Genomic DNA, 72089 nt, shown 5'->3' on the forward strand with positions numbered 1-72089 from the left:
TTAACAAATTAAGTAATAAAAACCATATGATCATCTCAATAGGTGCAGAAAAAGCTTTTGACAAAATTCCACACACATTTATGATAAAAACTCTCCAGAAAATGGGCATAGAGGGAACCTACCTCAACATAATAAACGCCATGTATGACAAACCCACAGCAAGCATCATAATGATGAAAAACTGAAAGCATTTCCACTAAGATCAGAAATAAGGATGTCCACTCCTGCCACTCTTACTCAACATAATTTTGGAAGTCCTAGCCACAGCAATCAGAGAAGAAAAAGAAAAGGAATACAAATTGGAAAAGAAGTAGTAAAACTGTCACTGTTTGCAGATGACATGTATACTATACTATACATAGAAAATCCTAAAGATGCCACCAGAAAACTACTTGAACTAGTCACTGAATTTGGTAAGGTCGCAGGATACAAAAATTAATGCACAGAAATCTCTGGCAGTATACAGTAACAATCTATACAGTAACAACGAAAAATCAGAGAAATCAAGGAAACAATCCCATTTACCACTGCAACAAAAAGAATAAAATACCTAGGAATAAAGCTGCCTAAGGAGGTGAAAGACTTGTACTCAGAAAACTATAAAACACTGATGAAAGAAATCAAAGATGACATAAACAGATGGAGAAATATACCATGTTCTTGGATTGGAAGAATCAATATTGTGAAAATGACTATACTACCAAAGCAATCTACAGACTCGATGCAATTCCTATCAAACTACCAATGGCATTCTTCACAGAATTAGAACAAAAAATTTTACAATTTGTATGGAAACACAAAAGACCCCGAATAGCCAAAGCACTCTTCCAAAAGAAAAACAGAGCTGGATGAATCAGGTACCCGACTTCAGACTATATTACAAAGCTACAGTAATGAAGACAGTATGGTATTGGCACAAAAACAAATATAGATCAATGAACAGGATAGAAAACCCAGAGATAAACCCATGCACATATGGTCACCTAATCTATGACAAAGGAGGAAAGAACATATAATGGAGAAAAGACAGCCTCTTCAATAAGTGGTGCTGAGAAAACTGGACAGCTACATGTAAAAGAATGAAATTAGAACACTCCCTAACACCACAGCCAAAAATAAACTCAAAATGGATTAAAGACCTAAATGTAAGACCAGACACTATAAAAACTCTTAGAGGAAAACACAGGAAAATCACTCTTTGACATAAACCACAGCAAGATCTTTTTTGACCCACCTCCTAGAGTAATGAAAATAAAAACAAAAATAAACAAATGGGTCCTAATAAAACTTAAAAACTTTGCACAGCGAAGGAAACCATAAATAAGACAAGAAGACAACACTCAGAATGGGAGAAAATATTTGCCAATGAAGCAGTGGACAAAGGATTAATCTCCAAAATATACAAACAGCTCATGGATCTCAATATCAAAAAAACAAACAACCCAATTTAAAAATGTGCAAAAGACCTAAATTTTACCAAAGAAGACATACAGATGGCCAAGAGGCACGTGAAAAGATGCTCAACATCACTAATTATTGGAGAAATGCAAATCAAAACTACAATGAGGTATCACCTCACACCAGTGAGAATGGCCATCGTCAAAAAATCTACAAACGATAAATGCTGGAGAGGGTGTAGAGAAAAGCGAACCCATTTGCACTGTTGGTGGGAATGTAAATTGATACAGCCACTATGGAGAACAGTATGGAGGTTCCTTAAAAAACTAAAAATAGAACTACCATATGACCCAGCAATCCCACTACTGGGCATATACCCTGAGAAAACCATAATTCAAAAGGACACATGTATCCCAATGTTCATTGCAGCATGCTTTACAACAGGACATGGAAACAACCTAAATGTCCAACGATACATGAATGGATAAAGAAGATGTGGTATGTATATACAATGGAATATTAGTCATAAAAAGGAATGAAAGTGGGTCATTTGTAGAGATGTGGATGGACCTAGAGTCTATCATACAGAGTGAAATAAGTCAAAAAGAGAAAAACAAATATCGTATATTAACGCATATATGTGGAATCTAGAAAAATGGTACAAATGAACTTATCTGTAGGACAGGAATAGAGACACAGATATAGAGAACGGACTTGTGGACACGGGGGGGACAGGGAGGGTGGGACGAATAGGGAGATTAGGTTTGATATAAATACACTACTGTGTGTAAAATAGATAGTGGGAACCTGCTGTATAGCACTGGGAGCTCAGCTTGGTGCTCTGTGATCTAGATTGGGGGGGTGGGGGGGAGGGCATGGGGGGGAGGGAGGTCCAAGAGGGAGTGGATATTGGTATAAATATTGCTGATTTACTTCACTGTAGAGCAGAAACTAACAACATTGTAAAGCAATTTTGCTACAATAAAAAAAAAGAAAATCTCAAGAAAAAAGTATAACTGCAATAAAAGGAACACCCATCAGACATAGTTCCTTGAAAATTTTTATACCTTCAACCTCTAAAGGAATATGTGATTAGAAAGAGGATGCCAAAGAGTTAAGACAATAAACAGCTGCAAGATTATCAAAATATATCTGAGGGGGCGTTTATGTCTTTGATACCAAAATGTGTACTTCTCCATGACACTATACATTATTAACTGCTACTCCTTCTTATAAATGGCTTTCCACTTCTCAGCACTAAGATTCTAGCCTGCTTCTCTAATTACATTCTTTTATCTTAGAAATGATCTTATAAGGTAAACATCAAAACCACCATAGGGTAAAGTATTTTATCGATTATTTTTACTATTCAGTAGGGTAACAAAAGACCATGAAAACAAATGAAAGTCTGTTGCTGACTCTTTATATTATATTGTCATTGTGTTGCCCATTTTAAATGTGGGTGAACAGCTGATTTCCCTAATCTCCAAGTAGTTTTCTTATTCCTAGACAGACAAAGTAAGCTGGACTTACTTAATGAAGAAAAAAACAGTGGAAAGTGCAATTCTTTGGACTACCTTTTAATGAATCCAACTTTCCAGTGATAAAAATCACTGAACCAAAATATATTTTCAAGCAGCCTTATTACCCTTACATATATTAGATATAAGGAAATTGAGTCTAATTTGAAATGAGTTTTAAAACATAGCACGAAAACATTACAATCCCCCAGAGCACAATACAAAATAGTCCTCTAAGGAATATAAACACAGTATATAAGAATGTGAAACTACATGATAAGAAAAAAAATCTCTTCAATTAGCTAAAATTTACTTGCTAAAGATTATTGCACAATATGTCAGTTTGCCCTAAGAATAAAACAGATACTATTATTTTCAATGTCTAAATTCAGTACATAGTCAAATCCACTTTCTCAAACTAAAGTTCTACAGTATTATGAGTAAACCCTTTGTTATTGGGTTAAGATAGGGAAACTTTATAACTTATAAAACAAATTTCTTAAGAGTTCATGAAACCACTTCATAAATCCTAGAAGGCACACATATTTCCTATCATAGTAAGTGCGTTTAAGTACTTCATATTTAAAAAGGACAAGCTGTACAGAATACAAAAAGTATACATTTCATCCATTAAACAAATTTATAACTTCTATGATTAGCTATTACAGTAGAACCTACCTAACATTCACATCTAAAGAATTATCACCCAGTTTAATGGAGTGAGCAAAAAACTGTGCTCCTTTATTTGATAAGGCTAGTAAAAACGTTTAATTTCACAGTAGATCAGTTAGTGTCTTGGAGCTCATATTGGAAAATAAATAAAAGGTTTGGGCAATATCAAGTCACTGGGCTCACTGTTAAATAATTCCTTGAAAGGTGAAGGATTCTGGGGGATAAAATCATTGGCTATACCTGGAAAGATCCAAAAATCAGTAAAGCCACTTTGTTCATTTTCAGAAACATTCTTAAATTGGGCAATCTGAATGAGACTCAGAAAATCTAATCCATAAAGACAATTTAAAATCTTAGAGCTGGAAAACACCTCAGAGGATTCTGTCTCAAGGTTTTCAAAATAGGTTCCATGGAGTACTAAGAATCCATGGAGGAGATTCAGAGCTCTGGATTTTGACTTGAATTATTTAATTCTTTTGAAAAAAAATTTTAAAAACAAGTCCCATCATACAACTGTATTACTCATCAGATTCCAATATACTGGTAATCACCAGTGCATTAATATGTTTTCATTGGTTGACTTCATAAATATTTAGTTATTATGGTATATAAAGTTCATATAAGGAAATTTATAATGATAAAATGACATTTAGTGGGGTAGGGTGTGTGTTCATGCATGTGCAGCACGTGTGTGTAAAGGTTCTGAGTAAGATTTTTACTTGAAAAAAAAGTTCTATTGCTGAAATAAAGTGTGAAAACCACAGATAAAGTCTGTTTCTAAAGTAAGAACCTACAAACCAGAGGAAGGGGCTTTCTCTAGGTCACACAGCCATCAAGTGCACTGCCAGGTTGATAGGCTACAGCCCCCAGTACTCTACTTACATAAGCGTCCATAGCAAGTGTTTAGCTATTTGGTACTGAGCTGCCCCCATCATGAATGTCAACCAATTAGTTATCAGTATTTTTGGGGTAAAATCAAGCTACCTTTTGTCAGACATTTTTCCTAAAAATGAATTACTTAATTTGCATGCCTATTAAAGTCCCTAGTATCCAAAAATTCTGCTGTCGATAAGCAGCAACTTAAATTGTATACTTTGGTACTCTGGAAAATAGTAACATTTGCAATTTACCAATAATAAATCAGAAAAGTTACATGGAATGTTAAAATACTTTTTAAAGACATCAGGCCCTAGTTTATTATATGCTGAAATGTTAGCTTAAAATAAAAAATTTTACTTTATAAGCAAAATTTTTAAAAAATGGTTCAAATGCCACTGAACATAACTATACTCTTTCAGGGTATTTCAAATAAAATGCAGTGAAACAGTAAGTCAAATTAATCTCCTAACTTTCAGAGGTGTTTTATGTACATATGGTTAAAAGGCTACACCCTATTTTCTTCTCTCTTAATCTAAGAAATTTGAAGACTTTGGGACCTCAGAAAGATGCCTTCAAATTAAGAAAATAAAAGCACCATAAACCAATATTGAATGATTTATCATAATTTGGACATAAAATTTAGGTCTGTGATGAAGAAAAACTTCCATCTGAAATGGCAAGATACATACGTATTATCAAAAGCTATTTAGAAGTTTCCCAGCTGTGGAAAGCATTTCCAGAATAGCCAAGAAGATTCTCCAGCAGAAATCCATTTACAAGGCAAAGTCCTGCCCAAGTTTATAGTCCTAATCCAAATTATACAGCATGGGGGAGGGGGGAGAAGACTTTTAAGTGAAAAGCATGTAGTTCCAAAACACTTAAAGTTATGAAATAATTGTGGATTATTTCAAGTAAAAACTATAAAAGGAGCAATAGCTAACCACAAGGGGGCATACATACTCCTTAGATTCCAGCAGTAAGACTAATTTAAGTAGTAACATGCACTTTGATGTATTCTACATTTTCAGTCATTTAAGATTTTCTCTCAGATGCCTACAGCTTTTTAACATTCAAGGTTTATTTTAAACCTAACTAAATAGATTCCAGAATACTCTTGCCCTGAAAAATAATAGTATTTCAGAAGCCCCTGGAAATGTTGCTGTTACCTCAGCAAAGGATTCAAGAGCAATTAGTCCTAATATATATTAGAACAGATAAACAATAGGAAAATATGGTCTAAAACAGTAGCAAGTTTTAGTTTACCATAAATGGAAGACATGGAAAGTTTATCAAAGGAAATGGACAAATTGTCAGAATAGTGAAAATAAGAGGGTGGGGAAAATTGACTTCTCTGTGTCTGTCCTACAACATCCCTGCATTCTTCCGCCATGACCAAAGTGTTTGTAGCCCACATTAGCAACAGAACACTTCACCCCAAGGTCATGGCCTATGGGGCTGGCCTGCCTCATCAGCCATGTTAAGAATATAGTTAGCCATATCATCTTCAGTGGGTGCATCTGACACCACCCAAGATTCATTTGCTTCAGTCATCTGTAGGCGGCAAATCGGGCAATTCCTGTGTCGATCACTCCTATTAGAGAAGTCAAATAACAGTTTGTTTTCTTTTTCTGTTTAAAAAATGGATTTGGAACAATACATGTACATGTTTTTTTTAAAGTAAACAGCATAAAAGTATATAGTGAAAAATATATCTCTTCCTCCTATCCCAGTCTTTAATTATTATCCCCAGAGGCAACCACTGTTACCAATTTCTTATACATTCTTCTAGAGATAGACCAGGCATGACCAAGCTTGTGTGTATCTATACATCACTGCTCTTTTTACAAGTATCAGCACCTGTTAGAGCTGTCTATTCAAAATAAACATACACTGTTTGGATAGGCCATACTTCATTTAACTTATCTCCCATAGAAGGACATTTAGGTTTTTTCTTATCTTTTGCTGCTATAAACAATGGAATGGAAGCATTCAAGGTTTAAAATAATAAATGAACTTTACATGCAGAATAATTTTGGGGGGAGGAAAGAGCTTATATATAATCACTTAAATCAGATTATGTTTTCCAAAGGGATTTTTTTGTCTTGTCAAACATTATTTTGGAAATTTCAAAAATAACATATTTGAGCCAGAAACATGTCATAGAGGGAAAATATTTTTCTCTTCATCTCTCAGTGAAGTCTGAGACCAAAGTAATTAAATTATATCAATTGCTCCTTGGCTTCTGTGCAAAAATTTAGAAATCTGTTCCAAAAACTCAATGTGAAAGTAGAGCTGGCATATATAATTCAGATTCATTTCTGGTTCCTCAGAGATATTTTTCAAGATAATTGTGTGCTTTTCTGTGCACAAAAGTTACAATTTTAAAACAGTCAGTTTCTGGCCAATAGGGAACAGATTTATCTTCCCACTTGAAACAACTAAAACACTGGACAAAATACATGAAATAATGGTTTTCAACACTAAGCATAAGATGACAAAAGATTATAACCCTGGAGAGATAGGAAGCAAAAGAAGGTGAGCCCTATAATTGCCCAGCTTACTGCCCTTGAGAGTTTCCAGGCTACAGAGCAAGCAGGGGAGACTGAGATGGAGCCCGGTAGACTCCCTGAGTTGACAAGTCAGAGCTGAGGACCTCGGGAAGCCAAAGCAGCTAGAGTTCATAGGGTGGAGTACTGCAAAGGAGAAAGCTACACAAAGGGAGAATCCCAGAGTCTACTGAAGGTCCCCGTAGATAGATTCAGGAGAGTAATGATCAGTGTGTGCATGTGAGGAAACTACTCAAGGCTGTGGAATCACCCAAAAGTGATTTGAGGGAACAGTAACCAAAGCTCACACAGGGCCTGGGACATTGCCTGTTCCCACCAGCCAGAGTGGAAAACCTCATAATTTATGGAGCATTGGGTAGAGTACTCTGAAGTCTTGTCTCATTAGTGGGGCATAATTAGCTTCTAAACTAAACATCATTCTGGTCCTGCCTAACAAACCATAAAAGCAAGACTCAAAAGGATTAAACTGTTTCCAAGTAACTATATTCCAGAACAAAGCTCAAGAATATTTATACGTATACAAAAATATCCAGTACCCCAAAAGGTAAAAAAATCACAATGTCTGGCACCCAGTTAAGAACTACCAGTCATACAAAGAAGTATAAAAATACAACCCAAAATGAAGAGAAAAATCCATCAAAAGTAATCCAGAACTCACACAGATATTAGAATTAGCAGCAAGAAAATGAAAGGTTATGATAATTATATTCCATATATTAAAAAAGTAGAGGAAAGACAAACATATTAAGCAGAGATTGGAAGATATTAAAAACTTAAACTTCTGGATGAAAACTAAGAAATCTCAAGAAAAAAATACACTGGGTGGGATTAATGGCAAGTTAGACATTGCAGGAAAAAAAGATTAGTGAATTGAAAAGATATAGCACTATTAACTATCCAAAATGAAATACAGAGAAAATGACTCAAAAAAGAAGGAAAGGGCTTCCCTGGTGGCGCAGTGGTTGAGAGTCCACCTGCCGATGCAGGGGACACGGGTTCATGCCCCGGTCTGGGAGGATCCCACATGCCGCGGAGCGGCTGGGCCCATGAGCCATGGCTGCTGGGCCTTCATGTCCGGAGCCTGTGCTCCGCAATGGGAGAGGCCACAGCAGTGAGAGGCCCATGTACCGCAAAAAAAAAAAAAAAAAAGAAGGAAAATAGCATCAGTGAACTGTGGGACAACCTAAAGTGGTCTAATACATTAGTAACTGGAGTCTCAGAAGGAGAGGGGACAAAAGAAAATAGAAAAAAATATTTGAGAAAATACTGGCTGAAAAATTTCCAAAACTGATGATACTATAAACCTACAAATCCAAGGAGCTCAATGAACCCTAAGTGCAAGGAACATGAAGAAAACTAACGCACATCAATCAAATTGCTCAAAATCAGTGATAAAGGGAAAAAAACCTTAAAAGCAGCCAGAGAAAAAAAGGCACATTACCTACAGAGGAAAAATGATGAGGATGAGAGCAGATTTCTCACAGGAAATGATGTAAGCAAGAAGGGGGGAAGCAACGTCATTAAAGTACTGAGAGAAGAAATATCAGTATAGAATTCTATATCCAGAAAAAATATCTTTCAAAAGTGTTTTTCACACACTTGATAAAATCCTATGGAATCTACAATAAAGCTATAAGAGCTAATAAATAAATCAGTAAGGTTGCACGATAGATTGATACACAAAATCTGTTTATTGCTAGTACATAGAAATACAATAATCAGAAACTGAAATTTAAAAATACCATTTAAAGTAGCATAAAAATTATAAAATACTTAGGGATCAATCTGTCAAGGATATGCAACACAGGAAACTACGAATATTGATGACAGAAATTAAAGAAGACCTAAATAAATCGAGAAATATACTGTGATGTGGGTTGGAAGACTCAGTATTGTTAAGAAGTTAACACTCTCAAAATTATTTAATGCAATCCCAATCAAAATTCTTATAGCTTTTTTGTAGAAATTGACAAGCTGATTATACAGTTCACACTGAAATGCAGATCTAGAAAAGCCAAAACAACTTTGAAAAAGAACAAAGTTGGAGGATTAACACTCCCTGATTTTAAGACTTACAAAGCTACACTAACCTATGTAGTGTGGTATTGGTGTGAAATAAACAGGTCACTGGAACAGAACAGAGTCCAGAAATGGACTCACCTGTGCTTTAACAACTGATTTTTAACAAAGGTGAAGAGGCAATTTAGTGAAGAAAAGATAGTCTTTTCAACAAATTGTGCTGGAGCAACTGGAAAGCCATGTAAGCGTAAAATAAAAATTTTTTGATCCACATATCACAGCATATACAAAAATTAACTCAAAATAGATCATAGACCAAAATGTAAAACCTAAAAACTATAAATCTTTTGGAAGAATAAATGGAAGAAAACCTTTGACCTTGGGTTACACAAAGATTTCTTAGATATGATGGTAAAAAAAATCATTATCCATTAATCACAAACTGAGAAATTGGACTTCATCAAAATTAAAAACGTCTACTCTTTGAAAGACATTCTTAAGAGAATGAAAAGATAAATCACAGAGTGGGAGAAAATATTTGCAAATCATATATCTGATAAAGGACATGTATCCATAATACATAAAGAACTCTCAAAACTTAATACAAAACAACCCAATAAAGAAATGGGCAAAAGATCTGAATGAATACTTCACCAAAGATGAAATACATACAGATGGAAAATTAGCATAAGAAAAGATGCACAGCATCATCAGTCAGGAGGGAAAGGCAAATTAAAACCACAGTGAGACACCACAACACATCTATTAGAATGGCTACAATTAAAAGGACTGACAAATACCAAGTACTGGCAAGGTTGTGTGGCACGTGGAGCTCTCATACACTGCTGGTAGGAGTGTAAAATGTCACAGCCACTTTGGAAAACAGTGGGCAGTTTCTTAAAAAGTTAAACATATACCTACCGTATGATCTAGCCATTCCACTTCTAGTTATTTATCCAAGAAAAAAACAAAATGTATGTCCATAAAAGCAGTTGTCCACAAATGTACATTTAAAGTATATATAAAGGCAGCTTTATTTGTAATAGCCAAAAATTGAAAACAACCCGATGTCCATCAACGGGTGAATGGATAATAAATAAGCTGTGGTATATCCATACAATGAATACTACTCAGTAATAAAAAGGAAGGAGCTACTGATACATACTACAACATAAGTAAATCTTGAAATAATTATAATGAATGAAAAAAGCCAGACAAAAAAAGAGTACATACTGTATGATTCCATTTATAAAAATTATAGAAAATCCAAATTATTTTATAGTGATTGAAAGCATATTAGTGGTTGTCTGGGGACTAAAAGAAGGGGTGGGGGGAAGGAGACCTTACAGTGGGCATGAGGTAACTTTTGGGAGTGACAGATTTGTTCATTACCTAGATTGTGATGATGATTTTTATGGGCATATACATATATCAAAATATATCAAATTGTACGTTAAATATATGTAGTTATAACTGACATATTGTATGTCAATTATAAATTCTCCTGAACACTTGATTCTTATTTTGTAAAATAATGAGCTTGACTAGCTATTCTCTAAAGTTCTCTCCAGGTCCAATATTCAATATTCAAGGATTCATATTATTCTTTCTAATCATATATGGAGGAAAAAAGTAGAAGTGAGGAGGAAAATAGAAGAAAAGGCGGAATGTTTGATTCTAGACTCTAGTCAGGCACAAATCTCCTTACAGCAAAAATAAATTGTCAAAACTAAGATACATCCCCACATTTTATAAACTTTAGGTATAAAAATATTTTAACCAGTAGGAGGCATGTCATAAAATCCAAAGTACTAAAGAACAAAATCTCTTATACTTAACTATAATATTTTTGCATTTTTTGAAGTTTATTCATATACACTCTCCCTCTTGATCTTGGCCTAACCTATGAAGGCAGCAGATTACTTACCACTTGTCAATGCACTTCTGACAAAAGCTGTGAGCACAAGGCAGAATGAGGTCAGCTCGACCATCCATACAGATACAACACTCCTCCTCGTCAGTCAGCTGCTTTACCCTGCAATGTGAAAACTGAGCTGGAGCAATGATATTCTCTGTTGTCACTGTGCAGTAAACTTTGTTTCCATTGCCTTAAAAAGCATTATCAAGCATCTATGTGCCCTCAACATAAAGCACAATATGACTCATGCAATATCAGAGTAAATTAACTTATCTTTTAGGGATAGCAAATATATTAGGGAAGAAGTACTAGAGGGGCAAATTCCATAAAGAAAGGACTGGATAAAAGATAAATCCTGAGATGGTTAAAAGGAAAATATGGACCAAAACTGAAAAATAACTTAGCCCATTTTAATCATATTGAATTTTTATAAATGAATTCAACCAATATATGATTTATACACCATGCAGGATACAAAGCTTTCTAAAACAGGGGTCCCGCCAACAGGGTCTTGTTATGCTACTGCTGATAATGGGCATATAAGTGAAAGAATAGCTTAGTCTTAAGGATCAGGTGCTTGCTATATGAAATACAAAAAGAGTTAGAAAGCAAAGTTATTTGTCCTCAAAGAGCTCTTTCATCTTGGGAAGAAAAGAGATATTGAACCTTCTACTCCAGCCACAATTCTGAATGCCCCTGAATGAGCCAAGGACCTTTGTATGTGGTGTTTTCCTTTCCTGGCATACCCTTGTGAGTTTGGTAAACTCCAACCTCAGTTACTCAGCTCAAGATACCATCTTCTCTATGCTCTCAAAACCAACATTTTCCTCAGTTAAAGGACTTAAATACTGTATTTTAATTAGCTATTTATTGTTGGTCTATCCATACACTGTAAGCTCTTTGAATACAAGGAGTTTGTCTTAGGTTCTCAATACATGTTTCTTGAAGTGATTTTAATTTGCTTTTAATCTTTGTGCTATTCTGTAATTTTTAGGTTTACTTCATCAAGCATGTACTACTTTTATAATTATACAAAAATTAAATGTTTCAAAGTATAGCCACTGGACTATAAGCTTCTTGAGGGTAGGAACTATCTCTAACATGTTTTTATTCCCTGCTGTGCTTATACCACTGTATATAAGACACTATATAGTACTTTAAAGTCTGTCAATTTGTATATAGAAGATAAGCAAATGTCAAATGTGCATTACATGTAGTAAGTGCTAAGTAAAGAAGGAAGAAATGAGTATATTTCAAACTTGTCAGAAAGATGAGGTAGAAAAAAGGATAGGATTTCGACAGACAGAGGACGTTCTATGTGAATAAACAAAGCTATAGAGGTAGGAAAAAAAAACCCCAAAACTCTGTATATGTGTGTAACAAGGAGGCTAGCATCATGCTCCGGGGAGAAAAATAAGAGAAAAGATTGCTTAAGTATAGCAGAGATAATCTGATCCTTGTATGTCAAAATAATAAGTTTAAACTTGTTCTGACAGAGTTTAATCAAGGGGAAAGTGAACCCCCATTGGAAATAATGCTGTAGGAGATTAACTGGGAGAGCAGTATGGAGGACAGTCTAGAGGAAGGAACACCAATCAGATCCTTATTTCAGCAATTCACCTGGGAGATAATTAGGGCCTGGTCTAAGCAGCATTACAAAAGACAAATCATCAGGATGTGGTAATAGATTAAATGCCATGCTTTAGCAATGCATAAAAGAGGGCAGCCCCTGAATTGAAATGGGGAAACTTAATGAAACCCTAGATGGATGTGGATCTAATGTTATTTGAATTTTTCTATATCTATTCATTTAAATGTTTAAATGCCTTTTAGGTGCCACATATTGTGCCAGACTCAGAAGAACCAGGGTCTCTGCTCTTGAGGAGTTTACAATTTATGTCTAAGGACATGGACTTGGGTGTCAGTAGCAGAGAATATAATTGAATCCATAAACAGTGACAGAGTCCTGAAGGTTAGAGTTTAAAACTGAGGAGTAGAGGGTTACAAAGAACAGCATTCTGGATGGAGGTGAAAGAAAGAACAGGAGACACAGAAGCAGCCAGTAGAAGCTGTACTATGTTCACTTTTCTTGCTACCTTCCTAGCAATACAGTGACCAGAAGAAGGAAGGAGGAAGAGTCTTGCTCTGTTTGTCCTTATTAGACCACTTGTAAAGTGGAGAATTCAGTTCTCTGACCCCTACCCTGAAAGACAAATAGACAAATAAAAGATCATCCAGGAAAGCCTCTGGGATATAGAAGAGACCTATACAAACAAAGGCCGAAGGAACTGGGGAGGCTTATCCTGGAGAACAGAGGCTCAGTGAGAATTTGATTTCTGTTTTCAAGTATTTGAAGGGCTGAAAGAGAGAACAGACTTGTTTGGTGGATTTCCAGAGGGCAGTGTCACTGAAATAAGTAGAATACAGTAATAATTTAAGAATAATGATAGTTAACTTTTACAGACTTTTTTTTTTTATGGGCCAGGCACTGTTCCAAGCATTTTATATATTTAATTTATTTATTTTTGGCTGTGTTGGGTCTTCGTTGCTCTGCGCAGGCTTTCTCTAGTTGCGGCGAGCAGGGGCTACTCTTAGTTGTGGTGCGCGGGCTTCTCATTGCGGTGGCTTCTCTTATTGTGGAGCATGGGCTCTAGGCGTGCGGGCTTCAGTTGTGGCTCATGGGCTCTAGAGCGCAGGCTCAGTAGTTGTGGCACATGGGCTTTGTTGCTCCGTGGCATGTGGGATCTTCCCAGACCAGGGCTCCAACCCATGTCCCCTGCGTTGGCAGGTGGATTCTTAACCACCGCACTACCGGGGAAGTCCCCAAGCATTTTACATATATTAACTCACTTAACTCTCCCAAGAGTCCTATGAAGTAGATCTTATCATTGTCATCCTCTTTTAAAAGATGAGGAAACTGAGGAAGGAGAGTTTAATAACTTGTCCAGAGTGACATAGTAAGGAGTAGAGCCAGGATTTGAACACAAGCAATTTGGTTCTAGAATCTGTGCTGTGCTGCCTTAGGAGAGCCAGATTTTGTCTCTGAGGAAAATAAGGCAAAAGGGAAAATTACATAGTGATTAAAGCTATTTGTGAATCAAAAGGCTTGCCTTTCTGAGGCAGTGAGTCCCTTATAGCTGCAGGTGTTCATGTACAAGCTGGACTACCACTTGGCTAAATGTGGTTAAGTCTCACTATGCAAAGTGCTATCCATGGATGAGCAGTAGTGACAACACCTGGGAACCTGACAGAATCTCAAGCTCCTTCTCAAAACCAGTGAATATTAAAGTTTAAGAAGCACTCTAGTATAGGATCTTCCTGCACCAGAGAGTACTAATGCAGAGGTTGCGAGCATGGCTGTATTGCCAGACAGGCCAGAATGTGAATCTCAGCGAGGCCAATTTCCAGCTGTGTCATTTATTTGTCTAAACCTCAGTTTCTACATCTGTAATGAACCAATAATTGTATTCCTATGGGGTTGTTGTGATTTAATGAGTTTATACGTGTAAAGCACTCATCACAATGCCTAATACCCTACAAGTACTTAATAAATATAAACCACTAATAGAAATAGGCACCAGATGTAAGGCTGAACCAAATAAATACCTCTTAAGATCCCTCTCAACTTGAAAAGTCTGTTTTTCTATGAACTAAGTGTATCAGCGTGTAACAAAAAAACCCAAAAAACATACAAAGGCAAGAAGCAGCCCTAACCTACCAATCAGGCATTGAGTTTCCCAGTCTCAAGGGCACATGAAAAGGAATAACACTCTTACCTCCTTCATTACAATGACTGCAATAAGAAAAAAGTATTACTTTCAATTAATTTGCTACCATCGAGCTTAGTAAATACTATTTACTAGTAAATACTATTGTCAACTTTCAAAATACTCAAAAAAAAAAATCACCATTCTGAAGAGGGAGAGGAAAAAAAGCAGAAAATCAGACGCCTGTCTTTGAAAGATTAACTTTACAAAATACAGGAAAGATAAGCCAAAATCCTGCCTATAATACTCTAAAACTCATTTGGCATTTCATCAGCAACACTTGTACAGCCCAAATGTAGAAAACCAAACAATCCTATTAAAGATAAACAGGAAATGATAAGTTAAAATACAATCTTACTACAACATAGTATTTGGAAACCAGGTGGTTAAGAATGGATCGGAAAATGCAACTGTAAATGGAGCAATAAAAAAGAAGTTCTTGTTAACCATATTCTTAACTTGAAGTTAAAAGACACTGTCAATTCAGATTTGTGCTGTCTACCCTGTATGACAATAAGACAGGATGTCAACATGTCTTGACCCACATAAGGCTTTTTCCAATGAGGCATTTATAAAGTTAAATTATGGTCATGGTTGTCAAATGGCAACAGGTGGGAGTTTTCACATGCCAAAAGCATTATAGAGAAGGAAAAGAAAGTTTAGATAGAACAATAATATATTAGGCCTGAGTAAACAAGCACCATCACAGAAAATGCTGTCTGACTTCATTTCCTTCTGGTAACTCAGTACATGCAATATGTGCACCAACTACTTGTTCATTCCTGAATGGACTGCCAAGTCCTGGAGACAGTATTTACAATGTTAATGCTCCAATTAGTCAGATATCTTTAAGAAAAACTGGAATGGTTTTGCCAGATTCTTGGACCTAATTCCCTGAAGAGCTTTGATTGTCTAAGAACCTAAATGACTATTATAAGAGAGGTATTAACTATATCCTTTGTCATTAAATGCAAGCAAGTAGAGCGGAGAGTGGATTCATGGAAACTAGATCGACAGAAGCATTACCTGGTGTGAGCCACTTTAGTTTTTCTTTAATTTGGCACTCTAACAATGTCCTGAAACACAGAATAATCCAAAAGCAGATCTGGGATATAATATCAACTGAGACAAAAAGTAATGTGATTTAAGATGTCACGGAGAACACCAGCAAAAACATTAATGCGATTTCAGTACTTTGCATGTTGGAAAATAAGAGAAACATGGTATTTATGAACTGTATACCTTCCCATCCAAAGACTAGCCTGACAAGATGTTACAGATGATGAGTTTTCATCAGGGTCTTCAGAGGTGGAGCTCTGTGCCAATACTCCTGCTGCTTGACTTGTGATGTCTTTATAAAGCTGAATAAACTGGTACAAATTCATGATCCGTGATGCTTCCACAATGCCACTGCTTTTGTTAATCTAAAAATACAAAGAAAATGAAAAAAAAAGTTGATAATTTTTTTGATCAATTTTTCCCAAAAAAGGGGAACAAATATTTAGTCAAACATCCTAGGAAACAGAAGTTTTCAAAGTTTGCAAATTACCTAACAAGAGAGCAAGAGTCTGAGCAAATGAATAATATCATGTCCCCTACATTTGTGGGGTTCAAAATATACAATATTATATCATGTGATACTCAAAATAACCTGTAGGGTTGATTAGCCATCATCCTGTTTAGTTGTTGAGGTCAGGCAACTTTCCCAGAATTAAGAAACTAATTTTAGAGATCAGTATTGACAATCCTTTTCATTTTAATTTATTTAAAGATTTTTTTTTAAATTAAGGTTCAGTTTTTAAAAATATTTATTTATTCATTTATCATTTATTTTGGCTGTGCCGGGTCTTAGTTGCGGTATACAGGATCTTCGTTGTGGCACGTGGGATCTTTAGTTGCAGCATGCATGTGGGATCTAGTTCCCCAATCAGGGATCAAACCCGGGCCCTCTGCATTGGGAGTGCGGAGCCTTACCCACTGGACCACCAGGGAAGCCCCTATAGAATTTTTTAATTAAAGTTTTATTTGAATCCAACAACCATATGCCATTCTACTATAACTGAAACAACAGATTTCCTTCTTGAATATCTTAACTTCTATTATATACCAAAACTTACAATCTGGAGACATGAGAAAGTGAAGTACAATAGTTAGGTTATATTAAAAAGACATGATTATAGCAACATTTCAATATTTTGAATAAAATAATAATATTTGTAACTAGCATTTATTAATTATTACTTGAGAAGGCAGTAAGAGAAAAAACAGAATCAAGTATGAATCAGATTCCACTGTGAAAATGGTAGAACCATCTCTAATAATCAGAAAATTCATTAAATTTGGGGAAGGTAAGGTCTCTATAGAGATGTAAATATGTAAGATTCTTTGTAATAGAAGACTATACATGGGGTAGAGAACAAATAAATAGCATTAAAGGTGACAGGAATTTATACAGGCTTACAAAATAAGACTTTCAGAGCTGAGGAAACTGGGCCAGTCTTCCTCTGGAACTGCACAGTTCAGAAATTAGGGAATAATTCATATAAACTTGGTATTTAATAGCAAAGCTCATCAAACTTCAATTTTTTAAATTGAAGTATAGTTGATGTACAATATAAATTACAGGTATATAATATAGTGATTCACAATTTTTAAAGGTTATACTCCATTTATAGTTATTATATTAGCTATATTCCCTGTGTTGTACAATATATTCTTGTAGCTTATTTTATACCTCAAAGTTTGTACCTCTTAATCCCCTCCCTTCATATTGCCCCTACCCACCCACCCCTGCCACTGGTAACCACTAGTTTGTTCTCTATATCCGTGAGGCTTCTTTTTTGTTATATTCGCTACAAACTGTAATTATTATAATCATACAATTCACATAACAAATATTTATCGAGTACCCATTATGTGGGTGTTACACGTACTATGTGCACTGCTCTAGGCACTGGTGACATAGTGTGTAAAAACCAGACAAAAATCCCTGTCTTCATGGAGGTTACACTATAGGTAGGAGAGACAGACAAATAAAATACAGATTAGATAAAATGGAAATAAGTGCTATGGAGAATATTAAACAGAGGAGAGAAAATGCTGAAAGGCTACAGGGAAGGCCTCACAGAGTAGGTGACATTTAGGAACTAAAGAGGTGCACGAATCAGTCATATGGATATCTGGGGGAAAGAGCATTCCAGGATGACAGTCAAGCGCAAAGGCAGAAGTGAACCTGGCAAGGAGCCAAGCGTGGCTGGAACAGAATGAGAGAGAGAGGAGTGGTTGAAGATAGGGTTAGGGAGTGAGGTGGGGACAGAATGTATAGAACTTTGCTGTTCATAGTAATGACTTTGGTTTTTACTCCAAGGGCATGGCAAGTCACTGGAAGGTCTTGAGCCAAGGAGTAATAAGATCTAATTTCATTTCAGATTATGAATGGAATAGACTGGTTATTGTGCTGAGACTAGACATAATGGGGACAAGGGCAGAAGCAGGGAGACGAGTTAGAAGGCTATTGGAATAATCCCAGTGAGAGATGATGGTTGCTAGCAATAAGGTGATAGTAATGACAATGGTAAGAGTTGGTCACATTCTGAATATATTTTGAAGAGAAACCTGACAGGATTCACTCACACACTGACTGTGGGGTGGGTATAGGAGAAAAAGAGAAGTCAAGGATGACTCCAAGGTGTTGGTCTAAGTAAAAAGACGGATGAAAATAAAATAATTCATGAAGCTTCTTAACAGCCACCTTAGTCCATAATTTTAATTAACCCATTAGTTTTTCTAATATTATTCCCACAAAATACTCCATTTAAACATTATTTAGATTATTTTTTTATAATGTTTGAGTATAACCGCCACAGCAGATAGCAGATATTCAGGATAAGGTCTTACTGTAAATTGGCTTTCAGTTGCTTAAGATTAAGAAATATAAAATTTCAGTCTACTATCAGCTTTTTATACTGGACTTTAACTCTTTTTTTCTAATGTTAACACTGACTTCTCATAGAGTCTTTCAAAAAGAAACTAAGAAATGCAAATAAAACCTTTCTTTAGATCTAAAATCAAGAAAAATTATACAAATGAAAGGTCTGATTGCCTATGTTTTTAATACTTTTGTTTTTCTAACTTAGAATCTTATTTTAAGGATGATGTTTAATCACCATAAATATATAATGGTTAGAGATACTGAGGCAAAACAATTTTTTTTGACTAATAGTAAAATCAAACATTAATTCTGTGTTTGCCAAAGAAGAGCAACAGAAAACTAAGGGATCAGAAATCTGCTACATTCATATTCCTACAGTTTTCTACAATTTCTACTGGGCCCTTCAATGTGAGCTGAGTAATTTATAAAACAAAGATGGAGAATGTAATTTAGGTACTATACTATATCAATACACAAGGAAAGCTTCAACCTATCCCAGTCATTTAAAATGAGAATATTTCTTCAACAGATTTTTGTTCACTCAACATATATTGAGTTCTTACCAGGTACTAAGCATTACAGGCTGTAAGAGATACAAGGATGAATCTAGACAGAGTTCCTGCTCTCAGGAGCTTAATATCTTCTAGGGAAACTAAGAACCTAAACAAATAATTTTAGTCATAACGTAAAATTTAATCATGAAGTATAAATAAAGTGCTTTTGGAGTTTAGAAGAGCTAAAAGAATTTCTTTAGGTTAATTTTATGGATGAGATGGTATTTGAGGTGGACCTTTAAGGAGACCTCAAATTTAGAAATGCAGAAATAAAAGATGTGGCAGAAACTACTGGCTGATTATCCAAATGCCATTCCCACTTTTTACTGTGCCAGTAGTGCCCTAATTTTGTTTTGGTGACTACCACTCCCTGAAATGACTCAGGAGTCAATCCTTGTTAGTCTCATCTAAACCAATCACAGTAATCACATCCCCTCTGCCAGTGTAGGTATAAGAAGGGGAATGTGAGCTAATATTGACCCAATGAGTTTGAAAGAGGGATCTGCTAGGTCTTTGAATTAACCAAGCGAGGAGCTACTTTATATTAGGGTTTCTTGATAAGTGAGAAAATAAATACTGTTTTTGTTTAAACTGGTGGAATAGGGTTTTTTTGTGACTTGTATCTGATGGCAATTTAAACAACAGAGGAATGGACATTCTAGATGAGGGAACTCAGTGAGCAGAGGCATCGAGATAGGAAAGTAACAGCTATACAGCCTTAAATTAGCTAAGCCTGGTGATTGCAAAAGGGGATAGTGGTAAAACAGAAAAGATAGCTTGGAGCCATATTGTAGAGGGCCTCAAATGCCAGGTCAAAGAGTTGGGACTATTTTGAAGCCAAGGAAGAATTGCTGAGGAATTTTAAACAGAAAAGTGATCTGATGAGAGCTGTGCTTTAGAAAGGTTATTCTCACAGCATCATAAATTAGAACTGAGGTGGAGTCAAGATGGCGGTGTAGGAAGACGTGGGGTTAGCGTCTCCCCACAACTAGGGCAACTGCCAGCCAATGGTGGGAGACTCTGACGCCCAAGGAGATGTGAGGAACCCCAAAGTGAATTGGTAGGACGTATGGGGGACTGAGGCGGGAGGACAAGTGGAGGCCAGACAGGATCGGTGTCCCTGAGGCCAGGGAGATCAGGAGAGGCAGGCGGGAGGGACTCTCTGGGAAGAGTGGGAAAGGAGTGGGGGGCAATTGCCCTGCCCATTCGGGCCCGGGGAGCCTGATGAGGTCCCAGGTTGATCCCCTGCCCTCAAAATCCCCTCCAGGCCACGTGGGTCCTTGGAGGTACAGGAGGGAGGCCAGAGGAGATCAGGAGAGGCAGGTGGGAGGGGCCCTCCCAGACCGGAGGAGAGGAGAAGAGGGAGTTTGCCCCACCCATTTGAGCCCAGGAAGCCTGCTGGGCTCCCAGGTGAGGTCTGCTGCCCTCTGAGACCAGGGGTGGGGGGCACACCTGGGCCCCTTCTGTTCCTTGACCCTAAGCTCCACCCCCCCACAGCCCACAGGGCCTTTTCCAGCCCTGTGGGTCCTGAGCATTGTCCCTGCCCACCACCCAAACCTCACCAATGTTTAGGCCCCACCCTCCACAGCCAAGGCCTCCCCCCCACCCTTTTTTTTTTCTTTTCCTCCCTCCTCTTTATTACTATTGTGGTACTGATGTACCTTCTGGTTGTTGATTCATCTATATTTTCATTTTTATATTCTTCCTAACATATCTGTTAGTTTCCTAGTCTAATTTTATTTTTTACTTTGTTATTGTTCTTTTTTTATTTTGCCACCCCAGGTGGCTGGCAGGATCTTGGTTCATGAGCCTGGGGTCAGGCTGAAGCTCCTGTGGTGGGAACTCCGAGTTTGAACCACTGGCTAACAGAGAACCTCAGACCCCAGGGAATATTCATTGGAGCGAGGTCTCATGGAGTTCCTCATCTCGGCAGCAAGACCCAGCTCTAGCCAATAGCCTATAAACCCCAGTGTTGGAAGACTCAGGCCAAACAACCAGTAAGACAGGAATACAACCTCACTCGTTAAAAAAAAAAAAAAAAAAAAAAAAAATGAGATGGCAAAAAAACATGTCACAGTTCTCGCTTCAGCAGCACATATACTAAAATTGGAATGATACAGAGAACATTAGCATGGCCCCTGCGCAAGGATGACACGCAAATTCGTAAAGCGTTCCGTATTTTTACATATGTATATGTATAGCTGATTCACTTTGTTATAAAGCAGAAACTAACACACCATTGTAAAGCAATGATACTCCAATAAAGATGTTAAAAAAAAAATATGTCACAGATGAAGGAGCAAGGTAAAAAGCTATAAGACCAAATAAATGAACAGGAAATAGGTAATTTACCTGAAAAAGAATTCACAGTAATGATAATAAAGATGATCCAGAATCTTGGAAATAGAATGGAGGCACGGATTGAGAAAATACAAGAAATGTTTAACAAAGATCTAGAAGAATTAAAGAACAAACAAACAAAGATGAACAACACAATAACTGAAATGAAAAATCCTAGAAGGAATCAATAACAGAATAACTGAGGGAGAAGAACGAATAAGTGAGCTGGAAGACAAAATGGTGGAAATAACTGCCAAGGAGCAGAATAAAGAAAAAAGAATGAAAAGAATTGAAGGCAATCTCAGAGACCTCTGGGACAACACTAAATGCACCAACATTCGAATTACAGGGGTCCCAGAAGAAGAAGAGAAAAAGAAAGGGTCTGAGAAAATATTTGAAGAGATTATGGTTGAAAACTTCCCTAACATGGGAAAGGAAATAGCCATCCAAGTCCAGGAAGCACAGAGAGTCCCATACAGGATAAACCCTAGGAAAAACACACCAAGACACATATTAATCAAACTAACAAATTAAATTCATGAAAAAATATTAAGAACAGTAAGGGAAAAACAAAAAATAACATACAAAGGAATCCCCATAAGGTTATCAGCTGATTTTTCAGCAGAAACTCTGCAGGCCAGAAAGGAGTTGAAGGATATACTTAAAGTGATGAAAGAGAAACACCTACAATTAAGATTACTCTACCCAGAAGGATCTGATTCAGATTAGATGGAGAAATCAAAAGCTTTTTCAGACAAGCAAAAGCTAAAGAGAATTCAGCATCACCAAACCACCTTTACAACAAATGCTAAAGAAACTTCTCTAAGCAGGAAACACAAGAGAAGAAAAAGACTCACAAAAACAAACCCCAAACAATTAAGAAAATGGTAATAGGAACATGCATGTCGATAATAACCTTTAATGTAAATGGATTAAATGCCCCAACCAAAAGACACAGACTGGCTGAATGGATAAAAAAACAAGACCCATATATATGCTGTCTACAAGAGACCCACTTCAGACCTAGGGATACATACAGACTGAAAGTGAAGGGATGGAAAAAGATATTCCATGCAAATGGAAATCAAAAGAAAGCTGGAGTAGCAATACTCATATCAGATAAAATAGACTTTAAAATAAAGACTGTTACAAGAGATAAGGACACTACATAATGATCAAGGGATCAATCCAAGAAAAAAATGTAACAATGATAAATATTTATGCACCCAACACAGGAGTACCTCAATACATAAGGCAAATGCTAAAACAACCATAAAAGGGGAAATCGACAGTAACACAATAACAGTAGGGGACTTTTAACACCCCACTTACACCAATGGACAGATCATCTAAACAGAAAATAAATAAGGAAACACAAGCTTTACATGACACAACAGACCAGATTTAATTGATATTTATAGAACATTCCACCTGCAAGTGGCAGAATACACTTTCTTCCCAAGTGCACATGGAACATTCTCCAGGACAGATCACATTTTGGGCCACAAATCAAGCCTCAGAAAATTTAAGAAAATTGAAATCATATCAAGCATCTTTTCTGACCACAACACTATAAGGTTGGAAATCAATTACAGGAAAAAAACTGTAAAAAACACAAATACATGGAGGCTAAACAGTGAGATACTAAATAACCAAGAGATCACTGAAGAAATCCAAGAAGAAATTTTAAAAATACATAGAAACAAATGACAATGAAAACACGATGCCCCCAAACCTATGGGATGCAGCAAAAGCAGTTCTAAGAAATTGCTAAGTTTATAGCAATTCAAACTCACCTCAAGAAACAAGAAAAATCTCAAATAAACAATCTAACCCTACACTTAAAACAACTAGAAAAAGAAGAACAAAGAAAACCCAAAGTCAGTAGAAGGAAATAAATCATAAATATCAGAGCAGAAATAAATGAAATAAAAATGAAGAAAACAATAGCAAAGATCAAAAAAACTAAAAGCTGGTTTTTTGAGAAGATAAACTAAATTGATAAACCCTTAGTTAGACTCATCAAGAAAAAAAGGGAGAGGACGCAAATCAATAAAATGGAAAAAGGAAAAATCACAACTGACACTGCAGAAATACAAAGGACTATAAGAGACTACTATGAACAACTATGTGCCAATAAAACGGACAACCATGAAGAAATGGACAAATTCTTGGAAAGGTACAATTTTCCAAGACTGAAGCAGGAAGAAATAGAAAATATAAACAGACCAATCACAAGCACTGAAATTGAAACTGTGATTAAAAATCTTCCAATAGGGCTTCCCTGGTGGCGCAGCGGTTGAGAGTCTGCCTACCGATGCAGGGGACACGGGTTTGTGCCCTGGTCCGGGAAGATCCCACATGCCGCAGAGTGGCTGGGCCTGTGAGCCGTGGCCGCTGAGCCTGCGCGTCCAGAGCCTGTGCTCCGCAACGGGAGAGGCCACAGCAGTGAGAGGCCCGCGTACCACACACACACACAAAATCTTCCAATAAACAAAAGCCTAGTACCAGAGGGATTCACAGGTGAATTCTATCAGACACTTAGAGAAGAGCTAACACCTATCCTTCTCAAACTCTTCCAAAATATAGAAGGAGGAACACTCCCAAACTTATTCTATGAGGCCACCATCACCCCAAAACCAAAACTAGACAAAGATGTCACAAAAAAAGAAAACTACAAGCCAATATCACTGATGAACATAGATGCAAAAATCCTCAACAAAATACTAGCAAGCAGAATCCAACAACACATTAAAAGGATCCTACACCAAGACCAAGTGGAATTTATCCCAGGGATGCAAGGATTCTTCAATATACGCAAATCAATCAATGTAATACACCACATTAACAGATTAAGTAATAAAAACCATATGATAATCTCAATAGATGCAGGAAAAGCTTTCAACAAAATTCAACACCGATTTATGATAAAAACCCTCCAGAAAATGAGCATAGAAGGAACTTACCTCAACATAATAAAGGCCATATATGACAAACCCACAGCCAACATCGCTCCCAATAGTGAAAAACTGAAACCATTTCCTCTAAGATCAGGAACAAGACAAGGTTGCCCACTCTCACTGCTACTATTCAACATCGTTTAGGAAGTCCTAGCCACAGCAGTCAGAGAAGAAAAAGAAATAAAAGGAATACAAATTGGAAAAGAAGAAGTAAAACTGTCACTGTTTGCAGATGACATGATACTATACATAGAAAATCCTAAAGATGCCACCAGAAAACTACTAGAATTAATCAATGAATTTGCTAAGGTTGCAGGATACAAAATCAATGCACAGAAATCTCTGGCATTCTTATACACCGAAAATGAAAAATCAGAAAGAGAGATTAAGGAAACACTCCCATTTACCACTGCAACAAAAATAAAATACCTAGGAATAAAGCTGCCTAAGGAGGTGAAAGACTTGTACTCAGAAAACTATAAAACACTGATGAAAGAAATCAAAGATGACATAAACAGATGGAGGAATACACCATGTTCTTGGATTGGAAGAATCAATAATATGAAAATGGCTATACTACCCAAAGCAATCTACAGATTCAATGCAATCCCTAACAAACAACCAATGGCATTCTTCACAGAATTAGAACAAAAAATTTTACAATTCGTATGGAAACACAAAAGACCCCAAATAGCCAAAGCAATCTTGAGAAAGAGAAACGGAGTTGGAGGAATCAGGCTTCCAGATTTCAAACTATACCACAAAGCTACAGTAATCAAGACAGTATGGCAGTGGCACAAAAACAGAACTATAGATCAATGGTACAAGATAGAATGCCCAGAGATAAACCCATGCACATATGGGCACCTAATTTACAACAAGGAGGCAAGAACATACAGTGGAGAAAAGACAGCCTCTTCAATAAGTGGTGCTGGGAAAACTGGACAGCTACATGTAAAAGAATGAAATTAGAGGGCTTCCCTGGTGGCGCAGTGGTTGACAGTCCGCCTGCTGATGCAGGGGACGTGGGTTTGTGCCCCGGTCTGGGAAGATCCCACATGCCGCGGAGCGGCTGGGCCCGTGAGCCATGGCTGCTGAGCTTGTGCATCCGGAGCCTGTGCTCCGCAGCAGGAGAGGCCACAACAGTGAGAGGCCCACGTACAGAAAAAAAAAAAAAAAAAAAAAGAATGAAATTAGAATACTACCTAACACCATACACAAAAATAAACTCCAAATGGATTAAAGCCTTAAATGTAAGACCAGACATTATAAACCTCTTACAGGAAAACATAGGAAAAACACTCTTTGACATAAGCCACAGCAACATCTTTTTTGACCCACCTCCTAGAGTAATGGAAATAAAAACAAAAATAAACAAATGGGACTTAATTAACCTTACAGCTTTTGCACAGCAAAGGAAACCACAAATAAGACAAAAAGACAACACTCAGAATGGGAGAAAATATTTGCCAATGAAACAACAGACAAAGGATTAATCTCCAAAATATACAAACAGCTCATGGAGCTCAATATCAAAAAAACAAACAATCCAGTTAAAAAATGGGCAGAAGACCTAAATAGACATTTCACCAAGGCAGACATACAGATAGCCAAGAGGCACATGAAAAGATGCTCAACATCACTAATTACTAGAGAAATGCAAATCAAAACTACAATGAGGTATCACCTCACACTGGTCAGAATGGCCATTATCAAAAAATCTAGAAACAATAAATGCTGAAAAGGGTGTGATGAAAAGGGAACCTTCCTGCACTGTTGGTGGGAATGTAAATTGATACAACCACTATGGAAAACAGTATGGAGGTTCCTTAAAAAGCTAAAAATAGAACTACCATGTGACCCAGCAATCCCACTACTGAGCATGTACCCTGAGAAAACCATAATTGAAAAAGAGACATGGGGGCTTCCCTGGTGGCGCAGTGGTTGAGAGTCCGCCTGCCGATGCAGGGGACACAGGTTCGAGCCCTGGTCCGGGAAGATCCCACGTGCTGCGGAGCGGCTGGGCCTGTGAGCCATGGTCGCTGAGCCTGCGCGTCTGGAGCCTGTGCTCCGCAACAGGAGAGGCCACAACAGTGAGGCCTGCGTACCGCAAAAAAAAAAAAAAAAAAAAAAAAAAAAAAAAGAGACATGTACCATAATGTTCACTGCAGCTCTATTTACAATAGCCAGGACATGGAATCAACCTAAATGTCCATTGATGGATGAATGGATAAAGAAGATGTGGCACATATATACAATGGAATATTACTCAGCCATAAAAAGCAACGAAATTGAGTTATTTGTAGTGAGGTGGATGGACCTAGAGTCTGTCATACAGAATGAAATAAGTCAGAAAGAGAAAAACAAATACCATATGCTACGCATATATATGGAATCTAAAAAAAAAAAGGTACTGATGAACCTAGTTGCAGGGCAGGAATAAAGAGGTAGACACAGAATATGGACTTGAGGAAATGGGGTGGGAGAGCGAAGCTGGGGCGAAGAGAGAGTAGCATCAACATATATACACTACTGAACGTAAAATAGTTGGCTGGTGGGAAGCAGCAGCATAGCACAGGGAGATCGGTTCGGTGCTTTGTGATGACCTATGGGGGTGGGATGGGGAGGATGGGAGGGAGGCTCAAGAGGAAGGGGATATGGGGACATGTGTGTGCATATGGCTGATTTGCTTTGTTGTGCAACAGAAACTAACAGTATTGTGAAGCAATTATACTCCAATAAAGATCTATTAAAAAAATAATAAATAAATAAATTGGAATTAGGAGAAGAGTCTGAAGGCGTGGAGATTAATCACAGAATTTAAAGTAATTTGGATGAGAAGAAAGAGGGGCCTGAGCATTAGTTATAGTCTCCTTGAGAGTGTGAACTTTGTGTTACAAGTAAACTCAAGTGAAACCTAGTAGAGGTAAAGCTGAAAAGATCAGCTGGATGGTTACTGTGGAAGAGAGAGCAAGAAAAGGAGAAAGAATGCACAGTTCTCAGAAATGACTTTTGTCACTAGAGTTCTTATAAATTCACCCATGTGTCCTCTGAAGCTGACTTTCAAATAGTCCTGAAAGATTATGTGCAGTGTAACTCAAAGATGACGGGAGTACTGTATGGGATTTACTTAGTCTATTTGAATGGTTTTACATGTTTTAAGCACAGTTCTTCATTTCTTCTTTACCTCATTCCTTTGCAAATTCAAAAGTTGCAGATTCCCAAAGTTCTTTTGGGAGTATGCATATTTATAACAGTGTAAAAAACCGCTTATGAACTTAATATAAATATAATATAAACCCCAAAACAAACAGAAAATGGAAAAATATGTGTTTGGTATACAGTTTTTTAAAAAATAAATTTATTTATTTATTTGTTTTTTATTTTTGGCTGTGTTGGGTCTTTGTTGCTGCGTGCGGGCCTTCTCTAGTTGCAGTGAGCAGGGGCTACTCTTCGTTGTGGTGCGTGGGCTTCTCCTTGTGGTGGCTTCTCTTATTGCGGAGCACGGGCTCTAGGCGTGCGGGCTTCAGTAGTTGTGGTGTACAGGCTGTAGAGCACAGGCTCAGTAGTTGTGGTGCACGGGCTTAGCTACTCTGCGGCATGTGGGATCTTTCTGGACCAGGGCTCGAACCCATGTCCCCTGCACTGGCAGGGGGTTCTTAACCACTGCGCCACCAGGGAAGCCCTGGTATACAGTTTTTTGAGTCCAGTAATCTAAGTATAAATAACAAAATGTGATCTTGGATCAAGCTGTATTTCAGTGTGTATTCTGTTACTATGATTTGTGACATATTATACACTATATAAAGTTACACTGCTACCCACACCACACTAGTATCACATTAACTACCTCTGTCATGAATAATGCAAAAAATTTTTGAATGATGGTTCTCTGGCAGCTGTTAAGTGTTTTAACATTTGGACTTAAAAAAAATCAATAAGCAAATGTTCAGTATTGATAGACCCAGCTGAGTGGTATTAAAGTATACTATATATTTTCTCTAAATCAACTGTAAACTTTAACAGGCGCCATTCAACTTCAGGCACTTAGCCAAGTCTGGAATTAAGATCTCTCTGTCTTTGTTCCTCTAATCCTTTTTAAAGTTCTTTTATTACTTAAATAATTAGACCTTCAAATTCGATCAACTAAACACAATCAATCCTACTCCACTTATAGCATAGTAGTGGCAATCAACCCACTGGGGAAATGTGACATATTATTTGGGTAACATCCAGGGTCCATGATACAAAAGAAAAAAATCTCCTTACCCAGGAGTTCTTCATGGATTGATCAGGAGTTGAAATAAAGGCATTCATGAATGCCCAACTTATTGTTTATATGCATATGGGTGATTTTATTGTGTTTTAGAGCAAGGGTTGGGATAGGAGGAAGCTTAATAAAATTCATGCCTTCAATTTCACCAAAAGTTCTATGGCCTCAAAAAGGTTAAGAACCACATATTCTAATCTACCCATTAGTGGATGAGGCTTCCTAATACTCTATGACAGCTGCCATCATATTTTTTAGCACAGTTGATATACTCTATTATCTAAAATTTAAAGATGAACTAAGAGACACTTAATTTTTAAGAAGTCATCTTAGAGCTAAGTAGGGTGTTACTTTAGGATTCCACAGTCAGTTAAATTCCAAAAAGAGAGGTACAAGATAAGGATGAACGTTTACTACCACTTTCCTTGATTATAAAAACCTCTTCTGGGGCTTCCCAGGTGGTGCAATGGTTAAGAATCCGCCTGCCAATGCAGGGGACACAGGTTCAATACCTGGTCTGGGAAGATCCCACATGCCATGAAGCAACTAAGCCTGTATGCCACAACTACTGAGCCCGCATGCTGCAACTGCTGAAGCCCGAGTGCCTAGAGCCGATGCTCCACAGCAGGAGAGGCCACCACAGTTAGAAGCCCTTGCACTGCAACAAAGAGTGGCCCCTGCTTGCCGCAACTAGAGAAAGCCTGCATGCAGCTACGAAGACCCAACACAGCCAAAAATAAATAAATTAAATTAAAAAATAAATCTCTGCTATATGGCAATTATACAACCAGTGAAATTCAAACAGTTAAACTGGAAGGCAAAAATAGTATCAAAACTGTTTTATATGGTTTTACAAATAAATGTTAATAACAACCAAATTATAAACATTTATTTCCACTATATTATACTATTAAATGCGGTTCTAACCACCAAAATAGTTTAAGCTCAGAGTTGGAAATCTCTATCACTCTCACCTTGGTACAGACTACTCGTACAACCACTTTCCAAAAGGCAGAGGAATCAGACCCAGGCTGTACCTCAAAGAGAAGATGTTTTTCCTGGCCAGAAGCCACTTTAGCAGTTCTGAAAAGAGGTAAACACATTCGTTAATTTTATGAAAAGTCATGTAAAATAATGGAGCTACGAAACCAGAGTCAAGAAAGTTTAAGACAGAGGAGGAAATGTGAAGAAAACACAGAAAGACAAATAACAATGGTGATTGTAATAATTAGAATTTTAAAATACAGGGATAGAGAATGTTTTGACTATAAACATACAATTTAATTTTCAAGGTGGAAAGCATAGTGGAATGATATTTATAAATCTATTTTTTTCATATCTGTATCTCAATGGTCTTTAAATTTCTAACAAAGACAGCTAGGAAAAACATGTGCAAGGAATCAGGTACTTAAAGAAAAAATTTAGCTGGTTTCATTTATCCATATTTTGACTAGTGCCTCAGATGTATATAAAGTGTGAAAAAATCTTGATCTTGGTTGAGTCCTTCCTTAAGCAACAACACTTATATACCTCTTTGAAGACAATTTTTACAGATAATTTGAAACTGGATGAAGCAAATGATTTTGAGACGCTTATGTAACTTTACTGTCCTCCCCTAGCAGAGTAATTCTGATTTAGAAAGCAACAGGATACTAACATAAAAAATATAACACTTTTTAGGATAACTCAATATCGTGCATCAATGCCAATTTAAATCAGTTCAAAGACATAAGTATTGCAGCTCCCTTTTATCATTACTCACATTTCTCTCTGAGCACCAGTGGGGATATCACAGTCAGAACTAAGAAACTTACAGCTAAATAAATTGAGGCCACTGAAAATTAAGTAACTAGCCCTAGGTAACAAAGTCTGCCAGTGAAAGTAGTACTGCCAGTTCCCAGTTCTGTTTTCTAGCTATCAAGCCATGCGTCTTTTGCGTAGGTTTAACTTTATAGTTCTCAGACAGCACTGAACTTGTGAAATTCCAACTCTGACCCAGGGGAATTAGTTTTAAGAAGCAAATCCAGTCAGAAACGTTCTGTGCTAATAAATAAAAGGGAGATACTCTTTTACCATCACCTCTATATTACACAGTAAGCTTAGCTTGAGGATGTTTTCATAGGACACATTTTATCCAGTATCTTTAGGCCAAAAAACAAAATTTCATATAATAGACTAGGTTTTTTTGTATGTAAGTTCTAAGACTCTAAAGGGTTGGCAAACGTCATTGATTACTCTTCAAAAAAGTTGACACAATAAACATAAAAATTCCACTCTTATGATACTATTAAATTCTCAATCGAATTTTATTCCTTAAGAATACAGTCTCAGAAATAATGCCTCAAATGCTACCATTTGGATGATCTTTAAAAAAAAAAGAACAAAGTAAAATGCTAGAGTTTTAAAAACCATGACTACATTTTTATTATAAAAGATCAGACAATACACAAATATACACAGTAAAAGGTAAAATCTCCCTTCTCTGCTCCCCTTTTCCATCACCTCCCCAGAGAGCTGTGTATATCTTTCCAGTTCATTTTCTACGCATTTATATATATATATCTACACAGGATCCATCCATATATCCATACAGGGCTTCTTTTTGGTTTGTCTGTTTTTAATGAGTGACATCCAGTGTTCTTAAAAGAAATGATCTTCTAAGATAACTTTTAAGAGTTAAGAATGTTTTATTCTTCATGACTGGCTAATAACAGGACACTCCAACCATGTCCATAAAAAGACTGCATTTCCTTCTCTTTATCTAATGTGTTCGAAATGGCCAAGTATAATATGTCTCTTATCCAATATAGTTATTGCAAAGCTTAAGGAGTACATTCATGTATTTTACCCTAAACTATTAATAGTGACTATAATATAAATTCATATATACTAAGTGGTTCCAAACTGCTTGGTGATTTTGTTTGGCCTTTTTGGGGTTTAAGGAGAGGTAATATGGGATAGTGGAAAGATCTTCAGACTTGGGGAAAGCTGCATCTGCCATCGATACCTAGGTAATCACTTTAGGCCTCAGTTAAAATGTCAGACTGTCAGCAGAGTGCCTTGCACATACTATGGGCTCAGTGAACGTTAGCTAAGTTGAATAGACTAAAGAAAGAACCTTTAAGATCTCATTTAAAAGGCAATGCCAATAAGTTATAACTATACCCCCAGGGAGACAGAAGATACATATATAAAGAGAGTTGGATATGGGTGCTGCTAGAGGAAGACTTAATAGAAAGAAGTGATATCTGCTCTCTGTCACTAAGGGAGAACACACAAACAAAAATGGAATATTTTAAAAGTGTAACAATCTGGGGTCATTCAGGGACAGAGCTCGGTATATTTTAATAGCTTCTATACAGATCAGTATAAAATTGATTTAATAAAGAATAATTCACAAAGAGAAGGCTGTTCTATTGGATGTGCTAAGGAGGCAGAGAAGTTTATATTCCATCTTAGAAATCTATTCAAGAGTTAAATAGAGATGTAAACATGATAGCTAATTAGAAAATATTTATAAACAAAATATCTTATTCTTCAGTGATGAGAAATGAATTATTACCGTATATATATATTTCTCTGGCAAAATAATGGTTCAATGAACAAACACAGAAGATTTATTTATTAACTAGATGAATTGGTTGATATTCAGAAACCTGAAGTGCCCTTTGACTATCCTAGGCGCCTTTCTCTAGATGACTAACTGGTATATTCTCTTCTGTTATGCACCTCCTTCAGTGCTTTCAAACAAGGGTCAATTTACATGCCTGTGGTCAAAATTCAGTTTTAAGTTCCTTCTGTTCGTTTAGTCCTATGACATATTTTTAGATAGCTACATAGAAAGTCTTATAGTACTCAATAAATATTTGCTAACTGCTGCTGAAAACATTCTCTTACCAACCAATATGTGTGGTTATCTCTCAGACAGTCATAACACTGGGGCAATATGTCAGGGGGAGAAAATAAAATGAAAAAGAGCAAGTCTTACACATCATTAAGTTCTGCTACTCTTCCAAGAAATTCTTCATAAGTTAAGGAGCCACTTTCTCGAACCAATGTGACATGTTTTGCTACTTTTTCTGGTAACTTGTTAAGAACCAGCTGCGTCTGATCCGAAATTTGCTGTCCCATGATGAAATGATGTCTTATGAAATCCAAAAAGAGTGTTGCTTCACATCGTTTCTGTCAAATATACATAAAAGTTACTTTTACATGTAATATACAAATGGCAACATACCCATTCCTTCAAGAAAATAAAGCAAAACAGGAATACTTTTAAGTGAGATCTCAACAGACTTACATGAGTCTAAGGTGGAATTTATTTAAACAACTACATTTTAAAGTAAAGATTTACAGTTCTGTTTTTTAAAGATCATACAGGTAAATGAGAATACAGGATTCATTTATCTTATTGGGAGGGTGAATTCCTATAATTTTGCCAAGTTAAAAACCATTACACACACACACAGAGGCATTTAAGTGATTGTATTTAATAGGAAGTTTGTTTACCTCATATAATTTTCCTAAGAACATTTCCTGACTGCTTACCATGTCAGGCTCCAAACTAAGGGCTTTCATATATTATCTCATTTATTTCTTACAATAACCCTAAGAGGTAGGCATTATTATATTCCTAGTTGACAGATAAGGAAATAGAATTGAGTGACTTATCTAAAGTTAAACAGCTGGGGACTTCCCTGGTGGTGCAGTGGTTAAGAATCCACCTGCCAATGCAGGAGACACGGGTTCGATCCCTGGTCCAGGAAGATCCCACATGCCAAGGAGCAACTAAACCTGTATGCCACAACTACTGAGCCTGCATGCCACAACTACTGAGTCCATGCACCGCAACTACTGAAGCTTGCGCACTCTAGGGGCCGGGGACTGCAACTACTGAAGTCTGCATGCCTAGAGCCCGTACTGTGCAACAAGAGAAGCCACTGCGATGAGAAGCCCGCACACCACGACGAAGAGTAACCTCTGTTCACCACAACTAGAGAAAGCCCACGCGCAGCAACGAAGACCGAACGCAGCCCCCCAAAAAACGTTAAACAGTTGGTAGCACTTCCCTGGTGGCGCAGTGGTTAAGAATCCGCTTGCCAATGCAGGGAGCCCTGGTCTGGGAAGATCCCACATGCTGCAGAGCAACTAAGCCTGTGTGCCACAACTACTGAGCCTGTGCTCTAGAGCTGGCAAGCCACAACTACTGAGACCTGCGTGCCACAACTACTGAAGTCCGTGCACCTAGAGCCCGTGCTCTGCAACAAGAGAAGCCACCGCAATGAGAAGCCTGTGCACCACAACAAAGAGTAGCCCCTGCTCACTGCAACTAGAAAGAAAGCCCGCGCACAGCAATGAAGACCCAACACAGCCAAAACTAAATAATAAATTTATATGAAAAACAAACAGTTGGTAAATGGTTGAAGTGAAATTTGAACTCATGTTTTTTAGATTCTAGTGCTTATATTCTTTAACGCTATGATATACTGTGATGTATAATCATGATATAGATCAGCTAAAAAATTTACTGTAGAATTTATTTATAAATGTACAACTTAATTTTAATTGTAAAATATATGTAAATTAAACAGACTTTTTAGCTAATTCAACTATGTTACATTTTCTGCTTAGAAAAAAAAGTGCTTTTGCTTTTTAACTCCTCTAGGTATTTATTTATTTATTTATTTATTTTGCGGTACGCGGGCCTCTCACTGTTGTGGCCTCTCCCATTGCGGAGCACAGTTTCCGGACACGCAGGCTCAGTGGCCATGGCTCACGGGCCTAGCCGCTCCACAGCATGTGGGATCTTCCCGGACCGGGGCACGAACCCGTGTCCCCTGCATCGGCAGGCGGACGCTCAACCACTGCGCCACCAGGGAAGCCCGGTATTTATTGTTTAATTAATTATTTTTGGCTGCATTGGGTCTTTGTTGCTGCACGCAGGCTGTCTCTAGTTGCAGCAAGCGGGAGCTACTCTTCATTGCAGTGCATGGGTTTCTCATTGCGGTGGCTTCTCTTGTTGTGGAGCACGGGTTCTAGGCATGTGGGCTTCAGCAGTTGTGGCTCATGAGCTCTAGAGTGCAGGTTCAAGAGCTGTGGCACATGGGCTTAGGTGCTCCAGGGCATGTGGGATCTTCCCAGGCAAGGGCTTGAACCCATGTCCCCCGCACTGGCAGGTGGATTCTTAATCAAGGTGCCACCAGGGAAGTCCCTCCTCTAGGTATTTTTAATTTCGAATTTATATAACTTGTTTTCTAAATATGAAGGTGATATTTTAGTTAAAAGGTTGGATCACTACTTTAATAATCTACTATCAATGTAGATCAACAAGTTACTGAATTGACTTAAAATTTAATCACAAAACATTTATTTAATAATCACTCTAAAGTCTTGAAGGATATAATTCTATGTATTGTGGCTAGAGAAGAGTTGGATGTGTTTATTCTAGACAGTTTTTTCTCCTTTGGTAAATAATGATTTATCAAAATATTAAGCACGGAGATATGGTTAAAATAGAAAATAAGATAAATTTTTAGTATATATGTATCCTGATATATTCTACAGCTGAATAAGGAAATCCCAATTCAATACGAATACCACTACTAATAATAGTAAAATCAACTAATATTCATTCACCACTTCTACTGTGTAACACAATCTTCTAAGTACTTTATATGTATTCATGAATTTAGTCATTTAAATCCTCATGATAACCATTTCACAGATGAAGAAACAAGATAGCTAAGGAAACAAGCACAGAGAGGTTAAATTAATAAAGCCACAAAGCTAATATTAGACTTTTTAAAAAAAATAAAGTTAGAAAAAGAAAAAAGCATTAAAATTAAAAAGAATCTGATCCTCCCCCCTCCTACAAGAAATTCCATTTTATTTACACGTCAAAGACTATCATTTTACTTCACCTGAATTAACACTCATATCATATAAAGCAGGTGAAACAGTAACAAGTTATAGTAAAAATTTGTCAGGAAACCTGCTTTATCATTTAATCAAAAAAATGAAAAGTTATAACTCTAAAATATAAAATATATAACTTTAAAATATAAAATCATTTATAATAAGAGTTCTCAGTAACCATAAATATGCAAATTTTGCTTTGTATTCAAATTTAATGTGTTATACTTGAGGTTTATTCTTTTAGTCACATTAAATATAGGAAAAGTACAACTGTTCTAAAGAGAAAAACTCAACAATTACTGTTTTGAATCTGAGCCTACTTGGCAATGATAAATATGAATTAGAGATAAATGAAAGGAAGTTGTTGAGGAAGATCCAGGCCACTAAGAAAACATCTCTGAAGGCAAAATTATATACTTTAAATATACCCAAATGGATTCACAGCAATCGTATTCAAAGAGAAACAAAGATTTTAGCTTAGAGGAGGTCTCTAGAGTACTCAACATTAGTAATTTCTGGATTTCATAGTCTAATAAAGTCTCAAAGCACCATGGTGTTGCACATTTATTTCTATTCTAAGTAAGGATAGTTTCCAAAAATAAATGAAAAAATCCCTAAAACTTAACAAAAATTTAAAGAATAACTTATAACCTAGGAAATAGAAGGATATAATACTAGAATAAAAGTCCTTCCCAAGAAGGCAGTAATTTCACACTGACATATACTACATACAGTAACACTATGGTCCCTATTTTTCTTGTTCTAATCCAGATGTGTGAAAAAATCATCAGGAGCCAAAGGCTGTACACTGGTGTTAGGGAGCCACTGTTACATGGCCTTTTAAAAAATTAAATTCAACAAGCACCATATGCCTGGCACTGTGCTGTGTTCTGGGGATACAACAGTGAGTGTAAGAAACAGGGTTCTTGCCACCATGGAGCATCTGATTCAGTGGGGAAGAGACAACAATCACACCAATAAATACATAATTTCAAAATAATAAGTGCTGGGCTTCCCTGGTGGCGCAGTGGTTGGGAGTCAGCCTGCCGATGCAGGGGACGCGGGTTCGTGCCCCGGTCCGGGAGGATCCCACATGCCGCGGAGCGGCTGGGCTCGTGAGCCGTGGCCACTGGGCCTGCGCGTCCGGGGCCTGTGCTCCGCGGCGGGAGGGGCCACAGCAGTGAGAGGCCCGTGTACCGCAAACATAAATAAATAAAATAAATAAAATTTAAAAAAAAAAAATAATAATAATAATAAGTGCTAAGCCAAACAAGTATAGGGTACTGAAAGCCTATAAAAGGGGGACTTGACCTAGTCTTGTGACAGGGAAGAAGTCCTTGGGCAAACATTTGATTTGCTATCGGTCAGAGTTCGCCAGAGAAGAGAGGGATAGAGGCACGGCAAGGGGAGGACATTCCAGGCAGAGGTTACAGAAAGCGCCTAAATAGGAAGGAGTATGGTGACTTTGAGGTTAAAAAAAAAAAAAAAAGCCAGAGTGACTAAAGCCTAGGCAGAAGGAGAGGGAGATTGGCACCAAGAGATGGGATGTTTACCATTTTTGTTTATGACACAAAGATAAGACTGCATGCCTGCCCAATCTGTGGATGACTGAAACTGGAATGAATGAATAATGTCCACAGAATACCAGAATCAAGACTGAAAATGGATACTGATTTTCTGAAATAGAATAAATTTTTATGTCAAATATGACTAAAAGTTAAATCCTGAATATGTTTTGAAAGACACATAAAGCACATAGGTAAGTTATGTTTAAAAGCAAATAAAATATAAAAGCTCTGAGGGTTCCAGTCAAAATAAGTAAACAGTAAATAGCGATAAGAAAGATGCTAAAATAATCCTAAACTCTTGCTAGAAGCAGATGTCCAGAGCAAGAGCCTAGTTCCACCGTGCTCTGTAATGGTTCCAACACACCAGAGTTCTCTAATCAGCTCTAAGCAGTGACACTTTTAAAGGGCACTAATCATTTGAATATATTTGGGAAAGCACGCAAGATGCTATGGATCTAGAAGAGGAAACAAAGCAATTTATTCTAGATAATCATAGTTCAGTAACAACATGGAGCATGGTGATAGGTTTGTTCAAACACCTGAAGAGCTTTCATGTGGAAGAGGAAGTAATATTTACTTTATATAATTACAGAGACCAGAATGGCCAGTATAAATTAGGCTGATTTCAGGTCAATATAAAAATTTCCTATCATCCATAATTATCCAGAAGGGTTAAGGGCTGTCTTGCAAAGCATGTGAGCTTGCATTCACTGGAAAGGTGGAGGTGTTTAAGCAAAAATAAGAAGTTCATCTAATTAGTGTTTTAGAGAAAATTTTTGCTTTAATGAGAAGTGGAGAAGGCAACCTCTAACCTAATATTTCGCTCCCAAAGTGAAACTTAAATTCCCTCTAGCATTCCTGTACTGATTTAATAAAAATGCAATAAAATATTCTAATCAATGAAAACTTTAAATTATACCTACAATTCTTAACAAAGAAAAATTAAACTTTTGAAATATATGGTCTTAAGATTTCATGTAAAATATTAATGATAATTTAATCAATATGCCCACTAAACAGATATTAAAGAGATTTAGTTGTTTGTTTATTGAGTTACAAAATGGACCCTTTTAAGAGGTAAAATTGTAATTATATGCAGATGACATGATAATATATATAGAAAACCCTAAAGACTCCACACAAAAACTACTAGTACTGGTAAATAAATTCAACAAGGTATCAGGATACAAGATTAACACACAGAAATCTGTTGCGTTTCTTTACACTAACAATGAAATACCAGAAAGGGAAAGTAAAAAAAAAAAATCCCTTTTAAAACTGCACCCCCTCCCCCCCTCCGAAAAAATACTTAGGAATAAACCCAACCAAGGAGGTGAAAAACTTATATGCTGAGAACTATAAAGCACTGATAAAGGAAATTGATTCAAATAAATGTAAAAATATTCTATGCTCTTGGATTGGAAGAATTAATATTGTTAAAACGACCATACTACCCAAAGCAATCTACAGATTTAATGCAATCCCTATCAAATTACCCATGACATTTTTCACAGAACTAAAACAAATAATCCTAAAATTTATATGGAGCCATAAAAGACCCAGAATTGCCAAAGCAATTCTGAGGAGAAAGAACAAAGATGGAGGCATAACCCTCCCAGACTCAGACAAAACTACAAAGCTACAGTAATCAAAACAGTGTGGTATTGGCACAAAAACAGACATATGGATCAATGGAACAGAACAGAGAGCCTAGAAATAAATCCACACACCTACAGTAAATTAAACTTTGAAAAAAGAGGCAAGAACATACAACGGAGAAAAGACAGTCTCTTCAGTAAGTGGTGGTGGGAAAGCAGGACAGCCACATGTAAATCAATGAAGTTAGAACACTCCCTCACACCATATACAAAAATAAACTCAAGATGGCTTAAAGACTTAAATATAAGACATGACACCATAAAACTCCTAGAAGAGACCATAGGCAAAACATTCTCTGACATAAACTGTAGTAATGTTTTCTTACGTCAGTCTCCCAAGGCAATAGAAATAAAAGCAAAAATAAACAAATGGGACCTAATCAAAATTATAAGCTTTTGCAAGGCAAAGGAAACCATAAACAAAACAAAAAGACAACCTACGGACTGGGAGAAAATATTTGCAAACGATGCAACTGACAAGGGCTTAATTTCCAAAATACACAAACAACTCATACAACTCAATAATAATAATTTTAAAAAACCCAATCAAAAAATGGTCAGAAGACCTAAATAGACACTGCTCCAAAGAAGACATACAAATGGCCAATAGGCACATGAAAAAATGCTCAGCATCACTAATTATTAGAGAAATGCAAATCAAAACTACATGAGGGAGAGGAATCAAGACGGCGGATGAGTAAGACGTGGAGTTCACCTCTTCCTACAAATACATCGAAAACACATCTACAAGTGGAACGACTTGCACAAAACATCTACCAAACACTGGCTGAAGACCTCAGACTTCCTAAAGGGCAAGAAAACCTCCATGTAACCAGGAAGGATAAAAGAAAGAAAAGAGAGAGAAAAGAATTGGGATGGGACCTACACCCTAGGGAGGGAGCTGTGAAGGAGGTAAGGTTCCCGCACCCTGGGAAGTCCCCTCACTGGCGGGGAGATCAGCCTGGATGGAAAGGGAGCTTTGGAGCCTTGAGCAGAGTGCAGAAACCGGATTGTGGAAGGCAAAATGGAGAGTGACCTGAACAGACGTTGGTACCGTCACCTTGTACTCCCCAGGCTGAGACGCTTGTCCACCGGTGTGGGCGGAGGCTGGGTGCTGAAGCTCAGGTTTCGGAGGTCAGACCCAGGGAAAGGACCAGGGTTGGCTGTGTGGAGGCAGCCTGAAGAGGCTAGAGTGTGGCAACTGAGGGTGTGCTCAGAAGAAGCCTGGGCCAACCAGGGAGGCAAGGCGCCACTGCTGGGGGGTGTGCAAGGAGAGGGGTGGGACCACTATAGGAGCTTCCTTCCCTGCACGCATGGTCTCAGGCAACAGGACACCACCTACACAAGCTCTGGGGGCAGGTGTGAGCTTCCACTGCCACTGTGGGCTCCAGAGACAGGCACAGGCCACCGCCACTGTCACGATGGGCTCCAGAGGTGGGCACAGGTAGCCGCCACCACTAAGAGACCTGCGAGCAGGATCCAGTTGCTGTCCCTGCTGTCCTGGGAGGGCGAGGGCCAGCGCTGCAAGACCCATGAATGGGCACCAAGTGTTGCCCCCACTGTCCCGGCGGGGCGTGGGCCATCGCTACTGCTGGGAAACCTGTGAGCAGGCGGCAATAGCTACCCCCATCATCTGGGGAGTGTGCACAGGCAGCGAGCAGGTGTCAAGCACTGCCCCTGCTGTCCAGGGAGTGTGTGGGGTACACGGGAGGAAAAGTCAATGCTGTCCCTGCTGTATCAGGTGTGCGCATGGCCTGCTGCACCTACACACCTCATATCAAAGGAATTACAGCTAACACACACGAGGAAAGAGGCAGCAAGCATCCAAACCAAAAGCAACCTCTCGATTCCCGACAAGATGGCAGAGTAGAAGGACTTGAGCTCACCTCCTCACGTGAAAACACCCAAATCACAACTAACTGCTGAACAACCATGGACAAAAAAGACTGGAACCTACAAAAAAAGATATTTTACATCCAAAGACAAAAGCCACAACTAGATGGTTCGAGGGGCACTTCTGCAATATAATCAAATCCCATACCAGTCGGATGGGTGACCCACAAACTGGAAAATAATTGTATTACAGAGATTCTCCCACAGGAGTGAGAGTTCTGGGCCCCATGTCAGGCTCCCCAGCCTGAGGGTCTGGAATTGGAGCCCCCAGAGCATTTGGCTTAGAAGGCCAGTGGGCCTTGAGTGCAGGAGCTCCACGGGACTGAGGGAAACAGAGACTCCACTCTTGAGGGCGCACACAAGATTTCATGTGTACTGGGACCCAGCACAAAGAAGTGACTTCATAGGAGCGTGGGCTAGACCTACCTGTGGGTTTGGAGGGTCTCCTGTGGAGGCAGGGGTTGTCTGTGGCTCACTGTGGGGGTGAGGTCACTGGTGGCAGAAGCCCCAGGGAATACTGATAATCGTGAGCTCTCCTGGAGGTCCCCATTTTGGCACAAAGACCTAGCCCTATGCAACAGCCTACAGGCTCCAGTGCTGGACGCCTCAGGCTAAACAACCAGCAAGACAGGAACACAGCCCCACCCATCAGCAGACAGGCTGCCTAAAGCTGTACTGAGGTCACAGCCACCCCTAAACACACCCCTTGACATGGCCCTGCCCACCAGAGGGACAAGACCCAGCTCCACCCACCAGTGGGCAGGCACCAGTCCCTCCCACCAGGAAGCCTGAACAAGTCTCAGGACCAACCTCACACACCAGGGGCCAGACACCAGAAGCAAGAGGAGCTATGATCCTGCAGCCTGTGGAAAGGAGTCCATCCACACAGAAAGTTTCACAAAATGAGAAGACAGAGAAATATGCTCCAGACAAAGGAACAAGATGAAAACCCAAAAGAATAACTAACTGAAGTGGAGATAGACAATCTACCTGAAAAATAATTTAGAGTAATGATAGTAAAGATGATCCAAGATCTGAGAAAAAGAATGGAGGCACTGATTGAGAAGATACAAGAAATGTTTAACAAAGAGCTAGAAGATTTAAAGAACAAACAAACAGAGATGAACAATACAATAACTGAAATGAAAAACACACTAGAAGGAATCAAGAGCAGAATAAATGAGGCAGAAGAACAAAGAAGTAAGCTGGAAGACAGTCGTGGAAATCACTGCTGCAGAACAGAATAAAGAAAAACCAATGAAAAGAAATGAGGACAGTCTCAGAGACCTCTGGGACAACATTAAACGCACCAACATTCACATTATAGGGGTCCCAGAAGGAGAAGAGAGACAGAAAGAGCCTGAGAAAATATTTGAAGAGATTATAGCCAGAAACTTCCCTAAAATGAGAAGGAAAACACTCACTCAAGTCCAGGAAGTACAGAAAGTCCCATATAAGATAAACCCAAGGAGGAACACACCAAGACATATATTAATCAAACTGACAAAATTAAAGACAAAGAAGAAATATTAAAAGCAACAAGGGAAAAGCAACAAATAACATACAAGGGAATCCCCATAAGGTTATCAGCTGATTTTTCAGCAGAAACTCTGCAGGCCAGAAGGGAGTGGCATGATATATTTAAAATGATGAAAAGGAAAAACCTACAACCAAGAATAGTCTACCCAGCAAGCTCCTCATTCAGATTTGATGGAGAAATCAAAAGCTTTACAGAGAAGCAAACCCTAAGCGAATTCAGCACCACCAAACCAGCTTTACAACAATCCTAAAGGAGCTTCTCTAGGCAGAAAAGAAAAGGCCACAACTAGAAACAAGAAAATTACAAATGAGAAAGCTCACTGGTAAAGGCAAATATAAAGTAAAGGTAGGAAATCATCCACACACAAATATGATATCAAAGCCAGCAACTGTGAGAAGAGGAGAGTACAAATGCAGAATATTGGAAATGCATTAGAAATTAAGAGACCAGAAACTTAAACAATCATATATATATATAGACTGCTATATCAAAACCTCACGGGAACTGCAAACCAAAAATCTACAGTAGATACATACACAAAAAAGAGAAAGCTATCCAGACACAACACTAAAGATAGTTACCAAATCACAAGACAAGAGAACAAAAGAGAAGGAAGAAAAAAGACCTACAAAAACAAATCCAAAACAATTAACAAAATGGCATTAAGAACATACGTATCAATAATTACCCTAAATGTAAATGGATTAAATACACCAACCAAAAGACATAGACTGGCTGCATGGATACTAAAACAAGACCCGTATGTATGCTGTCTATAAGAGACCCATTTCAGATCTAGGGACGCATACAGACTGAAAGTGAGGGAATTGGAAAAAGGTATCCTATGCAAATGGAAATCAAAGGAAAGCTGGAGTAGCAATACTCATATCAGACAAAATAGACTTTAAAATAAAGACTGTTACAAGAGACAAAGAAGGACATTACATAATGATCAAGGGATCAATCCAAGAAGATATAACAATCGTAAATATATATGCACCCAACACAGGAGCACCTCAATATATAAGGCAAATGCCAAGAACCATAAAAGGAGAAACTGACAGTAACACAATAATAGTGGGGGACTTTAACAAACCACTTTCATCGATGGACAGGTGATCCAGACAGAAAATCAATAAGGAAACACAGGCCTTAAATGACACATTAGATCAGATGGACTTAATTTATATTTATATAATATATATAAATATATATTTCCATCCAAAAGCAGCATAAATATATATAAATATATACTTCCATCTGAAAGCAGCAGAATACAATTTCTTCTCAAGTGCACATGAAACATTCTCCAGGATAGATCACCTCTTGGGCCACACATCAAGCCTCAGCAAATTTAAGAAAACTGAAATCATATCAAGCATCTTTTCTGACCACGTTATGAGACTAGAAGTCAATTACAGGAAAAAACACAAATATGTGGAGGCTAAACAATATGTTCCTAAATGACCAGTGGATCACTGAAGAAATCGAAGAGGAAATCAAAAAAATATCTAGAGACAATTGCAACGAAAGACAAAGATCCAAAACCTATGGGACACAGCAAAAGCAGTTCTAAGAGGGACGTTTATAGGAATATAATCTTACCTCAGAAAACAAGAAAGATCTCAAATAAACAACCTAACCTTACACTTAAAGCAACCAGAGAAAGAAGAACAAACAAAACCCAAAGTTAGTAGAAGGAAAGAAATCATAAAGATCAGAGCAGAAATAAATGAAATAGATGAAGAAAACAGAAAAAAATCAATGAGCCTAAAAGCTGGTTCTTTGAAAGGATAAACAAAATTGATAATCCTTTAGCCAGGGTCATCAAGAAAAAAAGGGAGAGGGTTCAAAACAATAAAATTAGAAATGAAATAGAAGTTACAACTGACACCACAGAAATACAAAGGATCATAAGAGACTATTACAAACAACTACATGCCAATAAAATGGACAACCTAGAAGAAATGGACAAATTCTTAGAAAGGTACAACCTTCCAAGACTGAACCAGAAAGAAACAGAAAATATGAACAAACCACTCACAAGTACTGAAAATGAAACAGTAATTTAAAAACTTCCAACGAAGAAAAGTCCAGGACCAGATGGCTTCACAGGCAAATTCTATTAAACATTTAGAGAAGACTTAACACCTATCCTCCTGAAACTCTTCCTAAAAATTGCAGAGGAAGGAACATTCCCAAGTTCATTCTATGAGGCCACAATCATCCTGATACCAAAATCAGACAAAGATACCACAAAAAAAGAAAATTACAGGCCAATATCATTGATGAACATAGACACAAAAATCCTCAACAAAATACTAGCAATTCGAATACAACAATACATTAAAAGGATAATACACCACTATCAAGTGGGATTTATCCCAGGGATGCAAGGATTCTTCAATATCCACAAATCAGTCAGTGATACACCACAATAACTGAAGAATAAAACCCATATGATCGTCTCAATAGATGCAGAAAAAACTTCTGACAAAATTCAACACCCATTTATGATAAAAACTCTCCAGCAAGTGGGCATAGAGGGAACTTACCTCAACATAATAAAGGCCATATATGACAAACCCACAGCTAACATCTTTCTCAATGGTGAAAGGCGGAAAGCATTCCCTCTAAGATCAGGAACAAGACAAGGATGTCCACTGTCACCACTTTCATTCAACGTAGTTTTGGAAGTCCTAGCCATGGCAATCAGAGAAGAAAAAGAAATAAAAGGAATCCAAATTAGAAAAGAAGTAGTAAAACTGTCACTGTTTGAAGATGACAAGATACTATACATAGAAAAATCCTACAGATGCTACTAGAAAACTACTAGAGCTCATCAATGAATTTGGTAAAGTTTCAGGATACAAAATTAATACACAGAAATCTCTTGCATTCCTATACAGTAACAACAAAAGATCAGAAAGAGAAACTAACGGAACAATTTCATTTACCATTGCATCAAAAAGAATAAAATACGTAGGAATAAACCTACCTAAGGAGGCCAAAGACCTGTACTCTGAAAACTATGAGATGCTCATGAAAGGAACCGAAGATGACACAGATGGAAAGATATACCATGTTCTTGGATTGGAAGAATCAATAGTGTCAAAATGACTATACTACCAAAGGCAATCTATAGAGTCAATGCAATTCCTATCAAATTACCAATGGCATTTTTCACAAAACTAGAACAAAAAAATTTTTTAATTTGTATGGGAACACAAAGACCCCGAATAGTGAAAACAATCTTGAGAAAGAAAAACGGAGTTGGAGGAATCAGGCTCCCTGACTTCAGACTAAACTACAAAGCTACAGTAATCAACACAGTATGGTACTGGTGCAAAAACAGAAATATAGATCAATGGAACAGGATAGAAAACCCAGAGATAAACCCATGCACCTATGGTCAATTAATCTACAACAAAGCAGGCAAGAATAAACAATGGAGAAAAGACAGTCTCTTCAATAAATGGTGCTGGGAAAACTGGACAGCTACATGTAAAAGAATGAAATTAGAACATTCTCTAACACCATGCACAAAAATAAACTCAAAATGGATTAAAGACCTAAATGTAAGGCCAGACACTATAAAACTCGTAGAGGAAAACATAGGCAAAACACTCTTTGATGTAAATCGCAGCAAGATCTTTTTTGATCCACCTCCTAGAGTAATGAAAAGAAAAACAAAAATAAACAAACGGGACCTAATTAAACTTAAAAGGTTTTACACAACAAAGGAAACCATAAACGCAAAAAGACAACCCACAGGATGGGAGAAAATATTTGCAAAGGAAGCAACTGACAAGGGATTAATCTCCAAAATATACAAACAGTTCATGTAGCTCTATTTCAAAAAACAAACAACCCAATCAAAAAATGTGCAGACCTGGGCTCCCCTGGTGGTGCAGTGGTTGAGAGTCTGCCTGCTGATGCAGGGGACATGGGTTCGTGCCCTGGTCTGGGAAGATCCCACATGCTGCGGAGCGGCTAGGCCCATGAGCCATGGCCGCTGAGCCTGCGTGTCCAGAGCCTCTGCTCTGCAACGGGAGAGGCCACAACAGTGAGAGGCCCACGTACCACAAAAAAAAAAAAAAAAAATGTTTAGACCTAAACAGACATTTCTCCAAAGAAGACATACAGATGGCCAAACAAGCACAAGAAAAGATGCTCAACATCACTAATTATTAGAAAAATGCAAATCAAACCTACACCTCACGCCGGTCAGAATGGCCATCATCAAAAACTCTACAAACAATAAATGCTGGAGAGGGTGTGGAGAAAAGGAAACCCTCCTACACTCTTGGTGGGAATGTAAATTGGTACAGTCACTATGGAGAACAAAATAAAGGTTCCTTAAAAAACTAAAAATAGAGCTACCATATGATCCAACAATCCCACTCCTGGGCATATATGCAGAGAAAACCATAATTTGAAAACATACATGCACCCCAATATCCATTGCAGTGCTATTTACAATAGCCAGGACATGGAAGCAACCTAAATCTCCATCAATGGATGAATGGATAAAGAAAATGTGGTACATATATACAATGGAATATTACTCAGCCATAAAAAGAACGAAATACAATGCCATTTGCTGCAACATGGATGGACCTAGATTTTGTCATACTGACTGAATTAAGTCAGACAGAGAAAGACAAATATCATATGATATCACTCATATGTGAAATCTAAAAGAATGGTACAAATGAACTTATTTACAAAATAGAAATAGAGTCACAGATGTAGGAAACGAACTTATGGTTACCAAGGGGGAAAGGGGGAGAGGGATAAATTGGGAGATTGGGATTGACATATACACACTACTATATATAAAATAGTTAATATTGGCCTACTGTATAGCACAGGGAACACTACTCAGTACACTGTAATGGCCTGTATGGGAAAAGAATCTAAGAAAGAGTGGATATATGTATATGTATAACTGATTCACTTTGCTGTACACCTGAAATTGAAGTAATGAAGTAAGTCAGACAGAGAAAAACAAACACCATATGCATCACTAATACATGGAATCTAAAAAAATAAACTAGTGAATATAACAAAAAAGAAACAGACTCACAGATATAACAGAGATCAAATTGGTGGTTACCAGTGGGGAGGGGGAAAAGGGCAGGGGCAAGATAGGGATAGGGGATTAAGATATACAAACTATTGCATATAAAATAGGTAAGCTATGAGGATATATTGTACAACAAAGGGAATATAGCCAATATTTTATAATAACTATAAATGGAGTACAACCTTTAAAAATTATAAATCACTATGTTGTACACCTGAAACATATAATATTGAACATCAATTATACCTCAATAAACAGTACCTCCCCCCCACAAAAAAAAGCAAATGGTCCCTTTTGTTTCTGCATTGTTTTGAACTGGTGTCCTAACTTTGAATAAAATTTATAATTTGAGGCAGCATATTAACTTGTTATCTTATAATTCCACTTGGTATCAGGTATCTGGGAAACCTGTTTATTAACTCCTCAGATTAAAAGGGAACACTATCTAGAGACTACTGAAAGAGCATGGAAAATTGGTCCTCGGGCTTCCCTGGTGGCGCAGTGGTTGAGAGTCTGCCTGCCAACGCAGGGGACACGGGTTAGTGCCCTGGTCCGGGAAGATCCCACATGCCGCGGAGTGGCTGGGCCCGTGAGCCATGGCCGCTGACCCTGCACGTCCGGACCGCAATGGGAGAGGCCACAACAGTGAGAGGCCCACATACAGCAAAAAAAAAGGAAAATTGGTTCTCAACCTGGTTCAGTGGAGAGGGCCCAGGATTTACAATTCATTTTGAATACCATAAAATGATAAATGTCAACGTCCATCATGGGCATAAAAATATGACTCTGTGATCTACATGCAATAAAACCACAATCAAGGGTGCATGCATGTTCATGAAACAATCTGCTGAGGCCACCCTCTTGTCACCCGCCACAGGTTTTTCAATGTTCCTCTTTGGTGACTAGGCACATTCTTCTATCACAGCACATATCATCAGTTAGGTCACTTGACCATCCCCCTCTATGAGCTTCTTGAGGGTAGTAGCTGTGTTCTCTCTTCTGGCATATACATAAGCACACAATAAATGTTTATGAATGGATACAGTAAATATTGCTGACAGTTTCTGGTTTTTTATTATTAACTTAGTATTCTTTTGAGTTTTGTTAACTTGTTCAGCATCTACTAGTTGCAGAGAAGCTGAAGTTAAAAAAAAATACATGGAAGAAAAAATATAAAATTGTAAAAATGTATCATTAATGTTTATGTAAATTGAGCAATTTTCATTATTTGGTATAAGCAAAATACTTCCCTCTAGAAAATGAAACAGTAGTATTGAACAGGAACTTAATTTGCAAACCACTGGCATAGAATTCAGCAAAAGATAAATCTCTGGTCAAGACTTCTCAAAGAACTGGCAGCTCTCATACTATTGTGCCCTATAATTTAGTCCTTTCAAGCAGGATAACAATGTGCTTTCAAAAAAACATTTGAAGGATTTTCTAAATAAAGAATAATTGTTATTTTGAAACTCTTAAGAATATCAAGGATTCCAAAAATGCCACATTCCCTAGTGGGTGGTAACATAACACTTGATCACTGCTTTTTCTAACAAAATGAATTGCTGTAGTTCAAATATTCTTTGTAAAGCTATAAAAATCACATCATGGGTAACTGGAAAAAAAAAAAACCTTCATGAAAATTTAAACCATATCCATTCATAAAAGGTTTAAAGCAAAGATGAAAAGCCTGGAAGTACAAGATGACTAGCTCACAAATACTGCAGTATTTAGAAAACTTCTCTGAGACCTCCATGAAATCTTGTATCAACTTCTTTAGTTACAGAAGAGATATTTATAGTTGAAATAATCATCAACTATTTTCACTGTTAACTCCGTTTTAGCATCAGTGAAAAAAAACTAAGTACTAAAAACTAGGTCCCTATTTTATTACTCATTGTTTACTCAAACTCTAGATCTGTAAACAGATTATCAGCTGTCCTGCAAGACAATAAAGTAACAGCAGTTATTACAGACCATAGTGAAACTATCAGACTAAGAGCCACTGTAGAGTCTAGAATGTCTGTTCCGGGGTCAAAGGCCTTAATCAGACAAAAATTTTATGCAAAGAAAAACTACAAAAGGATAGTACTTGGAGACTGAAAACATGGGTTTCTGATATCACCAGGGTGTTTACTAAATACATTTCATATGTGGAAAATGCACTAACTAGACTTGTAAGAATTTTCTCTGGACATTCTCTGCCTTTGGGGAAAGAGAAAGGGAAAGGAAGTGTGTCAAGTGCTTAAATGTGAACTTAGAAGGATCAGACAACACACATCAAATATAAAACTCACTTCTATCAAATGACAAAGAACACATTTTGGAAACACACAAGCATATCCTGGAGGGAAATATTTAGAAACTGCAGCCAGGCAGCATCAGAGGAAAGGAGAAATATTCATACTATTTTTGAGTTCTTAATTCAGAAAGCATCACTTCTTAGGGGGCTTTCCAATATAGAGGCGACTAATTTAGGATCGTTGGTCCGGGGCACCTCATGTGCCAGATGAAATTCAGAACGGATGGAGCTCATTTTATAGCAGGAAGAATGGGCGCGCGGGGAGGGAGGGAGGTGGAAAAGAATCACTTCATGCATAAGATCTAAGAGTTATAAGCCACAGGAAGTGTCACGGCCGCTTTAGAAATACGCCAGAGATGAGAACTGCATCACCTGGCACGGTGAAATAGGACAGGGTCAGAACACGGACGTACACTGCAATTTTCAAGGGGCTGGGGATAAATTTGAACAATAATAGTAAACTCACATTCTGTAACACGATAAAAATAACAAAAAAATCATTTCAAAAGCGACACAGAAAGTTTCCTTTCCAAGAATGAATACTACAAAGAGTAGCCAGAAAACTTCTGGTCTCTGCCGGGTCTCACGGTGGCTGGTTCGACAAGGCCAGGCCTTTGGCAAGGGGAGCTGCCTAAGCTAATTTAGAACGGGAGGACGGGTTAAGTAGACGGACTTGGCCATTTCTGAGCCATCACCCAGGCAAGGGTTTCTAACTGGGGTGTCCAGGGCGGGGCGCGCGCACAGGTTTCTAGCCTCACTCGCGCGTTAACTCAACACACCCACCACCCTTCCGCCACCACCCCGCCTCAAGTACACCTGCACTCGGAACCAACAGCCACGTCTGCTGGCCGACTGACTGCGCCGGCGGCAACATTCAAAAGAAGATCCGCGCTCGAGGAGGAAAAGCTGTCTCCTGATCCCCCTGAACCACTCCCCCCGCCCCGCCCAAAACGGGACAAGCCACTTCCACGCTCTGTCACTGGAAACCACTGGCTTAGAGACAGTATGACCACGGAAGGGCCTCCCAAGCCAGCTCCACACCCTAAGCCGAGGCCTAGAGACGGCGGCGGCGGGTCGGGGCTTGTCTCCCCACGAAAGCCCGGCGCGGCACTCGAGGCCTGGCCCGCGTTTCTCCTCCCTGTCCGAGGGCTGTGGGGCAGTGCAGGGGAAGCGGCGACAGACCAGCGCTACGGAGCTCACCCCAGGTTCAAGGCATCGCGCTTCCGGCAGCAGCAGCGAACCCTCGGCCAGCTTCTCAGAGCCGCAGGCGGCGGCGGCGGCTCCGGCCGTTACCCTGTCGCACCTCAGTGACGTATAAGGCGTGCCCCACCACCCCCGCCCCAGCGCGTTGCTTAGAAACGATGCCCAACCTTCCTCCCCAGAACTTACGCTAGCTAGCTCAGCTTCTCCTGGGGACCTGCGAGGCCCCGGCCCCGAAGGCCGTCCGATAGGAAAGTGTGGCGGCGGAGGCCTAGGAGGAGGCCGTGCCCTAGGGGCGGCGGAAGAGGCCTCGCCTGGCAGGCTCCTCGAGGCTAAGGCTCCGTGGGGCCTCAGTGGGTGCGGCCTGGAGGGTGCTGGCTCTCCTGGCCCCATCCCCTGAGCGAGAACCCAGCGGGTGGCAAAGGCACTGCGAGCCCCAGTTTGGTCAAGGGTTGGATTCCAAGCCACTACTTATTAGGCCTCCAACCTCCCACTGGTTATAGCTACACAAAGAGCATCTCGTTTCTTTATCATGAAAGGGGCCCATTATGCTCACCTAGCTAGATTAAGAAGCATAAAAGAGAATATATAGGAAGTAACCAGCACAGAGTCCAAAATGGTAAGCCCTAGTAAATGGCAACTATTATTATTATGAACACATGTTGGCGAGATCATGGCTTTTCAGAACGTCCGTAGTGGATAATTGCTGTATATTAAGCATCTGTTGTGTGCCAAATACTATACTAGGCACTTTATAGGCATTGCTCTTGTTTAAATAGTTCGCTTAAAGTTGCACAGCCAATAAACAGCAGAGCAAGGGTTTAGACCCAGGTATGCCTCTCACTATCGCCTTTATGCTTAGCAGCTAAATTAAACTACTTCTTATGCTTGTACATGTTGCCACACTCATCCTTCCCCAGTCACTTGTAGATTTACCTTGTGAGAACTAATCTTGCCCTCTAATAATAGATAATATTTGTTGACAATTTACTATGTGCCAAGGCCTGTTCTGAGTACTTTAAAGGTATTAATTCATTTAATCCGCACAGCAGTCCTATGAGGAAGGTATTGTTAATACTTTCATTTTACAGTTGAAGAAACAAGCTTAAAGTCAAGTTTTCCAAGGTCAACCAATCAGTAAGGAGCAGAGGCAGATTCAAACCCAAGCTGACTGAACCCTGAGCCTGTGCTTTTTAAAAAATATATTTTTAAAATTTATTTATTTAATTTATTTATTTTTGGCTGCATTGGGTCTTCGTTGCTGCGCATGGGCTTTCTCTAGTTGCAGTCAGCGGGGGCTACTCTTCGTTGTGGTCTGTGGGCTTCTCACTGCCATGGCTTCTCTTGTTGTGGCCTGCGGGCTCTAGAGCGCAGGCTCAGTAGTTGTGGCACACAGGTTTAGTTGCTGCGCGTCATGTGGGATCTTCCCAGACCAGGGCTCAAACCTGTGTCCACTGAATTGGCAGGGGGATTCTTAACCACTGCGCCACCAGGGAAACCCTGAGCCTGTGTTTTTTAACTCTTGTTCTAAACTGCCTCAGTGAGGTGGTGAGACTTCATTAGGGCCAGATCCATGTGTCTGTGTATCCCTTTAAAATTTTTTTTAATTGAAGTATAGTTGATTTACAGTGTTGTGTTATGTGTACTCCTTTTATATACCTTATGGAGAGTGTACTGAGGATTGTCTCCCTGACAACCAGCACAAAGCCTGGCATGCAGTAATTGTTCAACATTTGAACATTTGATGAATATTTGAATGTGGTAAAAACTAACAGCCTAATGATGAACCATACATAATGATTTTTAAAAATCTAATTAAATTCAACAAGATCCTATAGTTGAAACTAATCTGCGCCAGGAGTCAGGACTATTTCTCTGAAAAAAATTGCTTTCAGTTAAATGTAGTGTTGGAGGTTCTAGCCAGTGTGATAAAACCAGACAAAGAAAATTTTTAAAAGGCATTACATTGGAAAGAAAGAACACTGTATTTGCAGACAAAAATACTTTAGAATACTACAAAAAAAAATCTACTAGAACTAGAAGTGAGTTTAGAAGGATACCAAGTCAGTATATAAAAATCAGTTTAGGGGCTTCCCTGGTGGCGCAGTGGTTGAGAGTCCACCTGCCGATGCAGGGGACGTGGGTTCATGTCCTGGTCAGGGAAGATCCCACATGCTGCAGAGCAGCTGGGCCCGTGAGCCATGGCCGCTGAGCCTGTGCGTCCAGAGCCTATGCTCCACAATGGGAGCGGCCACAACAGTGAGAGGCCCGCGTATCGCCAAAAAAAAAAAAAAATCAGTTTATTTCTCTATAGTAACAATGAAAATTTAGACTTTGAAATGTTTTAAATACCATTTAGCAGCAAAAAAAACTCAAAACAAACACACACATACACAAACTTAGGGATACATTTGACCAAAATGTGAAAGACATATAAATTGAAAACTCTGAAATATTGTGAGAGAAATTAATGATCTAAATACAGAGATATATCATGTTCATGGATCAGAAGATTCAATCGTTTTAAAATGTCATTTTTCTCTGAATTGATCTATAGACTTAGGGCAAGTTCAATAAAAATCATAGCAGGTTCATTTTGTGGGAATTACCAAGCTGATTCTAAAATTTCTATGAAAATGCTACCTAGAGTAGCCCAAACTTTGATCAAGAAAAACAAAGTTGAGGGACTTAGACTACCGGACTTCAAGACTTTATAAGAGACACAGTAATCAACACAGTGTGGTACTGGTGTAAAGACAGGCAAATAGAGCAATGTAACAGAACAGAGTGCAGAGACAGACCTACACAAATATGGTCAATTGATTTTCAAGAAATATGCCAAAGCATGTCAATGGGGGAAGGATAATCTTTTCAACAAATGATGCTGGAACAACTGGATAGCATATGCTAAAAATAAAGAAAAGAATCTTGATCCTGTCCTCATAGCATATGCAAAAATTAACTAAAAATGGATCATAAATCTAAATTTAAGTGCTAAAATTATAAACCTTATAGAAGAGAACATAGGAGAAAAATCTTAGTGACCATGGATTTGGCAAAGATTAAGAAAATGGCACAAAAAGCACAATCCATAAAAGGAAAAAAATTACATGTAATAAGTTTCACTTCCTCAAAATTAAAACTTCTGCTTTTCAAAACACACTTAAGAAAACGAAAAGGTGAGCCCCAGACTGGGAGAAAGTATTTGCAAAACATATATTTGACAAAGGACTTCTAACTAGAATATATAAAGAAATGTTACAATTCAATAAGAAGACAACCAATTTTTTTAAGTGGACAAAATATTTAAATAGGCACTTCACCAAAGAAAATATATGGATGACAAAATAAGCACACAAAAAGATGCTCAACATCATTATCATTAGGGAAATGCAAGTTAGAAGTACAATGAGATATCACGGCACACCCTAGTTATTAGAATGGCTAAAATTTAAAAGACTGATCATATAAAGTGTTGGCAAGGATGTGGAACAACTGGAATTCTCATATACTGCTTGTTGGGAATGTAAAATGATACAACTTTTTTGGGAAAAAGTTTGGCCATTTTTAAAAGAGCTACATACACCTACCATATGATCCAGCCATTCCACTCCTAGGTATTTACCCACAAAGACTTATACATGAATTCATAGCAGCATTATTTGTAATAGGCCCAAACTGGAAACAACCCAAATGTCCTTCAACAGGTGAATGGAAAACAAACTATGGTTTATCCACATAATGGCATACTCCTCAGGAATAAAAGCAATGAGCAACTGATATACTCATATGGATGACTCTCAAAGTAATTATCCTGAGTGAAAGAAACCAGACTAAAAAACAATTCATGCTGTGTGATTCCATTGATATAAAATTCTAGAGGATCCAAACTATAGTGACACAAAGGTCAGTGGTTTCTTGGGCTGGGGACGAAAAGGTGCCAGGGTAGAGATGAGTGGGAAGGAGGTGTTACTTAGGAGCAGGAGGAAACTTTTTGGGGTGATAGATATGTTCATTTTCTTAATTATAGTGATGGTTTCATAGGTGTATACATGTGTCAAAACTTCTCAAATTGTACTCTTCTATCATGTGCAGTTTATTATATGCCAATTATACCTTAATGATATTGGGGGAAAAAGACATATCTATTAAAATTTTAAGAGGCTTTATATTTCAGACTGATCTGAGCCTGGGAATCAGGAAAATCACTCTGCAAATTGCCTTCAATTTTATAAACTGGGGGGACTTCCCTTGGTGGTGCAGTGGTTAAGAATCCACCTCCCAATGCAGGGGACATGGGTTTGATCCCTGGTCAGGGAACTAGATCCCACACTCATGCCACAACTAAGTAGCCCCCAAGCTGCAACTAAGGAGCCCATCAGCCTCAACTAAGGAGCACATGTGCCACAACGAAGGAGCCCACAAGCCACAACAAAGGAGCCCGTGAGCCACAACTAAGGAGCCTGCCTGCTGCAACTAAGACCTGGTGCAACTGAAAAGAAAAAAGGTTTTTAATTTAATTTTATTAAAAAAAATTTTTTTTTCTTTTTGGCTGCGTTGGGTCTTCATTGCTGCACGTGGGCTTTCTCTAGTTGTGGCAAGTGGGGTCTACTCTTCGTTGTGGTGCACAGGCTTCTCATTGCAGTGGCTTTTCTTGTGGAGCACGGGCTCTAGGAGCATGGCCTTCAGTAGTTGCAGCACATGGGCTCAGTAGTTGCGGCACGTGGACCCTAGAGTGTATGGGCTTCAGTAGTTGTGGTGTGTGGGCTCAGTAGTTGAGGCACATGGGCTCTAGGACGCACGGGCTTCAGTAGTTGTGATGCATGGGCTCAGTAGTTGGGCGCAAGGGGTTAGTTGCTCTGCGGCATGTGGGATCTTCCCAGACCAGGGATCAAACCCGGATCAGGGATCATCCCTGCACTGACAGGTGGATTCTTAACCACTGCGCCACCAAGGAAGTCCAAAAAAAAATTTTTTTTTGTAAAACAGGGCCAGTACTCTTCTATACCTCATGGAGAGTATAGTGAGGATTAGACTATAGGCAAGACTACAAAACTAAAATATTTAAAAATTAGTATTAAATTAGTGTTATTATTGACATCTCTAGATAGTTCTTTCTCATCACTACAGCTTTTTTCTTAACTTTGCACAAGCATAATGAATTAACTAGAATGTAAGACAATAGGACAGTAATAAGGATTATCTTAAAAACCATAATAGAAGAGGTTAGGATTCTCTCTGGAATAGGACTTAATGAAGTTGTTTTGTAGCAAGATAAGGAAGCCTTTATTTTTCTTTCATATATAGAAAAAGTGTAGGAAAAATGTTTGTAGGAAACCATAAATATTAACAGTTATGGGGGGAGGGAGAAATTAGGAGTTTGGGATTAACAGATACACACTACTAAATATAAAATAGATAAACAACAAGGTCCAACTGTATTCAATATCTTGTAATAACCTATAGTGGAAAAGAATCTGAATATATATATCACTGAATCACTATGCTGTACACCTGAAACTAACACAATCTTGTAAATCAACTATAATTTTTTTTTTTTTTTTTTTTTTTTGCGGTACGCGAGTCTCTCACTGTTGTGGCCTCTCCCGTTGCGGAGCACAGGCTCTGGACGCACAGGCTCAGCGGCCATGGCTCACGGGCCCAGCCGCTCCGCAGCATGTGGGATCTTCCCGGACCGGGGCACGAACCCGTGTCCCCTGCATCGGCAGGCAGACTCTCAACCACTGCGCCACCAGGGAAGCCCCAACTATAATTTTAAGAAAAACTTTAAAGAAGAGTTATGGGAGAAAAAACCTCTAAGGTTATCCTTTTATAAGAAGGCTCCTTTTATAATGAATCTTGCAATTTGTAATGTGTATTCAGATTGTCATAGTTTATATAGGTATTTTCCAGTTAAAGCACAGAGGCTTCAATAAAATTATAGTAAACACAGTCTTGTAGTGAAGACCAGGAAAATTTGAGAGACTTTTGAAATACTTTTCTAGGAAAGTATGTCCAATGTCTCCTGCTTTTTGTAAGGTCACTAAACATCTGTGACAGGACTGTGGGAATATATGAGGAAGGTTTTCAGTGGCTATGGATTGTAAACATTTTTAACTTCCTGTATGTAATTCATAAAATCATAAAGTTGAAAGAACTGTCTAATAAATCATCTGGACTAACATTTTTCTTTTATAGATGAGGAAACTGAGATCCAAAGGTGGGAAATGATTCAACTAAGGACTACAGAGCAAGTTAACTAAGCTGGGTTAGAATCCAGATTTTCTGGCCACTAGTCTAGTGCTTTTCCCTCACAATGTACTGTTTTCAGTCTAATTACTGCTTTTAATTAGATCAGTGTAGAATACGGAGGAACAACAAGTCACCTACAGTTGAGATGAAAACATCATCTTCCAGGATGCTGCACTTCGAGGTTTTTACATCTGATTGATCCCTCCTCTCAGGCTGCTGCTTCTCAAGCTCTGGCCTCAGCCCTCTGCTTTTATTTGTTAAACATTTGGAGAGCTCATGCACTCCTAGCTTCAATTATCACCTGTATACAGATGATTCTCAAATCAACATGGCCAATTGTTAACTTTCATTGGTGTATCAATCCTGTACTTCCCTAATTACATAGGGTATCTCCCATAGGAATGAATACCACAGTAATGGCACCTGAACTCAACAATTTCTATATCAAAGTGGCCTCAATATTCCTTCTGGTCTCCCAGGCTCAATCATATGAAGAGATTTCTTTCTGTCTCCTAGAGCATTCTGTCATGGTATCCTGTACATTCTTTAAAATTTCTTCTCATTTTTTTAATCCTTTTGTTTTTGAGTTCTTAGTGTTCTCTATATATTATCTCCTGTAAGCCTCACAATGGTCCTAAAAGACAGATTTTAAAGCTACTATAAGATCATCTCAATTTTACAGAAGAGAAAAGAGTCCTAGAGAGGTGAAATAACTTGCCCAAGTTCATATAGTGCATACATGGCAGAGCAGGGATTCAAACCCACTGTCTGATTTCAGAACCTCCTGTTTTAGCTACTGTATTTTACTATTGGGTTTAACCCATTCTTGTTTATTCCTATCATCTCAGTCTAAGTTCCATGTTAGATCCACATCCACAGATAGATTAGTATACCTTAGCCGACCAACCTATCCTGAAACATATTTATTCAGTCTATCTTGTATCTTGCTGCCAGACCAAGCAACTTAAAATATTATCTTTTAAGTCTACACCATTAAGGTGCTGGTACTCAGTATTAAGCCAGAGCAGGTCAACAAAATGGGCCTTAGTGTTTGGGAACTGTTTTAAATGGATGAATTTACCACCCCATTGCCCCAAAGATCTATCTGGACCTTGGGGAGAGTCAGCTTTGTATACTATCTACCCCCAGCGTTATCCGGTCAATCCAAGCCACCTCCGAGCACCCTCCCCAACAATCCTTCATCACGATGTTCTGTGATCACTGATCTTAACACAACTTTTCATGGCCCACCTACCTTTGTCATAACTCATCCCTCACCTTAAGCAAGCTTCTTCTCTGCCTCAGCCATCTCAGTTTGACCCTAGGAATTCCCATTTTCCTGCCAACAACTCCTCTGCCATTTTCTGCTTTTTCTTTGAACACTTTCTAACGTACTGAAACCAGAGGAATCCACTTCCCTGACAACCTTTTTTGGCTAAGAGACAAGTTAACATTCTCTTCCCTAGCTGTCAGATCCTTTCACAACAATGTTTTACTTCCAGCAATTAGCCGTCTCTGTTCCTTTAAGCTCTTCCCTCTGGAAGTCTGTTTTTTCCTAAACCAGCTGGGCCTAATAATATTACAGATGAAAGAAGTCATGTTTCTCCTTGTGCAAATGTGAGCCTCAAACCTTACCATTATCACGTATAGTCCAAGGAAGGATCAATCCAATGCATACAGAACGGGCTGGGGGAAATGAAGGGAGAAAGTTCAAGAACAACATAGAGATTACTTGCTCCAATCCTGGAAACTCTTCACCTTGGTTTTTTGGGGTCCTTGTTGTCAGAGACAGACTAACGGGAAATGACAAAGTCTATCCCAGGAGAGCAAAACCCAGGTCAGTTTATCACTCTGCTACATGGAAAACAAGGATTAGAAGCAGCTGGTCCATAATTACATTTCCCAGATTATGTAAAAAAAGTCTTTTTACAGATAGTAAATTTGTACTAATTTGTTTCAGATTAGGATCCAAACAATCCTTCCTCACTATGTCCTGTGATCACTGATCTCAGCGTAGCCCTTTATGGCCTCTCATTGCATTTGATCATTAAATTTTAAGGTTTTTAAAATTTAGAACAGTCTGTCTCTCCTGCTTTTTTCATACTATCAACTTCTTACAAAAACTGGGTGTGTTAGGGTTCAACCGGGGAAACAGAGCAAGTAGGAAGTATAAACTAAGAAGTTTATTGCAAGGAATTGATTTAGTGGTCGGGGCTATTGGGCTTAGCTGGAAATCCATAGAGCAAGCTGTCAGGAAGGGCAGGCTGGAGCTCTTGGGCGTGAGTGGAAACCACCACACTCAGAATTTCTTCCGGGAAGCCTCAGTTTTGCTCTTAAATTCTTTCAGCTGATTGAATCAGACCTACCCAGATTATCTAGGATAATCTCCCTTACCTGAAGTCAACTGATTACAGACTTGAATTACATTTACAAAATACCTTCACAGCAACACTTAGGTGAGTGTTTGATTGAATAACAAGGGACCAAGGTTTAGCTACCTAAACGCATAAGGACTATCACTCTGGGTCAGTGGTTGGTTGTATAGACTCTCCCTACATTCTGGATTTATCTGTTTTCTTCCATTTACCTTGTTCCCTTTTCTTGCCATATTTCCCATATATGCAGTTTGGCTTTAGAGGCTTGATTTGTTTCATGTTCAACTGCTTTGGCAGGAATACTTCATAGGTTGTGCTTCATATGCTGCATCACATCAGGAGGCCCATGATATCTGCTTTATTAAGACTGATCACTGGGGTTCCCATCAATATTTCACCTAATGCCTTTATCCATTATGGTGGTAGTCTGAATCCATTTTATTAGGGATTACAAAACTAGGGTGATTTTCTAATTATCAGAACTTAGTAACATCACTTCTGTAAAAAACTTTTCCTTATGAACCAAGGCTATTTGGTTACACTGAAATACTTCCATACGGGAAAGACAGGAGAAATACTAAATCCTTTCCTCTCAAGGAGTTGGTACCTAGTTACTTGCAATTGTGTCCAATGTGTGGAATTTTAACGTTTTTAGTATAATTATGAATTCATGGGTTTTATATATTTGACCAATTGCACTTATTATTACTTTTGATATTTATATTGTCTCATATTTAGCCAATGGTAGTCACAGTATATGGTCTTTTTGACAAGACTTTTATAGCTTGCTTACATTCTGGTCTCTGGCTTATCTTCTATATTTCCTGCTCCAGATCTGGAACTACCATTCCTCCAAGGAATTCTGGATCCTTTTACTGGGGAATGGTATGTAGAGGTCCAATCTGGTTGCTAGATAGATCCATAGCTATTGGATTGTCATTACTTCTAGTCCTTTTCAGTAGACAGAACTAGGGAAATTGAAAAGAAAATAACAATCTAGAGTTCATACTGATATTCCTAATTTAAATTTAATATTACAAGATTTTAAATCTCGATCAGTCTCTTCATGTACTAGTACTGCATTGTTTTAATTATAGGGGCTTTATAATATGTTTTAATATCTGGTTGGGATAACCTCCTCCTCTGTTGCTCTTTTTTTCCTCTATGGAGAGAACTCATCTGAAGGGAAAAGGAAGCCAGGCCATTATGAATGATTGCCTAATAAAGCCTTTGTCATGGGATGGAGAGTAGGCTGGAATGAGGTGATTTTAAGTAGATTTTATCCATGAACCAATTCCCATGGAATCAAGTCCATGTTATAGATTTATAGAGGGATGTTAATAAAAGCTGCAACAGCTGTCTTCACTAAAAAGTCAGTATATTAGGTTATGGTAAGTACTGGTTTGGTCCATTTCAAATGGATTGAATCACAAATGGAGAGAGAAGCACTAATCATCCACTTGTTTCACACTAGGGTTACTAGATAAAATACAGGATGCCCAGTTAAATTTGAATTTCAGGTATACAACAGATTTTGTGTGTGTGTAACTATGTCCCAAATGTTACTTCACACAGATAACTGGGACTAAAATATTATTTATTGTTTACCAGAAATTCAAATTTAACTGGGCATCCTGGCATTTGTTTTGCTAAATCCAGCAAGCCTACCCAGCCCATTCCTTAGCTTTGGTACATCAGGGATTCCAGTGCATCAGCACCGGTGTCAGGCAACTGCGATAATAGCTGGTAGAGATGGCAGTGCCTGCAGAATTTTGTGGTGACTAGAGGAAAAAGCAGCAGTCTCTAGTAGACAAGGTGTCATCAAGAGAAGTAGCATTGCTGGTAGATGCCAGGGAGGATATTACCAGGGAAGCAGCAGCAGAGTCTGGCAAAGTCAGAGGTGTCTTGTTGATGTGGCCGTTCCCCGAGGAAATAGAAGCAGTACTCTGTAGAGACTGTGGTGCCTGGTAGATTTATTGATAACTAGAGGAAACAGTCATGGTGCTTGGTGGGAAAAGGAAGAAACAAGCAGAAGTGGCCAGAGTGCCTAATGGAAGATATGATAGCACTTACTGGCGTGGAATTAGACCAAGAGCAGTGGGAAAAGACTTAGTGCCAGGTGGAAGGTGACCATACTTGCTCGTGAACACATCTGAGTTGCCTGCTTCTGGATAAACATGGAGGGTTACTTTTTTTTTTTTTTCAAGGAGTAGGATTCTGCTTCAACAGAGCCAGATAAATGCAGATTGCATTGGTGCTTCCCAAGCCCTCATTCTAGAAAAGGAGAATAAAGGAAGTATAGATAGTGTAACAAGGATAATGATCTCTGCCTCTACCCACACTTTATTTATGTCAGCCAATAAACCCCAATGCAGGGCTCTCTGTGGAAGCTGCTTTGGGCATAGGGCTTAAAGCTGGAGGCCGAAATACTATCCAAAAAAGGATGCAACAGGAGCCACAAGTCCACTTATCTAACCACATATATAGTGTGGAAGTGATGGATGAGGATGGCTACAGTGCCTTTAGGGACCAGGCCATGCCAGGGTCTGAGGCAGGAAGCTGACAGTTGAGTGCCATGAATAAGTCCTGAGCTTAAATGCAGAATAACTCCACTCACCAGTAAAATAAGGCCTACTAGAGGTCCTGGCCTTTATCAATCAGGTTAGCAATGACTCTTCCTGGACCCTCAGGTCCAGGCACAGAATGCCTAAAACCCTTGTCATTTCCTAAGTGACAAAAGCACTAGGAACATGGGGGTATTAAAAAGGGGACATACAGAGGTGGGAGCAAGGATGGGAATATTCTCTTGCTTCCGGTAAAGTTAGAAGTGTTCCCCAGCTCTGGCTGGCACCACATGACATTTCTCCCCATGCAGTTGCAGGCTACCCAGCTTACTCACTGAAGTATCATTGTGTCATTTTCACTGAGCATCTTAGTGCTTTGATCTACCTGCACTTGGATTTCAGACATAGGTCAAGATCTCCCACAGACAAAGCCATATTTCTGTCCACACTGGCATCAGGTTTGCCTCTTGCCTCTGCCTAGACACTAGTCAATACCCATGGTGAGTTCACATCGTCTCTGATGTCTAACAGTGGCATATGCCTCATTCCACCCCCCTTTCCAGATTTATAACCCAAGCATAGTTTCCATGCTGGATCTTCAGATTTAGACATCTCCTCCCCATACCTCTACTACATAGAAGTTCCACTTGATAGTACATCTTTAATAGAATCTTTTAAGAAATCTACTAGTGGAGAAAACATGATGTGATTTTAAGATATTTTGCTATGGTACTATAGCTTTATGCAGTTTTGTAACATCCAAGTCTTTGTTATTATTTACAATTTTAGCTTTTGATGAAATGATAATCTTCATAGGTAAAAGAATATGCACAACATAGTATTCTATTAGGTATTTTGATATTCATAGAGATTTTACTTTTAACTGATCTTGTCTTTTTTTTTTTGATCACAGAAGAATGTCTTCAACTTACCTGGAGACAAAAACCCAAACAAAATAACAACAATGATTGGAGTAGTTAAAAAAAAAAAGTCTGGAAATGCCCCCAAATGGTCCTAATTTCTAGAAAATCTCAGAATTTAGTATGCAGAATTTCAGGCTGCCAAGAAAGCACCCTAGACTTCAAAGACTAAAGTAAAAGTCTAGAGACCGAGGAGCCAAATTTTGCCTATATTTATTGGTTTTGTGGTTGCCGAGGGAGCTCAGCTTTCTTTAACTTGACCACAGTCCAAAACGCTGCAGTTTCCTTGTTACAATAAATATTAATATGAGATTACGCATAGAGGTGAGTCAATGGCCAACTCATAAAGTTCAAGTACAATAGCCTTTATGTATTCTTCTGGCTTGTTCACAAATGCATTCTAAACCAAGAAAAAAGTCATCAGGAAGAACAATATTTGGGTGGTCAGGAACCATTGGCCCTGTATTGAATGATCTTAACACTCAATACAGAGAGCTGGATAAAGGTATTGACTTGGAGCTCATGAAATCCGAACAAGTGTATGCATTCATTCATTCAGCATTTACTGAGAGCCAGCTATGTGTGTGCTAATACATACATATAGTACCCTCAGGTCCAGGCACAGAATGCCTAAAACCCTCGTAATTTCCTAAGTGACAAAAGCACTAGGAACATCTTTTGTTCTAATATTTTGTTTTTGACCGTGGTTCCTGACACAGAGTTCCTAAATCCCTTGGAATTTTCTCCTAGGTGATAGCCGTGCCTTTTGTTCTAATGAGGTGACTCTTGGTAGGCTTCTAGATGGTGGCTGGTCATCAGAAAGACTAAGTCACAATCAGAAGCTTGGAACTTTCAGCCACACCCCCATTCTCCAGAGAGGGACTGGAAATGGACTTAATGAGTGATCATGCCTATGTGATGAAGCCTCTATAAAAATCCCCAAAGGGGCTTCCCTGGTGGCGCAGTGGTTGAGAGTCCGCCTGCCGATGCAGGGGACACGGGTTCGTGCCCCGGTCCGGGAGGATCCCGCATACCGCGGAGCGGCTGGGCCCGTGGGCCATGGCTGCTGAGCCTGCGCGTCTGGAGCCAGTGCTCCGCAACGGGAGAGGCCACAACAGTGAGAGGCCCGCGTACCGCAAAAAAAAAAAAAAAATCCCCAAAGTGCAGAGTTCAGAGAGCTTCTAGGTTGGTGACACCTGTAGGTGCTGGTAGCGTGGTGCACCTGGGGATGGCATAGAAGCTGTGTGCCCCTTCCCACATACCTTGTCCTGTGCATCCCTTCCATCTGGATGTGCATCTGTATCCTTTATCATATCCCTTTAGACAAACTGGTAAACAGCAAACTGTTTCCCTGAGTTCCGTGAGCCATCCTAGTAAATTGATCACCTGAGCAAGGGGTCATGGGAACCTCTGCTTTATAGCCAGTGGTTTAGCAGCATGGGTAACAACCTGGAATTTGATTGGTGTCTGAAGTAGGAGGGAGGGGCAGGCTCATAGAACTGAACCCTTAACCTGTGGCCTCTGACACAATCTCCAGGTGGACTGCATCAGAATTGTGTTAACTTGTAGGATACCCAGCTGGTGTCCCAGAGAAATGCTTGTTGTGGAGAAAACCTCACACATATCTGATGTCAGAAGTGCTGTGAGTGTGGCAATAGTGTGAGAATAAAGGAAAGATACACAGGAAGAAGACTGAGTTTTTCTAACATAAGTAACAATAATACCGCGTGGCATATGCTAACATAGATATACAAGTTGCAAAGAGAAGGAATGAGAAGAATCATTAACGTCGTGGGGGGCAGCCTTCTAAAATGACTCCCAGTGATCCCCCACCTCCTGGTATTTATTCATGCCCTCGTATAATCCCCTCCACTTAAGTGTGAGGTGGGCATAGTAGTTTGCTTATAATGAATAGAATATGGCAAAAGTAATAGGATATCACTTCCAAGATTAGGTGTAAAAGATGATTTCATCTTACTAGCACACTCTCTGACTCTTCAGCCTTGCTGGCTCTGATGAAGCAAGTTGCCATTCTGTGAGCTGCCCCAATAGTGAGTTCCACATGGGAAAGTGCCGAGGGCAGCCTTTGGCCAATAGCAAACAAGGAACTAAATCCTGCCAACAACCATGTGAATGAACTCGAAAGTGATTCCTCCCGTAGAAGAGCCTTGAGAAGAATACAGCCCTGGCTGACACTTTGACTGCAGCTCTGTGAAAGCACTGAAGCAGAGGGCCTGGTTGGCCATACCCAGATTCCTGACCCACAACAACTCCAGATAATAAGTGTTATTATAAGCCATTAAGGTTAGGGGTAATTTGTTATGCAGCAACAGATGCAAAGGTCATTGAAACAGAAGGAACAGCACTTGCAAAGATTAGAGGGCATAACACTGATTACATTCTGGAATGGCAAATATTCTTGTGTAGTTGCATCATGAAGTATGTTTGCAGGAATGACTGGAGATAAGATTTGAGATAAGGATTCGAGGCCAAATTGTAAAATGTGTTCAAGAATCATTTGTTTTTGTCAGTGTTCCCTCGCAGCAAACAGAAACCTCTCCAACTATTTGAAACAGAAAAACCTTAACAAGGGGAATTAGGTATTTACAACATTGTTGGAAGGGCTTAGAAACTAAGTCTGAAAGCTACTACGACTGTAGTTGCCTCTCACCACCCATGAAGCTAGGCCAGCTTCTGGAACTTTGCCACAGAAAAGCCCAGTATCTCCACGATCATGCTTGCCTGTGGCAATAGCTAAAGTAGTATAAAGCTGGTCTCTCCTTCCTTCTGCCGTCTAACTCCTGGATCATTGTATAGTACCAGGAAGTAAGGAAGTGCCCAATAAAAACACAATAATAGGGGTAGGTCAAAGGGACACAGGAGCAAATGGAAAGAGTTCCCAATGGTCAAAGCTGGAGCAATTTGAGCAAAAAAAAAAAAAGAAAAAATTACATAATGTTAGATTATACTAAAGTAGAAAATAAATATTCATGAATCCATACTGATAGAAATAAGTGATTGAATATATTAATGGAGATTAATAAATCGATATCATGTGCAAGAGAATGCCAAATAACTTATGCAGACATTCCACTTTCAAGGAGGCAGAACATAACTCCCCTACTGAAGTATGGGCTATACGTTGTGACTTCTTTCCAAAGAGTACAGTGTGGAAAGAGGGAAAAAAGAGCGCTCCCAGCTGACTTCAGTATTATTAAAATGCTCTGAGCTCAAACCTGACCTTGCATGTAGACTATTATAGGGTAAACAACTAAATTTTATTTACATTTAACTAGGAGATTGAACTGACAAATAATTGCTTTTCTTCCTGTTTGGAGACTTAAACGTTTTCTTTTTTAGTGTGTGAGTGACCCTCCTGTTCCTTAGGAAGAATTTATTTACTTGCATATTATTATTATTGTCTTTAGAAACCTGTTCTTCCCCAGAGCAACTGATTTTGCTTTGGGCACTAGGTAAAGGTCTAGAGAAGGGCAATAAAATGTAAAATTCTTTGGCTTGAAAGTCAATATGATTCAATTTTGTTCAAGCCAATGGACATTTAGAAACTCCCACTATATGCAAGTATGTGCTGGGTCTCAAGCCATCTGCTTGAATCCTGCTTTCTGCCCTTGGAAATCAGCTTGTCTTTACTGGACCCACATTGGCATGCTAATATCTGACAGTTGGCCTGGACTTTATAAAAAGCATGCAATTTTACAAGGGACTCCTTCCCAACACAGAGTACCTTTGTCCAAAAGAGTGGATCTGTAATGTTTGAGCCAGAGACACAGGCATAGAGAAGAGTCCTTTCTGGGCAGGGAAATCATTTGCACCACCTGCAAATATAATCACATGGCTGTCTACCTGCCTCGTTTGAAGACTGGCTTTGGTAGGCTGCATTGTAGGTCTGACCTGGGATGGCCCCTCATATTCTTCCAATTTCTCTTTGTTCAATGGAGAGTAAAGAGAATCTGACTAGGAAGAAGGAAACTTCTAGAACAGGCTCTACTTCTAGCTGTCTGTGACACTGGGCTCCATTTTTTTTAGCTAAGAAAAGAGAGTTTAGAGGAGATTATCTTGGGTCCTTCTGAGCCTTACATTTTCTGATCATATGAGCTGGATCAGGTAAGTCTTTGCTGAGGTGTGTCTGCCTCAGGGAGGGAGCAGTTCTCAAAGTTTTTTAGTGGTTCTCTTTTTCCCTTGTTATTGCAATGGCTTTGAAGAAAAATTCCCTGAAGTTGGGACAAGAGTCCTGAGTTGTCTTTCTTATTTTGCCTCTGTGGTTTTTGGCAAGTGACTGATTTCAAGCTTGCATATTGGAATGGTTTACATCCCTACATTGTCATTTGCAAGGAAAGCCTGGTATTGTAGGGAAAGGAGTGTGGGCTCTGTGGTCATTCTGACCTGGGATTGAATCCTACCTTTATCACTTAACTAGACATGTGACCTCAGAAAAGTGACTTAACTCCTCTAAAAATCCAACTTTCTAATTAATAAAAATTGACAGTAATAATCCTTCTCAAGGAAGATGTGGCAGTTAAACAGAACAACATGTGAAAATGACTGTCACTTAGTAGGTGCTCAATAAGTGATAGTTTCCTCCCTCCCTCCCCCTCTTCCTTCCTTCCTTCCTTCCTTTTTTCCATAATGATGGAAGTTTTACATTTTCGTCAGTATTTTTGCCATTGACATTTGGTCTATCTAGCGATTATATGTGGCTAGGTAGGGTTCTTCTCTTTCCTCCCTTCTCCTCCTGAGTAGGGCATATTCTTGTCTAAATTAACAGAAGATGATAGTAGCCTAATATACGGTAGATGCTCACGGATGGGAGACCTAGTGTGGAAGTTCTGATTGTTTTCCAGTTAGCAAACACAGAAGACCACTATTTAGGCTCTTTCCCTTTCTTCTTCACTCCCTGAGAACTGGTTGAGGCTGATAAAGCTTAAGGACTGACAAATCAGAGTTTTAAACTCATAGACCTCAGGGCCAGGTAGGTTGTAAATGAGTGGAATGGGCTGGGTGTGGGAGAAAAAGGCAATAGTACTATAAAATCCATAGGAAATGGTACCTTTACTTTGGTGTGAGGTTGCTATAGAGAGTGGTGAGGACTGTGGTGAGGTGGAGAAAGCATCTCCCATTTAAAGGGGGCAGCCACTGCTCAGTATTAATAATTATGGCTATGAGGGAATATGGGTTCTTTAGTTCCAGATCTTGCCAGTTTTCAAGGGAACGGAAATACAAATATATGAATTCTCTTGATGTTTAATTCTTGGCAATTAAACCAAATTTTAGTATTTGTGGGACAACCATAAAAGACTATGCCAACAGGTTATGGCCTCTGAGTTGAAAGGATCATGGAATTGTGGGGTTACTGGTGAGGGGAAGAAGATATTAGCAATCTCAGAGAGAAAGACTAGAGAGAGGGTGAGAGAAAGTTAGAGAAACAGGACAAAGGAGCTATCTGAATCTCCAGCTTCCTGTGAACTCTGGAACAGACTGGAATGTAGAACCTGAATCCAAAGTAAAGGACTAATTTATGTGTGTATACTTGACCTACTTAAAATAAGACCATCTGAATCAAGAAGAGCCTCACATAGTGATATATATACTCTTGGGTTTACAAATGTACTTCAGCTACCAAAATTGTCTCTCTTACTTTTGCAAACAACAGATCACTTCAATTTTGCATGAAAGGTATAATGCATCTATGTAAATAAGAGAGCAAAGGAATTTTCTAAATGCTTTTATTTTTTCAGCACAAATATTTCTGTACCTCTCAGACTCCTTTTGCTGGAAAAAGGAGAGCTAGTGATACATTTGGTAATGACATCTAAAAAATGTACTTTGGTGTATAGAGGTAATGATGTACTTTTAAGGTATGTTAATAATAAATTAAGGCTATAATTGTTGCCATATTCACGAGAAAATAATGAGTAGATTAGTCTCAGCAAAAAAAATAATTGGTTTTGGAAGTGGAAAGCTGGGGATATCAACACTGAAAAAAACTAGCTTCATACATTCTACTATATGCAATTTTTTATTAATAATCTTCAATTATAGAATGTAATAACTTGCACAGTACCTGACATATAGTAGGCATTCAGCAAATGTTTACTAAATTTTACTGCTTTTTAACACAGTAATTTTATTCAGTAATAATTTCTATAACTTGATAAAAATAGAAATTTTTAAGAGTTTTTTTGGGGGGGGGAGAAAAGAATATACTTTCTTTTCCCTAGAAAGTATGTTCTTCTAGATAAAATAGCAGCAGCAGGAGAGAGAGAGAAAAGTAAGTGTGTATAAGTTCTAAAAAGTGATTCCAACTAGAATTATTCAGAGATGAACACTTTGACCCTGTCTGTATTTACAGTCCCTACTGACAAATGCTGTTAATATCCTCAGCCTTATTCTTTTTCTCTATTTATTTTGGTTTTACAGAGATTAGGTCTCAAGTCACGGGAATCTCCATGTCCTTCAGTTGCTAAACTTTTCCTTCCTTCTTTTTCTCTTGCCTGGCTCAGAAGGACATGCCAGATGGTATAAGTGTTTCCTTTCCAGAGCTGAAGAAAGGATCTGGGCTGTAGAGTCAATCAATAGACAAAGCCTTGATCTCAATGGTTTCTTGGCTCTCAGCTCACCTATTCTCAGGGAGCCTAAAGGCCTCTTGACAAACATGTTCTGATTAGCTGTTTGAGGTCCAGGTGCTTTGCACAAGCTCCTTTCTCCCACTGGGATATTATTAGCACATAACCAGGCTAGAAAGGTTGTGGGAAGCTTTGGAGGTAGGAGGGTAGGATCCAGAAAGGATTGCAATAAGGAAAAGGGAATTCCCTTTAGTGAACTCCAGAGTCCAAAGGTAGCCCTGAGCTGACTCTAGTTAGGGACCAAGGGTAGACTTGCTTGTTTGGTTCTTTGGACCTTTTATAGGCGCCCCATCTGGGACCAGGATGTGTATCAGGAAGGAAAACAACCTCAGGTGTGTCCTCTTATTTCTTTCAGCTTCCATCTAAACTTCAGCTTCCAGGCATCGCACTGTGGTTTTGGGTTGACTCTTGGGCTCCTCGGGTTTTTTATCCATTTTCTTTGATTCCTCATTAGGGTTGCTATCATCGGCCTTCTCCTCCTTCACTACTTTAGTTTCTATCATTTCCTTCTGCTGGTTCTTGTTTGTAAAAGGGAAGGCCTTCACATACCTGTAGGCATAAACACAAAATTAAAGTGAGAGACTTCTATGTAACACATAGAACAACAGATAATGTTTTGTGATGGCCCATATTGGCATAGTACACTGGGTACTTTTATTTCAGAGAGATGCTAACACATGCACCCTCAAATACTTTAACCCATCCCCACCTGGATGGATTCATTTAGATAGGACAGTAAGTTTGCAGGCAAAACTTTAGGCTGGCCTTAACACCCTCTCATCAAAAACAAAGAATTGAAAATCAAATAAAGCATATCAATTTTTCCCTAGGTGTCAATCTTTTCTTTTTATTTCTTGATATTCAAAGGGACAGCCATTGACCTATATCTGAAGGCCGGATAACATACAAGTGCTGAAATAATAGGAAAGGTTGGGTGGTAGGGAGGACAGGTGAGGTGAGGGAGAACATTTACAGTATAAGAGGATTACCATCTCCATCTGGATGGAGGAAATGTCAATAAAAACCCTGGATAAACACAAGATATGGATGTGACAAAGATGACGAGACTAACCATGTGCCAACAATCCCACCTTTTGATGTAGCAAACCGCGAGGCCAGCTGCAGCAGCAAAGAAGAGGAGTGCAAGCACCAGCAGGGTCGTGGGAACACCTGGGGGAGACAGAGACCGCGCCTTGTTCCTCCATGTAGACATTACTGTGCACCGCTCTTCTAATGACTCATCCTTACACGTGATGGAGACCACAGAGCAGAAGAGCCTTCTCTGTGACCACACAGGGGCCACTTAGGGCGTTGGGCCCACATGAGCTTCTTTGCTTCCTGCCTATAGAATCCTTGGCCTTGCCTCATGCTCTCCCTACTCTATAAGTTGCAATATGACAGAGTCCATTTCCTCTCTGTGGCCTTGAGGTGACAAGTTTGGAGCAAATCAAGTGTAAGACCCTTTAAATAGGAAAACTAACTTGCTGATCATAGGCATTTAAGGTGTGTATATGTACTTTAAAAACTTCTGCATATGAATAGATAGTAATTTATTCTGAAAAGTCTTTGCGTTTTAAAAGTGAAGCTATTTCAGACTCATGATTTTTAGTTTAATCATTAAGGTTCTTTAGAGACCTCAAGTTCTAGGACTTTATGAAATTTGAATTTGCATTAAGCTTTTATTTGTATTTGTCAGGTCCTGAGTGCCCAATCTGGATACAGGCTAGTTTCTATGTATTGTCTGCTACACACACACACACACACACACACACACACACACACAAACTCAGACACATACACATAATGCAGACAGAAAGTTTTTACCTCCAAACCCAACAGGTTCATTCTTGAATGCCGCTTTATTTTCAATATACGATTCAGTTTCTGTAGATATGGTGCTCGTTTCCATAAAAGCTTCCGTTATGCAAATTAATTTTCTTTTCCGTGGAATAGAAGTGGAAGCCAGAGCAGGAGCCACAGTGGGTGTAATAGACTCAGGTCCATCAGTAGACATCGCTGAGTGTGTACTCTCACTGACAATCATTTCTGTTGTGTATGTTGCAGTTTCCGTGTTGAATATGGGATCATCGGTGGTGATAATTTCTGGAAAGCATGAGTTAACCCAGGTATCTGTCCGGGGAGGGAAAAGTGAAATAAGAAAGTATTGCAATAGCCTCCTAATGGGTCTGACTGTCTCTATTCTTACTGTCCTCCGATCCCTTTATACTGCAGCTGGAATGGTCTTACAAAAATGTAAAGATAATCATATCACTTCCTCCTTTAGAATCCTTCCCTGACTGCCTGTACTGCACAGCCTATAAGGTCTTCCATGATCTGGCCCCCTGCTGACACGGCCAGCCTCACCTGATCTGTCTTT

The 72089-nt window shown here is 38.8% G+C and overlaps 2 protein-coding genes and 1 non-coding gene across 3 annotated transcripts in view; 1 reads left to right on the forward strand and 2 right to left on the reverse strand.

The window, feature by feature from the left end:
- Positions 1–5706: 5706 nt before the first annotated feature.
- On the reverse strand, positions 5707–51032 carry RNF141 (ring finger protein 141). The gene is made up of 6 exons (XM_065882837.1): positions 50958–51032; positions 32784–32977; positions 29770–29878; positions 15983–16164; positions 10983–11090; positions 5707–6060 (listed from the first exon to the last, which is right to left on the reverse strand). Exons 2-6 carry the CDS (start codon positions 32924–32926, stop codon positions 5910–5912), a joined length of 693 nt encoding a protein of 230 aa, XP_065738909.1. The 5' UTR covers positions 32927–32977; positions 50958–51032; the 3' UTR covers positions 5707–5909.
- Positions 21302–21408, forward strand: LOC136127714 (U6 spliceosomal RNA). Its single transcript, XR_010656168.1, has one exon. It is a non-coding gene; the product is annotated as a U6 spliceosomal RNA (small nuclear RNA).
- An 18443-nt stretch (positions 51033–69475) lies between the features above and the next one.
- LYVE1 (lymphatic vessel endothelial hyaluronan receptor 1) overlaps positions 69476–72089 on the reverse strand; it is a 12333-nt gene continuing 9719 nt past the window's right edge. The window contains exons 4-6 of the mRNA XM_065882610.1: positions 71537–71842; positions 70804–70882; positions 69476–70261 (exon numbers count right to left, since the gene is read on the reverse strand). Coding sequence (XP_065738682.1) covers positions 70075–70261; positions 70804–70882; positions 71537–71842 — 572 coding nt within the window. The 3' untranslated portion in view covers positions 69476–70074. The remainder of the gene's footprint in view (positions 70262–70803; positions 70883–71536; positions 71843–72089) is intronic.

This window comes from Phocoena phocoena, chromosome 8, assembly GCF_963924675.1.
Source record: "Phocoena phocoena chromosome 8, mPhoPho1.1, whole genome shotgun sequence".
Lineage (NCBI taxonomy): Eukaryota > Metazoa > Chordata > Mammalia > Artiodactyla > Phocoenidae > Phocoena > Phocoena phocoena.

What these genes read in the sequence shown, in the direction of transcription:
- RNF141 (XM_065882837.1), bottom strand. Translation starts at nt 32,926, where the DNA reads ATGGGACAGCAAATTTCGGATCAGACGCAGCTGGTTCTTAACAAGTTA. An exon ending in GTAGCAGAACTTAATGATGT is followed by an intron (nt 29,879 to 32,783) that starts GTAAGACTTGCT and finishes ACCTCTTTTCAG; the next exon opens with AACTGCTAAAGTGGCTTCTG. An exon ending in CAGAAGTGCATTGACAAGTG is followed by an intron (nt 6,061 to 10,982) that starts GTAAGTAATCTG and finishes CTTCTCTAATAG; the next exon opens with GAGTGATCGACACAGGAATT.